This window comes from Portunus trituberculatus, chromosome 38, assembly GCF_017591435.1.
Source record: "Portunus trituberculatus isolate SZX2019 chromosome 38, ASM1759143v1, whole genome shotgun sequence".
NCBI lineage: Eukaryota > Metazoa > Arthropoda > Malacostraca > Decapoda > Portunidae > Portunus > Portunus trituberculatus.
In genome coordinates this window covers 2,706,455-2,761,454 of record NC_059292.1, presented here as the reverse complement: position 1 = coordinate 2,761,454, position 55,000 = coordinate 2,706,455, and the positions used below count along the sequence as shown (strand labels likewise).

Genomic DNA, 55,000 nt, shown 5'->3' with positions numbered 1-55,000 from the left:
CTGATAGAATACATGGCAATTGAAAGATAAATAGAAAAATTTTGTTTATTTCTTTTGTGCAGTACTTTACTTTTTTTTTTTTTTTTTTTCTAATGATTATTTTCATGTATTTTAATTTCTGTAGGGGTGACTTTTGAAGTGCTGGAATGTATTCCCTATTATTTCATGTTATAATGGGTTCGGTATATGGTAAACTTGATATACGGTAAGATTTTCAGGAACGCATATTACCGTATAACGAGGACTTACTGTATATTATATATATATTTATTTATATATTTATATATATATTTATATATAATGTAGTTGTAGTTTCTGTTGAATACATGCTACTAAACTTTGAAAGATGACTGAAAATCAGATAATTTTTAAAAAACTAAATTTATGAAAATTGAAGGTATTAAGTTATTGAGAAAATGCATTTATGTTCCAAATACCTCGGATTAATACTTTCCAACTCAAAAATTTACTTATTAAGATAACAGAATTATATAGTAAAAGTTTTAGGAATCACAACAAACCAGTAATAATAAAAAAACACCAGCTTTAATTCCATCTGTTGGCTTACAAAGAAACAGATAACAGGGACATGCCAGATGACTTGATAGGTAAGAGATCTGACCATAAGTAGATAGAGAATCTTTTACTACAGGTTTTAAAGTAGTAGATTATATTAAAAAGCTGTTTGAACAACTTCATAAAAAAATATATAATTTTATTAAAATTTTCAGATAAAACAAATCGCTCTGGGTGTGTTGGAGGGTCACAAGCGATATGTCACCTCATGTGCCTTCAGTGATGATGGGGTACTGGTTGCTGCTGGGAGTGGGGATCGAGTGGTCAACGTGTGGCGGGTTGATGGAGCCACCAATGCTGGTCAGAGCTCTGCTTCATCAACTGACACTATGAGAAAGCTACATGTCAGGTTTCCCTCGGTCAGATTTCGGGAAAATACAAGGGTAAGATTTCTCTTTAATAGAAGTTGTTGCATTAGAATATTTATACAAAGTGATAAAGCTAAATTCTTTAAGTGATATTCATTCAAAACAGTTGTAATGATTTTTCACTTTTTAAATGTGTTACAAGAAATGTTTTGAAAATAGAGGTACCACACCACTAATTTACTGTCAAATAAAGATGTAGTATTTCTTTCAGTCTTGTCAGAATTAAAAAAAACTGACCTGTTGCTCACATTTTGTCATTTGTGTATTGAAAAGCAGTTTTTACATTATGTATTGCACATATATAAGACAACAGTCTAAGTGAAATACAAAGCAAAGGAACTACAGTATGTATCTTCTCCATTGGTTCCATGGTTCAGTTATCACTGGTTCACTTTTATATATTTTTTCATTAGAACCTAATTGTTTCTACAATGCAGGAAATCTCAAATTTCCATGCAATTGTTCATCTTATAACACTAGAAATAATTTTTGAGAACTTTGTTTCTATGCTGATAATTGCTCAGTTTACGTGGTAATAGAGACAAAAGATGGTATGTTATGGGTAGGTAATGTCAATGTAAAGCAGATTATAGTAGGACTAATTGAGTGTGTTTGGAATATTCTGGTGATAACCTAGGGGTTGACTGTACTATACAGTGAATTTAGTTTACCATGAATATTACAGGGAAAGTTGCTATGCATCACATAAATCCAATTTTTCAGGTTATTGATTGGAATTGTGAAGATGTGTGTGAGTGGTTGGTTGAACAAGGGTTAGCAGAATACTCTCACAATTTCCGATCTCATGCCATTGATGGACGTGAATTGCTCTCAGTTACAGATGACATTCTTGAGAAAAAACTTGGTGTAGGTAAGTATGTTATTTGTCTCTTAATCTTCATTACTTTCATATTTCTTTATCCATAGTCCTAGTTTTTATGGTCTGTAATCTATGAAGCACATTGCAGGAAAATGAACTACAGTAAAACCTCAGCTCACGACCATAATTCGTTCTTAAATTCTGTTCGTCACCTGATTTGTTCGTCCCCTGAATCAATTTTTCCCATAAGAATGTATTGAAATACCATTAATCTGTTCCAGACCAAAAAAAAAATCATACTTTTGTCCATAAAACCCATTAAAAATAGACCTTTAATGTATGCATGACATGAACGAAATAATTATAGAAAGTCTAGATAGTTTTACTTACCTAAATGCTTTCAAAATGATAATAAAATGAATAAAAAAGAAAAGGTTATTTACTTGAGAGACTGGACGTTGATGGCATGATGGAATGGAGGAGAGGAGGATGGGGAGGAAGACAGACAAGATCCGAGAAGACAGTCATGAGAGAGGACTTTGGATGTGCGCAGCGTGCCAGAGCTACACAACAGCTGTGTAGCGTCACAAGTCAGTGCCGCTATGTGGGGCCCCGTTATAGTGAACATCGGCGTGGGAAACATGGAAAGATTGCCAGTCTTCGTCTCTGCCTTTGGAAGACCCTTGCCTGCTGGGGATTGACTTCCTCATGCATGTGGGAGCAAGTTTGGACTTCCAAGAAGGGAAGTTAAAGGCACGTGGCCAGGAAGTTCCTTTGATCCTCGGAGGTGATGCTCAGTGTGAGAGGAGCGGGCAGTAGGGCGGTGTTCCTTGCCAGGCGAGCGAGGAAACAGCTGCGATGGATGTGCCACAATCTGCAGTACCTGGACATGGCCAGGATGATGATGACAGCAACGCTGAGAGCCACCAGAGCAGCGAGGATAACACCGAGGAAGCTACAGTAGAGCGCCGGTAACATCACCATGCCCAGGAAAACAGGAGAAAATCGTGGTGGCACGGAGATTATGTTATGTAATATTTTTCGTATGTTCCTGTTTCTATTTTCTGCCAGCTGGGGTGAATTGGGCCACTCCTCAAAAATTTTTGAAAAATCTGAAAATTGAAAAAAGTTAATACTTACCTTGAAAGCCCACTTCAGTATCTACACAACCTTAAAAAAGTTTTTGGTCCTGACCGGAAACTTATGGTTCCTAGGGCATCCCACAAAAAAGGGTGTTTTTCAAAGTTGCAAAATTTTTGTATCAGAAAAAAAACTTTTATTCAATTTCTCCTGAAAGTACACTAAATTTTGTTTTATTTTTATAAATATTGCAGGTCATATAGATAATTCTTTGTTCTTTTGCATGCTTTAATCAGAAATAAAAAGTTCCGTTTTAGTTTTAGTGCTATAGGCACTTCAATGAGTGGCCCGATTCACCCCTGGTGTATTTTGTATACCGGGTGTATGGGCCACCACACTTTCATTATGTTTTTGCTAAATTAAAGCTTCCTAATGTTTTTTTTTTTTAGTTATAACCATCATTAAACTTCCTCCTCACACCACTGATGTACTGCAACCTCTTGATGTTTGCTATTTTAAGCCTTTGAAGACCAGGTGGGATGCCACTATTGCCAAATGGCAAGCAGCAAACTATGCTCGGAAAATTACCAAAGGGGAATTCGTAGATTTGGTGGGCAAGGTTTGGGATGAATGTTTCAGTCTCCCAAATGTAAAAATGGCCTTTAAAAGACTGGTTTGTATCCACCTGACTGCAGTGTTTATCCAGTGAAAACATTCAACCCAGATCTGTATAAATTATGCAAAAGTGTCCAGACATCTTCAGAGCCAGTCCACAAACCAGCGACTCCAAAGAAGGTCAATCCTCCCAGAGAGATGATTTCCCCTTCAACCTCTTTCGAGCAGATAATGGCAGATGTTTTCAGAAAGCCCTACCCAACCACTAGTGCTACAAAGCAGACAATGGCAAGAAGAAAATAGATGCCCATAGTTGTGTCATAACGCACAATGAGTTCATAGAAACAGTCGAGGAGAAAGAAAAGATGATCCTTGAAAAGAAGAAAGCAGAAGAAAAACAAAGAAACAGAACCACAAGAAAAAGGAAAGAAGTTTCATCCGGGGAAGACGATGTTGACGATTTTCTGGAAGAGTTTGAAGAAGAGACTGTAGAAAAGAAAAGGAAAGCGCCAGAAGAAAGGACATCAAGGAAGAGATTCCGCAACAGCACTCTTCAATCAGCAGTATATAGGACATGGACGAAGATGAAGAAATTGAAGGTGTTGCAATATTTAATGCTCTGAAGTACAGTAGAATACAGAAAAAAAGAGAAATAGAAGAAAATAGCTACTATGGGGTGGATTATGGAAAAGCATTTATTGGGCGTGTGATTATGTGTGGCAAAGAGTTCTTGAAAATGAATTTTTTGGAAAGAAAACCAAATGACGCATGACAGGCCGAAAAGGGATGATGTTGATGACTCTGTTGATGTGAAATATGTGTTTTGTGGATCCATAAAGCTTGTGGGCACAACACCTTATCAGATTCGAGGTGTGGATGTGGCCTATAAGAACTATAAAAGATCTAAAAACATTCAAGAGAGAGAGAGAGAGAGAGAGAGAGAGAGAGAGAGAGAGAGAGAGAGAGAGAGAGAGAGAGAGAGAGAGAGAGAGAGAGAGAGAGAGAGAGAGAAAGATAGTAAAATACATAAAGATACTGAAAAAGAACATTAAAACTTTAGTGGCCCAAAGGATGGCCCAATTCACCCCAAAGGGTGGCCCCATTCACCCCAGGACTTTGGCATAGAGTAGGCCACTTATTTATGTTAATAACTTCTATAATGATAATCAAAATTATTATTTTCTTTCAGGGAATATGTATCACATAGTAAGGTACCTTCACACAAATTTTCAATTGATTTGACTGATTTGTGTAGATTTTATAATAAAAGATGTAAAAGTGGCCCGTATCACATATAATATACATAACAACAAATAAATGTTAGCATCGGCATACACATAACCTATGTTATAACAATTTCATTACACGCCAAATTGTTACCTTTTTTTTTCATCAAAAATTTGAGTTTATAAGCCTGTTGTAAATTTATTTGAGTGAGTTCATGCATTATCATGCTGGCATTTGTTAAGATGAGGTTGTTGATCATTTTGCTGCAAAAATTTTGAAATTGACCAATTACTGAAAAAGTTATTCAACAGTATATGCTGAAAAACTGAAAGTCGAGAAAAACGCATTTTTCTGTGAACATCTTCAAAACCCCCACATAACTCGCTTCCTCACTCGGGGCAACGGTTTCCTAGCAGGTGGGCTTTAAGATAGGAGGTACCCTAAAAAGTATCCCCTTTAGCCCATAAATTCCCGTGAAAAGCCCACATGGTATAAAAAAAAAAAAATAATAACTCACTCCAATATGTACCAAACTCAGATATGTACTTACATAATCCCTTGACAACTGCTTGGAGGCTGGTAGTGGCTGTTTAGATAGTTTCAGGCCATGTTACATCATGGCCTTACACGTGGCATTGTCACAATTTGGGAACCCAACACGTGTAAAATACGATCAACAGGTAGGCTGCACGCACGCACTCCCTAAGGCTGTATCGATTGGTACTGAGGAGTAGCGTCTTCCTCACCCTCACTGCCTGATACTAAACTATCGTACATCACGCAAAAAAAATAAAACAGCTCAAAAAAGGAAATAAATACAAGCAAAACAAAGACTAGAAGAAAAAGGGGCGTATGCACGCTTGGGTATTTAAAGGGCCGGCCCTTTAAACCCGCCATTACCAGGTAAGCAGTGCGTTATGCGCCTGGCAACTTCGGCCATGGCTTCCCTCTCCAGAGACGAACCCAAGTACCAAGTTTCCAATTTTTCAATTTTTTTGACCAAATTAACGAATTACCACCTTAAAATGTCATTTTTAAGAGATAATTTATTACTTATATTAACAAAACTGATACAGTTGATCTATACTTTATACAAATTTAATTTAATATTTATTTTAGACTTTAGTTATTTAAGGTTTTATTAATACACATACATGTGTTTAATAACCATTAACAAGATTATTTTGTTTTGTTAAGATGGCTTCACGTATGAGCGAGTTGCTATGGAGGCATGGCTGGCTAGTGGTAAGCGCACCAGTCCAATGACCAATGAGAAGCTGGCTCATCTTGTTCTCACGCCCAACAGAACGTTACGTACACTCATACAGAAGTATAGGGAGGACAACATTTGACCCATGGGGTGGTGCAGTGGCTGGATTGTCCCTCCTAGTGACATAATATCTAATGAAATCAAAGGAATGTATCAAGGAAGACAAATAGTGATTACTTTGACAATATTGTTTATTTTATTATTAAATAGAGAGTAAATATTCTTTAATAGCTTGAATTTGTAGTGCAAGTATGCCATTTTTAAGCACTATCAGAACTAATGATTGAAAGATTTTATACTGGTTTTCATGAATATTGATACATTATCCTATATATATATATATATATATATATATATATATATATATATATATATATATATATATATATATATATATATATATATATATATATATATATATATATATATATATATATATATATATATATATATATATATATATATATATATATATATATATATATATATATATATATATATATATATATATATATATATATATATGCAGGTACCTCAAAGCTTTATTGTATCAGGTTATGATCATGGCTTCTATGGATTTTTCTCCATACTGCTTGCCATTTTCCAAACAATTGGTGTATATAAGACCTGAAAAAATTATTTAATAGGTATTTTCCCAATAGGAGTTTACAGGTCACAGATACCAATGTAAGTTATATAATGTGTCCAAGCCTCATACAAGGCATAGTGGATTTCTGAGATAAATTTAATATATAAATAAACAGGTAAATAAATTAACCTAAATGAATATATATATATATATATATATATATATATATATATATATATATATATATATATATATATATATATATATATATATATATACGCACATATATACAGATAACTTGATTTACGCGATAGATGCGTTCCAAGAGGCATCGTGTATATCAAAATTCGCGTAAAACAAACATGTAATTCTCATAAGAAACAATAGATAATTGAGGGATGCGGGATGTGGTCCAAAAAAATTCGTACAAAATACTTTATTTATTTGGCTTAATTAACATGTTTTTATTATTTACCATTCTAGATACTAGAATTGTATTTAAAGTAAAGGGAAAAGCAAAAAATAATAAGAGAAAACAACAAAACAAAGAATATGTAAACACAACACTCACTGTGTCACTGCCTTCACCACTCACATCACAGTCAGTCACCATCTTCCTCTGAGCTTTACCACTTTATCAAAAATCCACTTATCAAAAATAACCCCACGTGCAGAAGAAGATGAAGGACGTTTTGGGGCCATCTTGGTGAATTATAGGCAGATTGAAGAGATTCCGTCTGTACTCAGTGCTGGCGGACTGCAAATGAGGCACGAGAAGAGCGGAGCTCCCACCTATCGGCCAGCTGCAGAACTCTCTGGCGCGCAGTTTGAAATTGCGTCTGGCGCTCAGTTTGAAAATGCGGTTGCCAAATCACGTATAAGCAAACTAATCGTGCAAATTAAATTAATTGTAATATTTTTTTCGGTCGCATTATAACAAAAACACGTAAATCAAACACGCGTAAATCGAGTTACCTGTGTGTATATATATATATATATATATATATATATATATATATATATATATATATATATATATATATATATAATTGAAATGATTAATTCCGTACCACTAGATATGACTGAGAACAGATTTTCAGTGGTGTTTTTCATCTTCTTGTTATCACCTCAACTTAAAAAAGTTTTGAATCACAAAATAAAGCTGAGAACAGGGGAACTGTCTTGTTTGACATAGAAAACTGATTTTAAAATATTTTTATACTCTGCTCATATTGCATCAATATATTTGCTTGTACCTTCACTCTTTTTCTGTATCTTTTGATTTGTACATTTTATAATCTGACCCTTCACGATTACCATATCATATTATAGGAAGTATAATTTAAAATTTCAGTAATTTGTATCATAAGTGTCTGCAGGACTTTCAAAAGACATGTTTACTGTCAGTCACTCTCATAAGTGAAGATACATTCATTGAATAATAGTACTCTTTTTAACTCCTCATATTTCTATTTCTTTATTCTTATACATTCATTCTAGGCCAGTTTATGTTATATTTTATCTCAAAGTGTCCCCTCATTTCCTTTCATTTTTTCATTCTTTTCCTTTCCCCTTCTTTTGTATTCTCATCACTTTATTTCAGTGCAATGGAAGCCTGATATAGCACACAGTTTTGCCTTTGACATTTCAAATATAATCATGCAAATAAGTATGTAATTTTGTATTGATTATGAATTAGTTTTTTCTGGTTTATTGATATTGTTAAAGAGTGTTAATGTGAGGGGAGAATAGCAGTACTGACTAATTAGCAGGTCTATGCAGATCCAGAATTCAAGGACTATCATCTACTGTCTGGCAGACTGTTTATCATCCTGCACTGGAAATTTAATATGGATGTGCTCACCACTTAACAAACATAGGTTTAGGCATACACTGAAGTTTAGTACCCTGTACTTTCTTTCACTGCATTTACCCATTTAGCACTTTCCCTTTGCCTTAACTCTTTGACCTAAGAATATGTCAGCTGTCAGGTTTTGTAAGGAGATAGTCAGCAGATCAGAAGACTTGAGGTTGAGGAAAGCACTATAAACTGTGGAAGTAAATGCAACAGGTTACTTGGCTGATGACAGCTCTACCAAGGCCCACAAATATCACACACATGTGTGCATGTGAGTTGCCATATTTTCAACACATGATTGGTATTTATGCCTCATGTTTATAAGTGCAACGTTTGATTTATAAAAGCTTTGTGCTGTACTTCCAGAAAATTACACATCTAGTCTTATGTGATATTGGTTGTTATATAGTACAGTATGCATATATGTTCTTATATCTTTAAATGATGTATGAATTAGGTTATGATGTTGCCTTCAATTTGTTAGTTCTGTGCAGTCTGTGATATATCAATTTTGTTTTTGAATCAAGAAGATAATAGCAAGGTCAGTTTTATTATATGATGTTGCTGAGTTTTGTTTGATATTTTGAACATATTTAATTTTACATGATTTTTCTTTGATTACATATTGCATATTGAATGACTAGTCCAGGTTAGGATAATGATAATGCTTTGCTTTAAGGCAGGGGTTCTCAACCTGGGGTTTGCAAACTCCCAGGAGTTCATAAGATTTCCAGAGGTACTTAGATGGCTGATCTAATAGTATGCTTTGTAGTACCATTTCATATTGAGTTTGTGTCAGACACTAAATTTACATTCTGTTCGATGTCAGATTAATGGGGGTTTGGATAGATGGTCTTATAACTCAGGGGGTTCTTAACAAGAAAAAGGTTGAGAACCCTTGGGCCTTGAGGTTATATATGTGCTATTTCCTAAATTTGTTACACTCCTTTTCCAGATGCAACTTGATAAAAATATTTTAGTACAAATTATTACAGTATATTTTTAACTGAAAAAGAAGTCACCATTACATGACATTCCTGCTTTGTATGGTGTCATGTACCATCCAGAAAAATGCAGAAGTTTATCAAAATATGCAAACAGTGCTGTATGTATATTTTCCCAATGAACATGTGGTTTCATTGCTGACTTTGCTATGACATGGAAACTTAAACATTGCTATGCCCAATATTTTTTGCACACAGTTAATGGAAGACCATTGTTAGTTGGCTGGAAACTGATAGAATCTTGTAAGTAGATTGAAACGTCAAATTCCAGTGATGAACAATGGACCATGTTTACATCTAAAAGTAGATGATATTGGATGCATTGCTATATTGCTATAGGTATTAGCATGCTTCTTTTCCTGAACAGATTCATTGCTTCAAGCACAGAAAAATAGATATATGAAAAGATAGATAAAAAATACATTAGCATTGGAGTGACACAAGGGTGAAAAAGTTTTCAGCATTTAGCAGATTATAAATATCAAGATGTACATTTGTAATTGTTTACATAATAGCAAAGTTGTATCATGTTTTGCATACTATAAAAACTTGACATTTTACCAGACTATAGATACAGAGGAAAATCTTTATGGCTTTAAACAAATTTGATAGTTTTATTACATATCAGTTTCCTTTACAGTAATCCAAGGATTACAGAAATCTGATAGGAGTCATCCAAGATGAGGCCTTCTTCCTGTTCGCTTTCCTCCTCCTCCTCCTCTGGTGGGCATGCAGGATTTGGTTGTAGGATCCTCTTCACCATTGACGCTCTGTCCTTTTTGTTCTCTTCTCTTTGACATACATGTCATTGATGGCCTCTTCATTTTCTGTGAGGATACAAACCTTCACTTTCTTCCTTCCCTTGCCAAAAGGATGGCCACAGCTTTGGCGAAAGGCCGGATATCCTCTGATGAAAGAGCTGATGGTGTCAAGGTTGAAGGTATTTGACCGGGTTAAGGTGGAATGTCTTGGGCTGGAGGTTGAAGGTCCAGACATGCTGAGGTCTGAAGCACCTATGGTAGTGCAAGATGACATGGAAAGGATGGGAGATAGAGCAGAGTTACATGTAAAGCATGTAAATCCACATCCCAACCTTATTCCTCTGCAGATATCTCTGGTAGTGGAAGGTCTGTAACCTCTGCCAGGGTTTCTCATCCGAGAAAATGAGGCCAGATGCCCATAACCCTAAAACCACTCATGACGTTTGCAGGAGCACAAGCTTTGAACCATGCCATACATACAAACTCAGGCAAAATATGCTCAGTAATGGGCATGTTGGGGTGTATCAGATGGAAATCATTCTTTATGGCTTGCATGTAACACTTGAATGGTCCAAAGACACTCACATCTAATGGCTGGAGCTTGGCAATAGTAAGCAGATGGAAAATAACAATGACTATGCCCTTCTCAATTACATACTCAACTGCATGAATATTTTTGTGGCATATAGCATTATCCATTATCAGAAGAATCTTATTGTCGGGAGAACAATAAGTCTTTCTTTGAATATACTGTAATGTCTCAAAGAACAATTCACCATTCATCCATCCATTTTAGTGAAAAAAGGCTCTGGGCCCATCAATTGTCCCTCTCATGAAAGAATCATTCCACCTCTTTCATGGAAATATAAACACTGGAGGGAGGAAGGCACCATCTGCATTAGTAATACCCATGAAAGTCATAGAAGCTCCTCTTTCATAAGAGATCTAGGAGACTACAGGCCTTGCCCTCTTACACACCACCTTCACAGGCTTCTTTACCATGGTCAAGCTACTTTTATTCAAATTGAAGACTGTTGAGCACGAAAGAACAAATCAATGTTTGTTCTGTTGAATACTACTCGTATTATTCTGGCAGTGGACATGCCTTCAGGAGTCTTCAACGTCAGTGTAGGATAACATTTCACGAATCCATAATATCAATCACAGGCTGCCTGCTGCCCTTTCTCCCATGCCTCTGAAATTGGCTTGCTACCACATACTATGGCATAGGTGCAGATGAGCTTCAAAAATCCTACCACAAAAAGCCCATTAAACTTTGGCAATTTTCATGGCATAGTCCACAATGTGTTTCTCCTGCTCTGGAGAGAACCCACTGCTCCACAGCAACATAGGTCTTACCATTGCTCTTCTTCCTAGAGGGTCTGAATGCATCCTATAAAAGAATAAAATAATGTAACCTATCTCAAGGATACGGAAAATAGCCTAGCCTAATGCACTAGGTAACAACACTCAATGACAATAAAGAATCATCATCAGCAGCAGCATCACCAATATTTTGCTCCTACTGGAAGCTCCCCAAATAGGGGGTGGCTAAGGCAAAAGTGTCTCCAGGCAATTTTGTCCTTACACTTCTCTTTCACTCTCAAACTTCTCTCCCGCTACCTACTCTTTCACCTACATAGGTCTATTCTCACCCTTTTCTCCCATATAACAGCAGGTCTACCACTGCTCACCCTCCTCCTCACTTAGAGTATGCTTAGCCTGAACTATGGGTAGAAAGGAAAAATCATCAAAAATATTTTTCCATTGGCTTATCTGAGAGTCATGAGCTTGACACCATGTTTTTCTGCTGCTTCCCTGACACTACACCTGGTCCTAACGCTGTAGTTGAATGCCTTCTCCAGGCCAGTCCGGTCCATCTGTATGACGCCCTTTGCAGTATAAGTGTGTGGTACCTTAATAATGAAGGTTACCTGGAAGACAAAAGATTCCGTTAGAACTTACAAAAAAAAAATAAATAAATAAATGAAAATGAATAATGAAACATTTGTATGGGGTGAACCTGTATACCCCAGGTCTATTTCATACTGTTTCACACCTTTTTAATTCATTAAAATCATATTGATAATTCTAGCCACTTTTATCACTAACACTGCATAGATAAGGCTTCAAATTATTTTGGTTTTCTGTGGTAAACAGAAATTTGCATAAATTTGACATAGATAAGGCTTCAAATTATTTTGGTTTTCTGTGGTAAACAGAAATTTGCATAAATTTGACTCGCAATGCCCTCAACTCCAGCTTACATAAAAACACAGTTGTGTATGATGTTATACCTTAGTATCACTGCTGCACTAACCTTCAACCTCAGTACACACATATGCATGTCCTTGGAGGCATTAAATAACGTTTACTAAGTTTTACGAATTTGCAAAACATTTGCTGTACAGCATTACCCCATACCAGTTCACCCCAACACTATTTAATTTTTTTTCCAAAATCACTAACATTGGACCAAGTTCACTGACCATCACTTTTCTTCTCTCAATATTATGTGTAAAGACCTTATTTCACAATCACACCAACTCCCAAAAAGATCCCAGCATATTCATGGTCATGACACTGAAAATATTGTTAGCTGACAACTGGCAATAGAGATATACAAAATGGTGACGATGTAAATAGCATTGGTCCTCTACTCTCCTTCCAGTCCTGTCCTGCAGTGGCCGTGGGATTGTCTTTGTATCAGCTCCCACTTTCGTTGTTAAATTAAGTTTTCTGCTGGATCTTCTTTTTGTTGTAGCTTGCTCTATCTTCTGTTCAGAATTTTGATCACACAATTCTTTCTCTCACCATGACGTCACTATGCAGCTGTAAACACACTTTCATCAGGACAGACATACCGGATAACCCTGTCTATGGTTTCACCCCGACCCAATATATATATATATATATATATATAAGATTTATTATTATTAGCTAATTGTTTTTATTGTTTTTATATTTTATTTTATCTGATTTATTTTTTTGTTTGTTTGTTTTAGGGTGGAAAGGGAGTGGCAGGCAACAAAGAAAATATGAATTAATTTAATAGAAAACCAGTCTGCCAGACTTGCTAAATTCTCTTATCTTCACTAGTGTTGCTAACAAGGAAACAGACTGACAATCAGTTATGCAGGTTCCATGCCTCATTTATTTGTTCAGTGTACATGATTTTGTGAAGTGTTTACATTTGTATTATGTTGTAAGTTAAGTGCTTTTTATTTATTCTTTACTTTATTTTATATATTTATTTTATTATTATTGTTTTTTTTATCTGTTATTATTTTTTCTCATTCAGGATAGGTTGTAGTGATGGAACATTAATTGACAGACATATTTGCTTCGGGAGAAATTTCCCTTATAATGAAAGTTTTTTTTTTTCCTCTAATGAGTGATATATCTATGCTGAGAGTATCATTTAGAGATAAATGCAAGAATTAAAGACAAGTCATGCATCATGAGGATTTTCTTTAAGTTAAATATATATTACTATTTGTTTCAATAAAGAGGAAAGGATCTTAATTTGTAAGCAAAATAAGTATGTATTAGGAAAGGTCAGATTACTTCATTTATATCATTGGCCTTTTGTATCTGTGTTTGATGATATGCATGTGGGTTACACAAGTGACATTACAGTCTGGTATCTGGTATGGCTGTTCACCAGACTATATAATCCGTCCATAAGTGTTTTAGGATCTAAGGAAAACCATTTGTTCATGATGTAAGTTATATAGAATTTGATGAGTACATAGAGTTGGCACTTCATTTACTACACATTCATGTCAGCTGTTGCTCAAGCCATTAGATGAAACTCCAAGGAGGTTGATGCACAAACACAAAAATCCAAAGGTAATGTCATCCCAGATTTCCCATAGTGTATGCCTTGTCAAGAGTTTTCATGAGTGCCATGACCATGAGGCTTGAAATCTGATACAGGATTGATAAATTTTCCTTTTGAAGTACCCAAGCAGCTCTTTTAATAAAGACCTGATAGAGTATGAAATGCATCTGTCATTGTATGTTGTCAGATGCCTACATGCATTGTAAAGCAAGCAAGGGAGAGGTGTTGTCAGTAGCCCATCTCTGTCCAGGGATTAGGAATGCTTTGTATCATCCCAAGTCCATTGAGTAGTTGTATTGAAATGCATGTTCCTGCAGTGCTCATTTAGTATCCCTCATAGGAGATACATTTACCATTAACTTTATGGCTACAGAGCACAACAGTATCATCAGGTGAAAGTGAAAGCATTGATGATATGTAACTCTAGCCACATCTTAGTGAGGGCTTTAGTTTGAGGGATTTTTTTTTTTTTATATTAAACAAAACAGGCATTAGTGAAAGTATTTATTTACCTTTTTTTATGTAGAAGAGGTACTAGCCAAGGGTAACAAAAATATGTGTAAAAAAAAAAGGGCCACTGAATTGCCAGTCCCCATACAGTCAGAAGGGTTCATTCAAATTAGAGGATAAGTGTTTTAAAGCCTCTCTTTTGAAAGAATTCAAGTCATAAGAAGGTGGAAATACAGAAGCAGGTAGGGTATTCCAGAGTTTACAAGAGATTGGGATGAATGATTGAGAATAGTGATTAACACTTGCATTAGAGAGGTGGACAGAATAGGGGTGCAGTGAAGCCTCGTGAGAAAGAGAGATGTGCAGTTAGCAAGATCAGAAGAAAAGTTGGCATGAAAATAGTGGTAGAAAATAACAAGGTCACATAACTTCAAATTATGATTAAAACAAATTTCATTGCTATATTTTATATAATATTACAATCCAATGATCAGTTTGAGATCACTGTCTATAAAAAATAAATGGCAATGCCTGTGTATCAACTACCTGATGCTGCTTTGTGTGTATCTGTATTTACCGAACTGTATTTGCCTTAATGACATTTGCAGGGCATGAGCTACACTTGTGTCATCTTAGATCCCTATTTACATTTATCCTGTCTTTGTTGAAGTTTGCTGATACAATTTTCTTATTTAGTTTACTCTGAGCTTCTAGATTTTTGTGAAGAAATCTAATTTGCTTTATTATTCACACATTTCCCTCCTTATAGTTTTTTTTAGTATATCTTCTAATAAATCTGGATTCTCTTCTATTCCTCAATGACAGCCTTTCACTTTCTTGTTTCATATCTGTCATATTCAACTGCTTATAAATTGTTATAAAATACATTTTTTTTTTTTCCTCCATTGGTGGCAGGTACAGTATACTTATTATACAGCACTACAACTCAACAATTCTTTGTAAACAGTAAAAATCTGTCACTATTCTCTGTATCCTCTTCAGATCTCTTCACATGCTTCCTCTCATGTGGAGATCACACTATTATAGTGTTTACATTTTTTTTTTTTTTTTTTTTTGTGTCTGGTCACTATTAATCTCTCTCTCTCTCTCTCTCTCTCTCTCTCTCTCTCTCTCTCTCTCTCTCTCTCTCTCTCTCTCTCTCTCTCTCTCTCTCTCTCTCTCTCTCTCTCTCTCTCTCTCTCTCTCTCTCTCTGTTTAAAAGTGTGGCTTAATTTACTGTGCACCATTTTCTCACTTCTTCTTCAACTTGGCAACTTGCAGCTGAAAGCATTTTGTGCCACATGTTGAGTTATGATGTTGTAAAGCTATATAATATGAATTCTTCATATAGGAGAGTCAAACCTCAAAAATATCATAGAGTTCCTGTCAAATACATGTATATTTTTGAAGGGGGTAGGAATTATCAATTATATTTTAGGCTTGATTAATGATTTACCTCAGGATTACTCATGGTAGAATAGTAGAAATGTGTATTGTTATTTACTTGCCTCATGTATTTTATCTGTTTAGCAACTTATTTTTTTCCCCCCCTGATAATGAGCATTTCTCCCAAAGTGTGTACAACATTGCTCTCCATCTTTGCCCTTCCACATTAATTTTTCTTGCTCTAAGCTTCTTTGTCTTTCTGTTAAATGTTCACTCATTTAGTGTAGTTGGTCTGTTAATTTTAACCACCAGACTGTATGAATAATTCATCTCTACCTAACCTATCCTTTCTTTACATGTGTCCAAAACCAAGCAGAATAATTTGGTTTATTCAATGACATCGCTTGCATGGCAGACATACAGCACCATACTTTCCACAAGACATTTCCTGGATTTGTTAATTGGTAGTATCATGATCAGTAAAGTCACAGATAATCACTGAGAAAAGAACTATCAATATGCCTTATATATATATATATATATATATATATATATATATATATATATATATATATATATATATATATATATATATATATATATATATATATATATATATGACAAGCTTTCTGACTTACACTTTTATGCCGTGTGTCCCATTGGTACACTGTGTGAGGAGTATATGTGGACAGGGACTGATGTGTCCTCTAGTACAGTCAGGTATTCATCATACATTGGTTTGATTAATGATCAGTGTGCTATACAACCAAAAACATATTTATTTATTATTTTCATTTATTTTTATCTATTTATTTTTTGTAACAGCTAACTTTCTCTACAACTCAAAACATGGATGAGTACATTATATATGATGGGTTTTTTTCTAATTTGACAGGGACATTTGTTAATTTGTAGCATTGTTTTATGCAATGTAGAGTGTAAAACATTGTTTATCATTTAAATGCATTTTATTACACTTCTAACTGACAAAATTTTGAAGGAATGCTTTGAGTTTTCTAAGAATAAAATCTTGCCATCTTGCTATTAATGTTGTGAACAAGTTACACCAGTGTAGTATTTTTTATTGATTATGTTTACTTATATTTATAAAGAGAACATTATTATTATTATTATTATTATTATTATTATTATTATTATTGATATCTATATTTATTTATCAATATTATTTTCTTGTGTGCAAGTTATTCACCGTGAGTGGTAGTGATGACTGTACATTCATGCAAACAATAATTATTTTCTTTCCCTTTTCTTCTGTGGACTGCAATTTTCAGTACCTAATTCCAAAGGAAATTTGACATTGACTGCAATAAGAAAGTATGGTTATATTAAACACATTTGGACAAATTCAAACCATCTTTATTACATCATAATATTCCTCAATACCTAAAATTTATGCTGCAAGTAAGTATAAGTAGCATAACATTGTGAAATTTTATGACCTCTTGTCTTTACCCAAATTAGCATACTCATAAAAGCAAAATGAAAACCAGTAGAAAATTCTCATCATTGGAAAGACAAAAGCAAAAACTTTTTGTTAGCATATTGAGTAAATCAGGTATCTGCAATTACTGTGAAAGAGGAATAAACTTAGGGAAGAATGAGAGAAAGCATGTGATAGGACTAGAATGAGAGCTTTCTGGAATGATGTTCTACAAAGAGGCAAGCATACTTGTTGGCACTGAGAATTGCTACGTCTCATCATCATGAGTCTCAGTGATTTATGAAAGTGTGTTTCTTTGCCTGCTTTGATTATGAATATATTCTGCCATTTCTCCTTTATAAGTATACCTAAATTTCCTAAGATTCATCTTTTTTCACCCTTCCAATATTTTGAATAGTTATGTATTGCTTCAAACTGACATATTGAGAGTCCTGCTAAGTCACCAATCAACCTGTTATTGCCCTCTGTTTTAGGGCATGGCTGTGGCACATACTTGTTTGAATCATTATATGATTTTCCTTCTCTCGTAAGATCTTATTCTTGTGTTTTATCAAGGTTTCTCTTTCCTCAGAATTAGACACTGATATTTTATTTAGCTAATTCAAGTGGGTCTCTGATACCACAGTCCCAGAGAATATCACACTGTTATGCACCACTGCATTACCTCAAACCTGTGCTCAGGTTGGATTTGGATGGTTCTGTGTTTAAGTTTTTATAACAAATGTTTCATTGGATTTTATAAGTTTAGAAAAAATCTTTTATAGGAAATTAGTTAATGAATATTAAGGAAAAGCTTTGATAAAACACTTCACCACAGGAAACACAAAGTCAGCAGTGTAATTAATTGTTTATTTGAGCAAGCTGGTTGTGTGCATTCCTGAATTATGTTTATTTGTAAACAGTTTACAGTCAGAGTTATTGATTTCACATTTTAAGAATTTACTATGGATATCAAATGGTAATCTGCATCAGTATAAATGATTGATATGAAATTTCCTGACATTTTTCTGTTTCTATATTTCACATCAAAGATGGAGAGCCTCGCAGACTTTACACAATCCTTCACAGTTTGTGTGGTGTAATTGCATATGATTGCAATGTTACTCAGAAATACCAAAGAAATATTTATTTTTATAAGTCAGTGTCTGTTGTTTTGGTTTAATGATGAACAAATCATTTAATGTAAAGATCTCTAAATCTTACGAGTATGCTTTGCCATGTAGAAAGTTCTGATATTTTATAGCGGATCACATTAACAATGAATTGTTTTTATATGTGGAACTGAATTAATTGCTTTAGTTTTTTTTTTTTTTTTTTAATGTAAGAGATAAAGAAAATGCAAGTTTCTATCATTCCCTCACTAAATATTCCTCACACACACACACACACACACACACACACACACACACACACACACACACACACACACACACACACACACTATAGTTTTCCACATGGAACAATGGAAAAGGGGAATGCATTGAGTGATGATGTTGTTAAAGCACATAATGTGCATAACTTTAAAGAAAAATTGGATGAATGGAGACATGGAGACAGGATACTATGAGCCCCACTCAAACTCTATACAATACAACTAGGTAAATACACACACACACACACACACACACACACATTATTTCTGATTTCTCATGTGTATGTACCCTTATCAGTTATCAGTTTTGCTTTAGCAGCTATGCACATGCAGTACACAAGTAAATAGGATGTTTACATCCAATCTAAAGAACATGAAACATATTCAAAGTTTAATATCACTCATGTAATTATAGAGCATCATATTTTCTTTGTATCCAGTTTTTTTCTGTAATTGCAAAGTCATGTAATTAATTTATTGATTTGCTCATTGAAATAGTATCATCACCTTATCTTATCCTTTAGGGAGGCGGTGGTGTAGTGGATAAGGTGATGAGCGTGGGATTGGACAGACGTCCACGTATAGGTTCTAATCCCACTACATACCACTTTGAAGCTATGCTACTTGTTGAGTGGTTACCCATGTCACCATGATACCTAGGCTCTGGGTGATTACACCAAAGATGCTCTTGGGTGGTGATACGGGCCCTAATATGGGTACCACTATAAATAAAATTGCCTGTGCCACTAATGGGCGAAACCTTAACAGCACTTCCCACATATACTCTTCAAGTATGCCTACAGGTGCTATAGGCCACAACATAAAAAAAAAAATAATAATAAATAAAAAGTAAATAAATAAAAAAAAAAATTATTATTCAAGTATACTTTGTTTGAACTTAAATCCTCCCTTGTCCCATTCAAAAATTTTCAGTAGAATTTCTCCAATATCACAGCAAATGGTTTAGGCGGGGGGGAAATGTCTGTATGGCTCCTTTCTTTATTGGTATTTTCTTACTGACTTATGTATGTCACATTATAGTTATACGGTTTTTCTTGCTGATGTCCTTTAATGTTTTTTGTACATGTTTTCTCAATCTCTCATTTCCTCGGTGCTTTAATAACTGCTTCCATAATTACGGAGTCAGATCCTATGTAAGCCATGCATAATGAAGGATGTACTATACTCCTAAGAGCATTAGTGATGAGCTGGTATTTACTGTCTGACCTTCAACCTCATCATGGAATAGGGTGGCTAGTTCCTATTTTCTGCTGCCTCAAACCTTGCTAATCAGCAATCATTTAAGGCTGGGTGATGTTGCCAGATCATTGCTCCTGTTCTTAGCAGGATGAGATTCATCTTGGTGGTTTAGTGTATTCTGTATAGTTTTTCTCCTACTTGAATAGCAATGTGGTATGGTTACTTATTGATGTGTGATCATTCTGCTTTGGAATCTAAATTCCCCTCCCCCTTTTTTTTTATCTTTTATGAAAGCTAACTCTTTTGTAAATTGTAACTTGCCTGTAATTATAATTTTTATTGTTGTTATTGTTATTATTATTATTATTATTATTATTATTATCTCTTACTGTTATTATTATTATCATCCTTATCATCATTATCAGTTATTATTGTTATTATTATCATTGCTGTTTCATTATTTTTATAATTATTTCTATTGTCATTATTACTATTTATTTATTTTCTTCTTCCTTCTCTTATTATCATTACTGTTATTGTTGTTATATAAGAAAGAACTAAATAAATACAAAAAAATTAGTGTGAAGCAAGGTCTGACATTCTCTAAAATGAGACGACAAACCTTTTATTTTGTGTTCATCAGATTATTACAGAGTTTGAGAAAAATGATAATTCTTGTTATTTGTTTGGTCAATCAGTAGTTTTGTGATGCATTTTAGTTTACAGTACATGTCTAATGACATGCATGAATTTCCTGTCAAGATTTTTAAAAACAATTTTATAACCAGTACTCCATAATCTGAAATAGATAAGTATAAATGGTATATAGGCTATATGAAAAAACTCATGGTGTTATCATAAAATTGCATACATCTAAGATAGTGGTACAAATCATTCATAAAACTACATTTAAAATAAGATGTACCATTCTTGCTCAAGCTTCAAATGCTGAAAGCTGTTTGGAAATTATTAAGATAGGTAGTGTGTTTTGCACTTTTTAATACACAATATGTTTGTTTCAATTAAATATCTGCTCGATTTTGTGGTAATATTTTCTTCTTCCTCTGCTCACATTTCTTAAAATGTGTGTATATTTACCTTGTATTTACATTATTTTAGTATACAGGACCCAAACTAGGCTCACATGTTCTTGACTCCATGCTTTATTACAATGTAGTGACTGATTCCTCTGTGACTGCTCTTGGTCTGGTCACTCAACCGGAATTATGTGGAATTATGTTGATGAGTGTTTACTTTTTTTGGATAAAATATTCATGTAGTGATGCCTAGGAATGGTAAATAGTTGGAGGTGTATTTGGTATGACTGGATGTAAAGCAGAGAGAGAAATGGAAATGCACTGAACAAAAGTTGTTGAATGGGAATGCCTTGTTTTAAAAAGGATATTTAATTGTGTACGTAGGTGGAACAAACAGATGGAACAGTTGTGTATGAAGCAAAAATAAATCATATGGTTAAGCTGAGGAATGTAATAGGAGTTACAGCTATGAGAATGTTGACAGAACGTAGAAGTAAGCCTGACCACTACCTGATGGTGGTAAAGTTTAAAGAGATTTGAGAAGTTAGCAAGGTGAATTTAGTAAAAAAGAGAAGTTTTGAAAGTGAAAGTTATACAAAAAGAGAAAGTGGTGGAGTGTTAAATAAAGTTTGAGGATAATGGGAACCAGTGAAATGCGTATTAAGTTTTATGTTAATATGGAAGAATGGTAGCTATCTGGTGTGGTAAATGTAGAGGAAAGGTTTGTGTGATGATTAGTTTGGCTGACAGAGTGAGGAAAGAAAGGGGCCTGGTACAGTAAGGATAGCATAATGCTTGTAGCTGAAGGGGTGAAAGAAGAAACAATGAATGAAAATAAGATAGAATAAGAGTGAATGCAAATAAAACATCTACAAAACATGCCGAATAACAGGTATGGATAAAATTGCATCTGTAAATCCCCATCACAACTTTAAGGACTTGAAAATTTGGAAATGTTTGGGCAGTTCCTTAGGTCTGGATAGAATGTTGAGGAAAAGAATACAACACATAACACTTAAAGGATATTAATAAGTACTCACTTCCAATAATAGCCAGGCACTACCACACCACTGCAAGTGTTATACAAATGACACTAAAATTTGTATTTCTTAAAGAATTTTATTAACAATTTATATATAGGAGCTCTGAACCATGTCATACACTAAAAAACACCAAGAAAAATCCTAATTGCAATTTTTCCTGCAATATACAAATATTCACATTTCCAAATGCAAAACAAGTTTAATAAATATACTATTACTCTTCTTTTATAAATGAAACGCATGTTCTACGATAGTATCTTGAATATTGATTGGTCAACATATGATATAGACTACTGTATCAAGGAAAAACAAAACTGAAACCATAAATGCTTTCACCACAATTTCTCAATAGTATTAACATTTCTGATAATTTACTACAGTTAGAAAATGGGATGATTTATCACGATGTAACAAGGATAAAGCAGTTATACTGTTGACCCCTAATGCAAAGAAACATGGATATGCATGTACACCTGAAGAGGTTTTCAAATTAGTTCTAGGGAATGTGTAAGGGTACGTGTAATTTACCACCATGGTCACCTGCTGGTCATCCAGCCTGCCTTCCCCATTACGGAGCAAGCTCAGAGCTCATAGACCGATCTTTGAGTAGGATTGAGACCACAACACACTCCACACACTGGGAAAGCAAGGCCACAACTCCTCGAGTTACATCCCGTACCTACTTGCTGCTTAGATGAACAGGAGGCTACACATTAAGAGGCTTACCCATTTGCCTCACCATGCCCAGGACTTGAATCTGGGTCCTTTCAATTGTGAGCCGAGTGTGCTAACCGTATGTGTGTGTGTGTGTGTTCAAAGATGAGGGGGAACTTATCTAAGCTCTCCCTCTTGTGGCGATGTCAGCCTGGTACATAAATGAAGACATTTGTTGCAAAAAAAAACTGAAGACAATTGAGAATAAAAACATGTTATCACTATCTTCAGCTTATAATATTTCATTGTAAGACAAAGTTCAGGGGAATTTATGGCACATCTCTGTCACATTGGCTAAGGGCATTTTAGAAGGTGATCTATAGTGTGAAGGAATTAAAACTTAAATTCCCACTACATGTCTTTGGATTCAAACCCAAACCCAGGGCCTCTTGGCAGGACACTGAGCATACTAATCTCTACACCATAAGGTTGAAAGGTGACAATACTTCATTATTATTAGGACATGAATCTTAAAAACTATCAATCCTTGCTTACTGTGACAGCTTTGTTCTTCAGCATGTCATGCTCAGCAATTTAAATGCCCGGTAGAGTACCTCTGATCCTTACTTAAAAAGTCTGATGAGCCAAACTTATGTTCCAAACTGTTTTATATAATAGGTAGTAATCATGGCAAATTTGTATGTTGTGAAGATGATTCACACACTTGTGAATCTGTTATGTTGAGCATATTTATAAAATTCTATCTTATCCATTCATGTCACTGTGGGGTTTCATGAGTGGTAAATTCATGTTTGCTAAGGGTTGAAAGTTGGGATGTTTTAACTGGAAGCATGATGATTAATTACTAAAAGGATGCAATGAAGGAGAGGTCAATAGTTTTAAGTTATGAACCACACAGATAAGGATGACTGAAACTTACTATGACAGTCCTATAAAGAAAAAAAAAAGGTTAAAATAGAACTTATCAAATTAAAGAATAATAAGAAAAATTATTTAATGCAAAACATGAAACATTAAGCTTCCAAATGTCAATATTCTAATGACTTTTCTGATATTAATGTTTGAATACCACCTCTGTTACATCTCCATGTAATGTGACAGTTCGAAGGGCATCTTCATCATGTATTTCCAGCAGGGCTCTTGTTCCATCATTGAAAGTGAAGGACAGGCCGCCATCTATGACTAGAGAAGCATCAAAGCACCGAGACCTTACAGCTATTGACTTGGCCACTCCCCGAGGCTTAATGCATTCACTACGTAAAGGTGAAGACACTAGCTGATCTCGAATGGTATATACCATCCTGGGTGCCTCTGCAAAACAGTAACAATATATGAAATTATAAGGAAACATTCAATTGTATTTTTTTTTACTTTCATCAATGCAGGATTTGATTTAAATTTCTTTAATTTTGTCATTTACCTGGGCTGGTAATCAGCATTTGGTTGAATATTTCAGTGATTTTGTTAACAAATTTTTCATCTGTATCTCTTATCTTATAACCTGTTTCTTCTTTCACAATTGTTAATATTTCTTCCATATTCTGCTCAGTGAGTTTGTTCACGTTGTATGTCCAGGAAGTTGAGCCAGTTCCTATAACAAAGGAGCTTGTTACTTAAAAATATGTGATTATATTAAAATTAAGTAATTAACAAAAAAAAAAAAAAAAAAAAAAAAAAAAAAATATATATATATATATATATATATATATATATATATATATATATATATATATATATATACAGTGGTACCTTGGAGTACAAACGCTTTTGAGTACGAACAATTTGGATTACGAACAAAAAATTGTTTTCTTTGCATTGGAGGACGAACTTTACTTTGGAGTGCGAACAATAACAAACGAGGTCAACAGATTGCGCACAGCACTGCGCGATCAGCTGACTGCATGCTGGGGCACCACGCTGCCTCAGTGCCTCAGGAATGTTGTGTGCAGTTGTTTGGTTGTTGTTTTGTAGTGTCTGGGATAATAATATTAAGTGTTTTTAGTTATTAAGATCACTGCCTAGCGCAGCAGCACACATGGTCACGAGACATACAGACAGACGTATGGAAGATTCTAGAAGATCCAAGGGGAAGAGTATCCAGCTCATGAATTAAAAGCCTTAATTAACCCTTATAGCTCGCCAGGCACGATCGTGGCTCTTCGTTAGAGCCTTCCAGGCATGATCTTGGCGCTTTTCAGAAGCCACGCTCTTTTATGCCGCACAGTTTGTTTATGCTTGAGGCTATCTGTCATATATCAAGGCCTGTCATTGGCCCATTGTTTTCAAGATGGTGGACACTTAGCCAATCACATATCAGCTTTTACAAGGATATGTTTGTGGAAGTGTGAGAGTGCCAAGCGTGAGGATGGTGAGAGCACTTACGTCAGTATGCTGTATTTTATCATCTTTTATGTATTTCTTGGTGAGATATATGATATACAAGTATTTCCACGGATAAGTAAGCAATTCAGAAACATATTATGATGCATGATAATATTGGAATCGTTATTTTTATCTTGTTATTGGTTTAGATAAGAGTGCGTAGTGCTGGCTTGATGGAGTCGTCTGAGGAGGATGTGTTGATGCTTGTTTCTGACCGCGAAGAAGTTGAATTTTCATATTACAATTTGCTTACTTCCCTGATTTATTTTCCATAATGAATGCAGTATATCAAAGAAAAACTTATTGGCTTATATAAGAGTGTGGTGCTGACTTGATGGAGTCATGAGGAGGTTGTGGTGATGCTTGTTTCTGACCACGAAGTTGAATTTTCATTATATTACATTTTGCTTACTTTCCTGCTTTATTTTCCTATCTTCTATAGTTATAGCATAATAGTAGCAGTAGTATATATCGTATTATTATGCAAAAAGTAAGAAATTAGGTGAAAAATACAAATTTTTTGGTCTTGGGAGGTGGTTTGGAATGAATTATAATTTCTTCCATAAGAATACATGATTTTGATGCTTTGGAGTAAGAACGTTTTGGAGTAAGAAAAAAATTTTGAACGGATTAAGTTTGTATTCCAAGGCACCACTGTGTGTATATATATATATATATATATATATATATATATATATATATATATATATATATATATATATATATATATATATATATATACAGTGGTGCCTTGGAATACAAACTTAATACGTTCAAAATTATATATATATATATATATATATATATATATATATATATATATATATATATATATATATATATATATATATATAACACATAAAGCACTGAAATAATACTAAACAATGAGGTTTTCATGTCTATAATAGCAATGGTAGGAATATTTAAGGTTTAGGTTTTGTCAGGAATGCTTATAAGGAAGGGAACAATAGACTCATTGTGGTGCTTGGTGAAATGTCTCTAAGAAGAGTTCAACAGTCTTTACCAAAGCAATGGAACTGGTGCCGTACATAGTTTATTTTTCATGGTGAAAAAAAAAAAAAAAAAAAAAAAAAAAAATCTTATTGCAAACTATAAAAAAGTGAAAAGGTGAGGAGGAGTGCTGCAGTATGATGTTTGTTTCACTGAAAATATCATACATTGTGTGACTGGAAACTTACTCACATATGTAGTCATCATAGTTCTTAGCAAGTTTAGCAATTAATTCATCTAATTCTTGTATATAGACAAATGTTCACAAAAACAATACATTTTCATTGATTAATACTTCAGTAAACTTTATATATTCAAACATACCTGTACTGGCAATGAATCCAGAACACTTCTGCTTGATGGGACTCATGGTATCCATACTTAATTCCAGATAAGACACTCTGGCAGACACACACTCTCCTATAAACACCTGTAATTAAATTATATTCTCACTCACATAGACAATGACTCTCAATCCTTTCATTCTGTGTAACATCAAGATCAGTTGTTAACATATGCATTCAGACATATATATAACTTGATAAAAGACTTAATAAAAGTACTCATGTCATTCCTAAAAGCTGTAAATTTAACAAAAATTCTTTATTGCTGCCAAGTCTTCCTAGCACAGCTCTAAAAGTTATAAGCCTCTCATCAACCTAGAAAAAAAATAATAAATTAATTAAAAAACATAAATAAATCCTTACTCTATATGTGTCATCATATGCTTTGATTCTTGTTTTGACTTCCAATGAAAAGTGAACCTGAGCATAGTTGCTAGGGTTTTAGAGGAAGACACATGAAACATTTGAAATGAAGTGGGCTAGGAATCTTAATTTATGATGGGAAGCTAGCAAAGACTTTGCAACCATTTGGTGAAAACGTGAGTGACACAAGCAGTACACTATTTTCAAAAAGATGATGATAGTAAAGACTACCAATGTATGGACTGCTTTACAATCCCAAACTGTGCAGACAATATTGCTGTAAAACTTGCAGAATCTATTTTGCAAATAGAAATGTGGTATGTCCAGCAAAATTCCTTTTCATGGTTAATTCCTCTGAAACTGTACGTAGGTTAGACACATGTACATGCAGTTGTGAAACAGCTTGTGAAAAGTATAAAACAAATTGAACTTCCTTCAGATGACAACTTCTCCAACTCACTTCAAATATTAGTCCTTACCCTAAACATGAGTGATGGGCACCAAATCATATTAGAAATTATATCAAGCATTATCTTGTCTTCCATAGTTTATGAAAACATAATGTGCACAAACAAATTGCACTGGAATCACATGACAATGACTCACTTCATTTAGAGCCAAGACTGGAAGAACTCTTCGGGCCATACCCGTCTCGCTGCAGGGAGGTATGTCTTCTTGAACATTCCGCAGCTGAGGTTCCATGTCCAGGTACCTGCATATCACCTGAATCAAATCTAAGGTTTTATACTTCGTCTACAATTAGTTCATGAAGCTTTGTCCATTTAGAGGAATTCAAATTTTAAAAGTCTATGCAATCTCAAATTTACTTTTACTTGTTTCCTATTAAAACGTACCATGAATATTGATTTTCATCATTCACAGTAATTTCCATATATTTATTATCTGCCCCCCCCAACACACTTTCTTATCATTCATCATAAAATAGACACCCATTCCTTGCAGCAAAGCTTTCTCTATTTTCTTTTTCAACAATATTCCACAAAAGGACTATGTTTGAAGCAGCAGCATCCATGCATAACTTTTCTCTGACAGGTCAGGTGAAACTGAACAAGCAGAATAACATGGGCTTGTGTGAAACCTCATGCCACATAATGTCGGTGCTCACTCAACAACACTCTTGTTATCCTGTTTCATGATGCATAGCATAAATGCTAGTATGGCTGGGACTTCATTTACATGAATACTTGATTCAGCCAAACAATATTGAAGAGATAGCCAAGGCTCTCTTACTAATTCTGTATTCTCATCTGCCTTCCACTCCTTGCTATGCATAACAAGTGCTGCTACACAAACATTTTTCATGCAGCTTGTAATTCCACATTACTCCTCACGATTAGTGTAGCACACACTCTGCATAGTGTAGTGGTTAGCATGCTTGACTCACAATCGAGAGGGCCGGGTTTGAGTCCCGGGAAGCGGCGAGGCAAATGGGCAAGCCTCTTAATGTGTGGCCCCTGTTCACCTAGCAATAAATAGGTATGGGATGTAACTCGAGGGGTTGTGGCCTCGCTTTCCCGGTGTGTGTTGTGTGTGATGTGGTCTCAGTCCTACCCGAAGATTGGTCTATGAGCTCTGAGCTCGCTCTGTAATGGGGAAGACTGGCTGGGTGACCAGCAGGCAACTGAGATGAATTACACACATGACATCATCAAAAAAACAATAAAATGTTCAAGTTTCTATCTCAAATTTTGGAAAGGATCTGGCCTTAAAGTAAGACAAAACTATCTGGAAGAAGAAAGGAAAATGTCAAAAGAAGCAGAAAAAATCTTAGTCAAGTACAACACAATGTTCATAATAGACAACAGTAGAAGCAGCAGCAGCAATCTCTAACTGTAAGCTTCCATGTCTTGAATTTGGGCTCATTTGCATTCTACTTTTAATGAAACAAAATCAATGATCATACAGATGATGATGATGATGATGATGACGATGATGATTATAATGTTGATAATTATGATATAGGTAATATACATTTATTATCATATTGCAAGGAACAAAATATCTAGACCTATGGAATCAAATACTCGTTAAATATATATGCTTCTACATAGTTAGTTGTGAACATATACTTCATATACCAAGTTCATTTCCATGTATGTACAAAGTTATTGATATTTCTTACAAACTCACAAAATCCCACATACCTATACTCATGGTACTGCAACTGCTGGTTGTGAAGTTCCACTGGTGGCTTGAAAATATCATCTCCAATAAGTGTGACCCGAATTCTCCTCCGAAATGTCCAACGGAATTTTCCCTATTGAAAATAAATACCCACTTAATTCTACATGACATGATGTGATATGTATGTATTTATGTATGTTAAGGAAACAGAAATTTAACAATACTGAGAAATCCAAAATAAAATGATGAATGATATACTGTTGAACCTTGATAACTCGGACCCTGATAAGTCAGATTTCGTGATAAGTCGGACTCTGACTGACCCAGGGACTGAAGTCCTGCCCTCCTATCTTTTTTTATTATTGTTATGTTGTTGTTTTTTTCACTTTCCTATATCTCGTTTTCTATGGAGATTATAAAAAATTTAAGTCCAACAAAAAATTGCATTTAAGTTGTAGTTTGAAATTATACCAAACAAAAGTTGACCAGAATTTATACAGATTTTGTGAAAATTTCTGACCAAACAAAAATTGACCAGAATTTATACAGATCTTGTGAAAATTTCTGAAGTGTAAAAAAACGTTTTTTGAGATATTCGCTCCTAAAGATTTTTCATAATTTTGTCCTTGTTTTGCTATTTAAATTCATCTAATTGACATGAAATTTTCACACAGGATTGTTTATTCAATGGTGATTTCCTGGAGCATGATAGGATGATAATGCATCAGATCCCCACTTCTCTAGAAAACAGTATTCACTCGTAGGTGAGGATTCGGAAGGAGCCATCAGCAGCGTCACGGCAATCTGTCATTGTACGACTGAACTGGACACTCTTTGAGTTGTTATTAGTGTGTTGAAATAAGAAAATGATACTGTGAAGTAATTATTACTGTCTTGTCCAGCTTTATACCTTTGTCTCAAAATAATCTTTTGTTATGGTGTGTTATGTGTGTGTGTGTGAGAGAGAGAGAGAGAGAGAGAGAGAGAGAGAGAGAGAGAGAGAGAGAGAGAGAGAGAGAGAGAGAGAGAGAGAAAAACAGTTTGAAAAGATTATGGCAGTCTTATGGTATAGAGAGAGGATGAAGAAGACAGTGAGGCGTTGGGTGAGGGGAGGGTCTCGAAAGGGGAGATAACACACATGATGGAGCGAGGGTTCAAGGTCAAGCTATCCGCTACAGTTGTCTCACAATTATATGTTTATTTCTTGTTGTCTTCTCTTCATGAAGTTTCTGATTCTAATTCTCATTAATTTACGCCTGTATGGAATTATTTCTGAAAAAGTAAAGCTAAATATTGCATGACCTTACTGAGTGAGCCACACACACCAAAGGTTGAAATTTAATATATCAAGAGAGAGAAATATTCATATAAAAATGTTTTTCATGGACACAAGCATTAAGTGATACATAATTTTATAGGGTGAGTCATGCTATGATGCAACCGCACAGATTTAAGAATGGCTTTCTGATGGGAAGGGTATTTAATTATCAAAATATAAACTACATGTAGTAATTTAGGGACTGAAGCTTTAGGAGAGACAATAATCCCAAAATAAATCCTGCACCACGCCCCTCAAATCTGAGTTGAATTGCCCACTTTTTTTTTTTTTTTTTTTTTTTTTTGTGTGTGTGTGTTTCACTGTTTTCACTGTTTGATCTGCTGCAGTCTCTGACAAGACAGCCAGACGTTACCCTACGGAACGAGGTCAGAGCTCATTATTTCCGATCTTGGGATAGGCCTGAGACCAGGCACACACCACACACCAGGACAACAAGGTCACAACTCCTCGATTTACATCCTGTACCTACTCACTGCTAGGTGAACAGGGGCTACACGTCAAAGGAGACACACCCAAATATCTCCACCTGGCCGGGGAATCGAACCCCGGTCCTCTGGCTTGTGAAGCCAGCGCTCTAACCACTGAGCTACCGGGTGTGTGTGTGTGTGTGTGTGTGTGTGTGTGTGTGTGTGTGTGTGTGTGTGTGTGTGTGTGTGTGTGTGTGTGTGTGTATTTACCTAGTTGTAGTTTTACAGGGTCTGGGCTTTATGCTCATGTGGCCCTGTCTCCATATCTACACTTATCCAACTTTTCTTTAAAACTATGCACACTCGTTGCTGACACCACTTCCTCACTCAAACTGTTCCAAGTCTCAACACATCTTTGCGGGAAACTATATTTTTTAACATCTCTCAGACATCTTCCCTTCCTCAGTTTTTTACTATGCGATCTTGTGCTTCTAGTGTCATATTCTTCTCTCAGGATTAGTTTCTCATTATCCTCTTGATCCATTCCGTTAATCAATTTATAAACTTGTATCAGATCCCCTCTCTCTCTTCTCTGTTCCAGGGTTGGTAGATCTATAGCTTTTAGTCTCTCCTCCTATGTCATCCCTTTAAATTCTGGAACCATCCTTGTAGACATTTTTTGTAGTCTCTCTAATTTCTTTATGTGTTTCTTTTTATAGGGGATCCACACAACTCCTGCATATTCCAATCTGGGTCTTATTTTCGTACTTATCAATTTCTTCATCATTTCTTTGTCTGTGTGTGTGTGTGTGTGTGTGTGTGTGTGTGTGTGTGTGTGTGTGTGTATTTACCTAATTGTATTTACCTAATTGTAACATACGGGAAAAGAGCTATGCTCGTGTTGTCCCGTCTCCATATCTATTAATGTCCAGCTTTTTCTTAAAATCATGAATATTCCTTGCGTTGACCACTTCCACGTCTAAACTATTCCATGCTTCCACCCTTCTATGAGGGAAGCTATATTTTTTCACATCTCTCCTATAAGTGGCCATTTTAGTTTTTTCCCATGCCCTCTCGACATTCTTCCATTCCACATACACAGATCTTCCCTATCCATTTTTTCCATGCCAATCATCACTCTGTATATTGCTATCAGGTCTCCCCTTTCTCTTCTGTTTTCCAGGGTTGGAAGTTGCATTCTTTTCAGTCTGTCTTCATAAGTCAAATCTCTTAAGTCAGGCACCATTTTCGTTGCAGCCCTCTGTACTTTCTCTAGTTTCCTTATGTGTTTCTTTAAGTTCGAGCCCACTGTATTGTTGCATATTCAAGCCTCGGTCTTATCATTGCAGTAATTATTTTCTTCATCATTTCTTCATCTAGATATACGAACGCCACTCTTATGTTCCTCAATAAGTTCAATACTTCTCCAATTATTTTGTTTATATGTCTCTCTGGCGATAGGTCATTGGTAATTGTCACCCCAAGGTCTTTTTCTTCATGACTGGTTTTATGTCTTCATTTCCTATCTTGTACATACTCCTGATTCTTCTTTCACTCTTGCCAAACTCTATTTTCTTGCATTTTGTCGTGTTGAACTCCATTTGCCATGTACAGCTCCATTTCCATATTCTGTCCAAGTCTTCCTGGAGTAGTTCGCAATCTTTGTCACATCTCACTTTTCTTAACAATTTTGCATCGTCTGCAAATAGGCTCACATAACTGGACACCCCATCCACCATGTCATTTATGTAGACTGCGAACATTACTGGTGCCAACACTGATCCCTGTGGAACTCCACTCTCCACCAATCCCCATTCTGATGGTCTGTCCTTAATTATTGTTCTCATTTCTCTTCCTACCAAAAGTCTTCCATCCATTTTAGTAAACTGCCATGCACTCCTCCTACCATTTCAAGTTTCCAGATCAGTCTCTGGTGTGGTACCTTATCAAAGGCCTTTTTTAAATCCAGATATATTCCATCAGCCCAACCATCTCTTTCCTGTATTACATCTATCACCCTCGAATAGTAACATATCAGGTTTGTCGTGCATGAACGCCCTTTCTAAAACCAAATTGACACTCACAAAGTATGTCATTTTTCTCCAAGAAGTCTGTCCATCTATTCTTCACCACCCTCTCACACATCTTAGCTACCACACTTGTAAGTGACACTGGTCTATAGTTCAATGGGTCTCTCTTGTTACCTGATTTATAGATTGGGACAATGTTAGCTCTTTTCCAGTCTTGGGGCACTACACCTTCCCTTAATGAGGCATCAATTACTTCACAAACTTTTTCTGCCAATTGCTCCTGCATTCTCTTAAAATCCATCCTGATACCCCATCAGGTCCCACAGCTTTTCTCACTTCTAAACTCCCCATCATGTTCTTGATCTCCTCCACAGTTACTTGAAACTCCTTCATAATCCCTTTCTGTTCCATTACCAGTGGTTTGTCAAAAGCAGTCTCCTTTGTGAATACCTTCCGAAAGCATCCATTCATAGCCTCTGCCATTTCCTGGGATCTTCACTGCATACTCCATTTACTTCTAAACTTTCAATACTTTCTCTATTTTTGATGTTGTTGTTCACATGTCTGTAAAAAGCCTTGGTTGGTCTTTACATTTATCAATTATATCCTTTTCTTGTTTCTTTCTTTCTTCTCTTCTAATCAACACATATTCATTTCTTGCTCTTTTGTAACTTTCCCACTGCTTAATCCGTCTTTTCCTTCTCCACCTCTTCCATGCATCCTCTTTTCTTGTTCTAGCCTTTTCACATCTATCGTTAAACCAGTCCTGCTTTCCAACTTCTCTATGTTGTCTTATTGGTACAAATTTTTCTCACCTTCTTTGTATATTTTTATAAATTCCTTCCACTTTTCATTTGCTCCTTAGCACTCTTGAATTTCATCCAATTTGTCTCTTGAAAGAATTTCTTTAGGTTTCCAAAATCTGTCTTGGCATAATTCCATCTTCCCACTTTATATTCTTCATTTCTTCTAGATTTCTCTTCGTCTATCACCTTGAACTCCAAAACTGCATGATCACTCTTTGCTAAAGGGCACTCCACCCTCATCTCCTCAATGACCATTGGCTCTGTACTAAAGACCAAGTCCAGTCTTGACGATGCTCCCTCTCCTCCAAACCTAGTATCTTCTTTGACCCACTGAGTTAACACATTTTCCATTGCCAGTGTCAATAGTGTATTTCCCCATGTTGTCTCTGATCCTTCCATTGACCAGTCCTCCCAACACACCTCTTTACAATTAAAATCTCCCATCATTATAGTTCGTTCACAGCCACCCAACATTTCTTCCAGACATGTTCCTGTATCACTTATCATTTCTTCATATTCCTGTACTGACCATGCATTTGTCTTAGGTGGTACGTACACCACTATGTAGTGCCTCTTTTTCCTTCATTAGTTTCTGCTCTGATCTTTAGCACTTCTGCCTTTCCCATACCTTTTTCACTTGATCCACCTTTATATCTTTTTAACCAGCAACATCACTCCTCCTCCCATCTTACCTACTCTATTTCTTTTCCAAACGTTATATTTCCTTCTCCAACCTTCATCAGGTCTTCTCCTCTCTCAGTTTTGTTTCAGTAAGACCCACAATATCTGGGTTCTTGTCCCTCAAGTAATCGTTGAGTTCTAAAATCCCGATATCACTCCATTTATGTTGGAATACATTACATTTCGCTCATATGTAAGTTTCTTTAGTCCTTTCTTGCTGTACTTTTCTGGGTTATGAACCACTTCCTCAGTCTCATATCCAAGATTCTCCAGAAAAACTCTTTCTTCTCTCTTCTGTCCTCTCTTCATTTTTTTCAAAGCCTCCTTTCTCAACTCATTTAACATTTCTCTTTCCTTTTCACCGAGATCTCTTCTCAACCAAATCTTCCTTGTTGTTTCCTGCTGGGCTAGCCTCCATGACTTCTCCACCAATTCATCTACATCCTTTTGTGACTTAAGTTTGATTCTTATTGGCCTCATACCTTCTCTTGTGAACTTTCCAATTCTATGGAAGTCCTCTATTTCTTGTACTAGGTCTTTTCCTCCTCTTGCACCACATTAATGATATTATTTATCACCTTTTTATGTTTTTCTCTCTCCATTTTACTCGGTGTCTTATCCTCCTCCACACCAAATATCACCACACATCTCTTTTTGTCTACAGTTTCCCTCACCAATGTCTCATTTGACTTAATAACCTTCACCACTTTCTCAGCTATCTTCTCTTCTATGATCTGTTGATCTATAATTTCAGCAAGGCCCAAAGTTTTCTCCCTGACTCTTTGATTTCCTTTTCCAGACTTGCAACTTTGTAATTTACCTCCTTTCTTTCCACTTCCTGACTTTTTTCCATTCAGCCTGCTTCTCCATCACTTTTCCTAGAGATTCTCCACATTTTTCGCAATTCACTTTAATTAGCTTAACTTCCTCTTTCAGTGCTGCATTTTCCTTCTTCATATCGGCACAGTCTCTTTTACATTGTCATAACTCGTTTCCAGGCCCTCATACTTTTCAAACAGTTTTTCAATTTTACCTTCTAACTCCAGAATTTTCTTCACATAAGTGCTCTTCTCCATTATTCCTTGAAACCCTGTGAAGTCTGATTCCTCTTTCGAGTTCACGGCCGCCATGTTGCGCAGACGTAAACAAACCAGCTGATGGCTCAAACGCAGGCTACAGTTTATATTTACCTTCACTGGACATTATTTTGCTAATCAACAGTTAACATGACTATATGGAGACGGGACAAACATTACCAGCTCCTTTCCCACCTTGGTTACTCTTAGGTAACTGTAGAATTATAGATGATTGCTCTGGAGCTCAGCGACCACCTCCGCCATCGACGATGTCCCGTGTGTGTGTGTGTGTGTGTGTGTGTGTGTGTGTGTGTGGAGGGGTAGGAAATTCGTACAAGTCGGACATTCACGTTTCTTGGACTAACCTTTCCCCCTATTAGTCCGAGTTGGTCAGGGTCAACAGTATTATAATTCTGACCATTCAAGATGAGATTAAAGCCGGAAGCACATGAGCGACTTTGTGGCGCCATGTCATGGCAGAGTTTAGCGACTACAGGGCTATGTTTGGTATGTGACTGACTGCCCATAGCTGTCATTTGTTTGTTTGTCGCTCAGCCACAGTCACTCGTATACACGGGTCTTGACACAAAGCCGCACCATGGTGGGAATGAGTGACAGCTTACCAGTCACTTGTGTGCGTGGGACAGCTTCAAAACTATGGAAATTCATGGAGAGCTACATCCCCGCCACAATGTGGTGCCACAGAGTCACTCATGTGCTTCAGCCCTATATAATAGCATTTTAGTAACATAATATGGCCATTGTCATCATTATACAGTGGAGAATCAATACTCGAAAGTCTAAAGAGTCAAACTTTTCAATACTCGAATGCAAAAGTTTGATTTCTTACTCGAAAAAATACCTGATAGTCGAACATCCACACACATTCTCCTGCATTCTATCTGTAGTTTTTCATTTATAAACTTACATTAACACCAAAGGCTTATTAGTGGTGAAAATATCTGGTAATGAAACGGCCGCACATTTGGTGATATACAAAGCTGTCATTTCCCTTCTCGTAGCCACCACTGTACCATTCTGATACCGTATTACCATAATATTGGTATACCAGATGCCGAAGCACATCCCTAGTTCTGCCCCAGTCTTGAGAAAAGTTACAAAGACGTTTTCATGGACGATGACTCATTCTCTGGCGACCTACCTCTTCCTTCCCACCCTTCTCCCCTCCTCTTCTAAATTATCTATCACCAGCCTTCACTTACAGTATGTACAAATCAAAATTGAAAAAAAAAAAAAAAAAAAAAATACAGAAATTTTTATAAACTTGGTTTTGCTAAGATTAGAACGAATTACCTGACTTATAAGTATCAATAGTCAAACTTTTTAATACTCAAACAGCCATTTGGAACGAATGAAGTTCAAATATTGAGTCTCCACTATACTTACCTTCAACAGTTTATCAACCGCTTCTCGAACTTCAACAGAATATTTTTGAGGAAGGCATAACTGTCCCTTGGATCTTGTTGGATCTGAATTGAATCCAATGAGGGGCTTGTTTCTGTCTAAGATTCTGGAGGCTGCAAGTAGGAATGTCCCATCACCACCAGTGGTCACAATGGCATCAGCCCATTCAATGTTAGGATCACTGTAGTCAAATCGATACACTATTCTTGTTTCAATGCCAGCAGCAGTGAAAACACTATTCACAGTATTCTCAACACCCTAGAAAATAATAACAAAATAAGTTAATTCTACTGAAGAGTATCTATATTCATAAGATTATTTCTAATGAACGAACTGTAAATAAAAGCATAACAAAAATATACAGGGCAAGCTATTAACATGAATTTAAGGGAGACTCATAACAGAATAGTAAATCTTGGAGGTCAACATTAACAGGGTCAGTAATGATTCACTATATACTGTAATTTTGATGAAATTTGGAATCAATTTCATAATAATTCTTATGCTTTTAACTGTTTAAACTGATAACATTAATTAACAAAACTCTCAGCATAATGTTTAAATGTGCTCTTGAAGATATAAGAAAATTAATTTCAATACAACTTTGGTTCAATCCTAAGCAAACACTTTTTAAAGAAAGTATAAGCCAACTAGTGGTTCAAATGATAGAGTAGGTATGTTCTGATAAAAGAGAAAACACCAACATTAAAACCAAGCTTGATTAGAAAGATAGTGTGATAACAGCAGTGTAAACACAATCCTGATTTCAGGAATGTAACTACCCCTTGTTCTGAGATAAAACCTCTTTAACAGTTTCTCCCTATAGTGACATTTTTGTTCACTGCTTATTCAAGGATATTACTATGGTAATGTCTATAGTCAGATTTAAAGTTTTAAGTCATTCATACAATGTATGAAAATTTCAACATGATTACCCATCAAAAAAATATTTGACAGATTTTTTGAATTTTTTATGTACATGAGATATCTATATTTAATAGGTAATTGTGTTAGTTAGCTACAATAACCATCATAGTATCATATTTTCTTTTATATAACCTACCTTGTGTATGTAATGGTGATACAACAAGTTGTTATAATCTGATCCTCTTAACCTCAGGCATTTTTCCAACTCCTTCTCAGTGAGTTCAGGATGGCGCCGTCTCTCAAATTCATATCTGGACAGCTTTGTGAGGATAAGAACCTTCTGTGGCTTGAATGTACCCGGATCAAGATGTGGCGGTGAAACCACTGCACAACCTCTGTGGCAGTCGCACATTACCGCTGTACATGAAAAAAAAAAAAAAAAAAAAAAAATATATATATATATATATATATATATATATATATATATATATATATATATATATATATATATATATATATATATATATATATATATATATATATATATATATATATATATATATATATATTTCGTGCAGCTTTTCAAGATTAATGCAATTAAGACACTATCATATAAATGTTACAGCCTAACTTCTTCTTGGGAATTGTTTGACAATGAGATAAGTTTCTTACTACTTTCTTTTTAAATAATGGCTTTCCTCGTAATATTATTAACTCTACTATTTCAAAAATTCTTGACAATAAATTTACTAATCCTCCTGTCTCTTCTACAACTTCAGAGAAAACAAGAAAATACATTATGTTACCCTTTTATGGTCACCTCAGTTATTCTATTAGGAAAACCCTTAATAGCTCCTTGAAAACATATTACCCTGACACTAAATTTTTCTTTATTTTTACTAATCGTCACATTATTAGCTCTTTTTTCAAATTTAAAGATTGTGTTCCTACAAATCTCACCTCTAATGTCATATATGAATTTTGCTGTTCATGCTGTAAAGTACGATACATAGCTGAGACCTGTAGAAACCTAATGCACAGAATAGCCAAGCACAAAGGTTTTTCTGTTAGAACCAATAGACCTTTATCGAACCCATCTTTCTCTGCAATCAGAACACATTCACATGATAGTGATCATCCTTTTGGTGTTACTGACTTCAAAATTCTCCAAAGATGCCAATCTAACATTGATACCAAACTTTTGGAAGCACTTTTTATAAAACATTTACAACCTGAACTAAATAATCATCTCTCTTCAACTAGGCTTCACACTCTTCAATAGATGTCTCGAACCTTTGCTTCACCCTTCTTTACTACCTTTCCTCTCATCTTAACACTACTGTTCTAGTAAGTTCCTTCCTCTACCATGTAGAATACACATCAAGCTTGGTTTTCTGTGTACTTCTGTTTCTTTATTGTTTTGTGCATTTTTGTCTTTTGACGATGTATTGTGACTTTTATTTTTTATGTTTATTACTTTGTTTCACAATGTCTTTTTTAGACTTTCATACTTATATTTTTGTCATTAATCATTGTAGGCCCTGATGATGCCTTTTGCTGTAAGGCAAAACGTTGGAAAATAATAAAGCAGGAGGAATGAAGATTTCCATGGTGATTTCCCTATATATATATATATATATATATATATATATATATATATATATATATATATATATATATATATATATATATATATATATTAAGAAGTACTACAAGCTAATTAGATAAGAGGAAAAAAGACAGGTAATATTACATTATCCTTCATCACAACAAGAAATGTTGTTTGCCATCTTCTTGATCTTTATCATGTAGACAAGGATGCTAGTGGCAAGATCAGAAGCATGGCTGCCATCACAAGGAGAATAGATGGGACATGGGAATCTATTTTTTTACCAAACTCTTATCTCGTTTTGGTTGACAGTTACTATGAGTCCTTGTCAGTAGCCCATGAGATGACAACATGTGTCAGCACACTCACTGTACTTTGTTAATGATTTTTTTTTTTCTCACAAAGCCTGCTGTTACTGACTCGGTAATTAACACATCATGCTAGAAAGAGAGTTAGGTTACATTTTGCTTGGGTTAGGTTAGATTTAGAGTTACATAAAGAATGATTAAGTTTGCTTTGGCTCAGTTGATAGGAGAAACTGAAATAGACTAAATTTAGCATTTTTTTTTTTTTTTAAGTCTAAGGAAACAAACTCTTTTTTTATGTAATAAGGACTGGCCAAGGGCAACAAAAAGGTAAAGAAAAAAGGCCCACTAACTTGCCAGTCTCTTCACAGGGCCAATAGTTACCCAAAAGACAGGAACAAATGTCTTGAAACCTCCCTCTTGAATAAAGTCAAGTCATGTGAAGTTGGAAATACAGACACAGGCAGGGAGTTCCAGAGTTTACCAGAGAAGAGTATGAAAGACTGAGAGTACTGGTTAACTCTTACATTAGATAGTTGAACATAATAGGGTTGACAGGAAGAAAGCCCTGTACAAGGATAGCAAGAGATGCAACATTTCAGCGGTGAGAAAGAGACTGAAGACAGTCAGTCAGAGGAGGGGAATTGATGAGACAAAAAGCTCTTGATTCTACCGTTTAATAAAATTGTGTGAGTGAAACCCCACCAAACATACAAAAAGTACTCCATACAAGGGTGGGTGAGGTCCTTGTACAGAGTTAATAGTTGGAGGGGCGAGAAAAACTGGCAGAGACACCTCAGAATGCTCAGAAAAACTCAAAAGCTTCAAGAGTGTGGACATAAGAGCAAGTCAAGTTATTGTGCACTTAGACTTTTGAACAAAACTGAGATAGAGAAAGTAGTAAGGAACAGAAAAGGGGCTACTGTCAGTAGCCTCAGACTGCTGTGTTTCGGTGAGGAAAATAAGATGAGGTTTTGCATAGGAGAGGTGGTGTTCTACAGATTGAAAATTAGACATGTTGCAAAAGTTAATGAAGAAAAGTTGAGGAAGGTGTCAAGACATTTTTGGTTGATACCGAGAGAACAGTCTGACCTGGGGGCATTTATGATCCCCTCCCCAGAAGGGGACTCCAAAGTTGATGTAGGAGTCATCATTTTTTTCAATTCTAACATGTTAACCGTGTATTGGGCCACCCGTGTACCGAGCAAATGTTTCACTTGTTGCATATTGGTACATCTGAGGCCCGAATATCACTTTCTAAAAACTATTACAAACTTGAGTATGTAAACAATATGTGTATAAATTTGTATTTATTATGACTGCAGATGTGTTGTTAAGGTACTGGAAAATAAGATAAAAATGATGACAATAATTTCATTTGTTGAAAGAAAAAAATAGGCTTCTGAATAACAAGTAATGTTTGGTGACATATTACTTCAAAAATACAATCAATATACGAAAATAATGGAATATTAGATCATCATAATGTTCATCACATTACACAAGTCATGTTTTTCATTGAAACATGAAATGCAAAAGAGTGGTTGACCCTCACATTCATTGTAATAGGTGGATACTCTCCTAGCCTTGTTTGTGGCCACCTTATATCCCTCAGAGAGTGAGATTTTCTCATAGCATCCTCTGCATCGCTTCCTTGTATTTTTCATTGGTCCATCTGCTTCCTGTAAGGTATGTTCTTTTCTTGCACCCAATATATCAGAGGTCCTCTTCCCTGGTTTTGTAATTTCCTCAGGAATGTTTTTAGTAAGAGAGATAATTACTGATACTCTGAAGGTTTTTAGGCATACTTGTTTTGCTGAGCAGTATTTATTGTATAGAATTTGAGCATTTGTCACTGATATCCCAGCAATCATTTCCAGAGCCAGCTTCTTGTACCACTTCCTTGATTTGTAGAGTGGCGAGTAGTAGAAATTGAGTTGATCAGCAACATCAACACTTTTTTTGCTTTATTGTATTCAATGACACTTTCAGGTTTTACAATCTCTTCTCCTCTGTTTTTCATTCCACTTGGAACTAAGTTATTACCTTACTCAGGTATTGTTGATAGTGTCAAGAATATATCATTATATGCTACAGCCCATGCCTGGCACACTGGTGTACCAATACACGATAGAAGGAAAAAAAAATTACTGGTCCGCAATTTGGTATATATATTTGTACCATGGATTTTTACGCTATATACTAGAGGCTGCATTCTCACAATGATATATACCTCTTCTCTCTGCAAAAGTCCAATGGACACTGGCGTGGTCGGGTAATGAAGCTTACACGATGCAGGTGTGTGTTGAGTTGCCAAACGCAGTTAACGTGTTAAGTGAAGGGTGTGTGTGTGTGTGTGTGTGTGTGTGTGTGTGTGTGTGTGTGTGTGTGTGTGTGTGTGTGTGTGTGTGTGTGTGTGTGTGTGTGTGTGTGTGTGTGTGCGCGTGTGTGTAATTCACCTCCTCGGTCGCCTGCTGGTCACCCAGCCAGTCTTCCCCATTACGGAGCAAGCTCAGAGCTCATAGACCAATCTTCGGGTAGGACTGAGACCACATCAACACACAACACACACCGGGAAAGTGAGGCCACAACTCCTCGAGTTACATCTCGTACCTATTTACTGCTAGGTGAACAGGGGCCACACATTAAGAGGCTTGTCCATTTGCCTCGCCACTTACCAGGACTTGAACCCGGCTGTCTCAATTGTGAGTCAAGCGTGCTAGCCACTACACTATAGTGTGTATATTTACCTATTTGTTTACCTATTTGTGTATTATAGGGCCCGAGCTAAGCTCTCTGTGTCCTGCCTCCTTGGTCACTCCTGTCATATCTCTCTTTCATCTGATTGACACACACCGCGTCAACGACATCACTGCTCAGTTTATTCCATTTATCAATGCTACGATGCAGGAAACTGTACTTTCTCACGTCATTTAGACAGATGTCTCTATTATTAGTTTTTTTCCATGTCCTCAGAGATGATTACTTGTGGTCACCTTTATCAACTCTCTGTCCAATATGTCAATCTTGTTCACCAATTTATACATAGTTATCATGTCTCCCCTTGTTTTTCTCTCTTCTAATGTGGTCAGCCCCAGTTCCTCAGTCTTTCCTCATAGTCTAACTCCTGAGTCCTGGTACCATCCTTGTTGCCAGCCTCTGTACCCTTTCCACCTTCTTCACATTTTTCTTCATATGCGGTGACCAGACAAGCTGCATATTCTAACTGGGGTCTTATTAAGGTACATAATATCTTCTTCATCATTCCTTCATCTAGGTAGTGGAATGCAAGGCCAATATTTTGAAGCATGTTATATGTTTTCCAAATATCTTGTTAATGTGTTTCTCCGGTGACAAAGTGTTTTGCACAGTTACTCCTAAGTCTTTCTCCTCATTGGTCTCTTTAATTTTCTCATCACCCAGCCTGTAATCCCTGTTTGGTCTGTATCTACTTCTTCCCATTTTCATAACATGGGTCTTGTCTATATTAAATTCCATCTGCCACTCTTTACTCCACTCATATATTTTATCAAGATCTTCCTGTAACTTGTTACAATCTTCCACATTCTTTACTCTCCTCATAATTTTAGTATCGTCCGCAAACATGTTCATGTAACTGTCAATTCCTACTGGCATATCATTAACATAAATCAAAAACATGATGGGACCAAGCACTGACCCTTGTGGAACTCCACTGGTTACCTTCTTCCACTCGGACTTCCTTCCTCTCACCACTGTTCTCATTTCTCTTCCCACTAGGTAATTTTCCATCCATTTTGCTAGTTTATCACTTACTCCTCCAATCTTCTTTAGTTTCCACATCAGTCTATTGTGTGGCACTTTATCAAAGGCCTTTCTCAAGTCCAGGTAAATAGCATCCACCCATCCCTCTCTATGTTGTAGTATGTCAGTCACTCTTGAATAAAAACATAATAAATTGGAGAATCTTCCTTTTCTGAAACCAAACTGCCTTTCACTCAGAATGTTTTCACTTTCTAGATACTCACTCCACTTTGCTTTAATTACTTCTTCACATACCTTGCACAATATACTAGTCAACGATACTGGTCTGTAATTTAACGGTTCCATTCTACTTCCATTCTTATATATAGGCACAATGTCAGCTCTTATCCACTCTTTCGGGACTAATCCTGTTCGAATGGAGGTTTCCACAATATTAAATAAGGGGTTCAACAATTGATCCTTACATTCTTTCAGCAACCTCCCAGATATGCCATCAGGCCCCATTGATTTATTAATATCCAAGTTACTTATAATTTTCCTTATATCTTCTTTAGTAACCATGATGTCCTGCATTTGCTTTATTTCCGTAGGCCTTCCTCCTGTAAAATGCTCCTCCTTTGTAAACACTTTGCAAAAGTTGTTGTTCAATATTTCAGCTATATCTCTAGCATCCTCATATACTTCTTCCCCATCTTTTACTTTTTCTATTGCCTCCCTTTTATTTATTGTGTGTGTGTGTGTATAGTAAATGCTTGTAGTTTCGTATTAGGAAGAAAGTTGTCTTTAGAGAGCAGGCTGTTGCTGCCCCCTTGGGTTATGAGACACAAAGGGATACGTTCAGCGAGTTCACAGCTAGCATTGATGGTGAGTTCACAGCAGCCCCTGAACTGATTCAGATTAGAACTAGTACTATTTGATCTCACTGGGTGTAAATTGTCAGTTTCGGTAGGTCTACTAACTCCTCCAGCCATATTTGCTAATGGAAGAGCCTGTTGTAAAGTTTTACCCTTGTTTTTATATTGTTTTAACAATTTCCTGGAAGTTTATATATACTGAGTGATATTCTGTCACATTAATTTGATCTGACATGCAAGTACTAATCTCAGGAGAAGAGACTAAGATTATTTCAAAATTATCCAAGTTCTGCATTTTCCTCTATATATTTATGATACCCATGAATGTAACATATTTATTGAAAAAACAACTTTACAACAGTGTAATAATGTTTATAGACAATTAACAACATGCATTTGATATCTAGCTACTCCATAAATTTCTTCATTGCCCTGCCCAGTGCTTTACCACACTAAAGTAGCTCGAACTGGGAAAAATCCAATTGCCTGCAGGTCTTACCTAACAAAACACACGTCAGCAAGAAATACAGTCCAAAAGCGTCTGATCTGATGTCATAACCGAAACTATATATTGACCAAGAGGAGTACTGACACTGCTTGCCACTCCACATATAAAGTTAATATTAACTCATGGCCAGGCTTGAAGTGGTGTACCTAACAATACCTGCTCTTACCTCATCACTTACTCACACCTGTTGCCGCCTTACCTGTCTTGAGAATCTTGGCATTCCGGTGGGTAAAGACACTCTTCAGTAAATTCATAGTCATTGCCCCCGAGTAAAGTAACGACAAGTGAGAATTACTGCAGTCACTGCTCTTCCCCGGCGGTCCACATTCAAGGCCACTCCGGCGCGCTCGCACTCGGCTCAACGCAGATTACTCTGACCTCATTTCCTCTAATTAACTTAAAGTACGAGATTTTATGACGTTTTTTTTTACTGTATGTTACTTGAATAATCAATATGAAATATATTTCCGTGCTTAATGAAAGAAGGAGGACTAGCGTCGTGGTAACATAACTCAGGGCAGACTCGGCCCGTTGCGAATTGTGCCGCTGCCGAAATCACCGAGAGCTTATTGATGACGTCGCTTATTTGCCGGACTGTATTTATATTGCCCTCAGAGCGAGGCACCCATTATGAATCCACAATAACGACAACAACGATAACAAATACATAAATGCTGGTAATAATCTTTTTGTTTTATCTATTTCTGCTTTATCCACACTTATCTCTTGTTATCTTTTATCGTTAAGGCGCGTTCACCCGTTTCAATTTACGACTGAAATTGCAAATTGCTAAGGTTTCCGACTGAATATCAGTGCCTAACGACTGGAAAAACAGTAGCAAAACAAAAGCAAGATGTTGGTCTTGTTCAGTCGATTTGTGACTTTGTTTACGTTGTGACATCACGGAGAAAGGTTTGAAAATGTGGTGTCGATGTAGAGAAGATTTTGAAGTTGGTGAGGGAAAAAGAGCACATCTGGGACCCTAAAACAGTGAATTCTTCAGGAAAAAAACTTACGTAAATCTGCGTTCGATGAGATAGCTGTCACTCTCCGATGACTGCTTCCCTCTATGCAGGGTGCTGTTGGAAGTAAGGATTGAATACTTGTGATGATTTAATTTGATCGCAGTCGTCATTGTCACCAGAGGAAGACATCTTCCTGAGTAGCTGTTTGTTTACATTCATTTCCCGTTAACCAGTCGCTATGTGTGAACGTGTTTCGACTAGAAGGGTTCAGTCAATACTTCTAGCGACTTGCAATTTCAGTCTCATATTGAAACGTGTGACCCTGCCTTATTCACATGATTACTATTCCTTTGCAACTTGACATTAGCTTTCCTTTGCTGTCTTCTTCCTCTCTTCCTTCGCGGTACAAGACTTTCTGTTATCATTCCTATTTGTCAGTAACTCTTTTCCTTATTACGACTTGAGTCACAAGTGAGGACTATCGATGAGATGTTACTATTATTACTATTGTTATTATCATTATCATTACTGTTATTATTGTTATTATCATTGTTATCATTATTATCATCACCACTACTATTATTCTCTCTCTCTCTCTCTCTCTTTGTGTGTGTGTGTGTGTGTGTGTGTGTGTGTGTGTGTTTCATTGTTTGATCTGCTGCAGTCTCTGACGAGACAGCCAGACGTTACCCTACGGAACGAGCTCAGAGCTCATTATTTCCGATCTTCGGATAGGCCTGAGGCCAGGCACACACCACACACCGGGACAACAAGGTCACAACTCCTCGATTTACATGCCGTACCTACTCACTGCTAGGTGAACAGGGGCTACACGTGAAAGGAGACACACCCAAATATCTCAATACTACATTCACCCGAAGTTCTCCCTCCATCACTAAACCTTTGCATGTCTCTATATTCGATCTTCCATGCACGTCTCGGCTCAAAGGTCCCTATACTGTTGACAGCTTGTCTTTACGCCGACTTACAAACTTTTACTTTAATCTTAATGATAAACTTCTTAGGGCACACCTGTTAATATATTAATTCTTCTTCTTTTACCCAATATCTCATTCAAATACCAGCACTTCACTTTTCGCTGGTCAATACCGTTTACTTTTATTGACGTACCTATTCACATTTTTAAGTTTACAATGTTTGTATCCTATCACACTTTTGGTCTCATTACGTATAATCTAGTCCAGTAGTTCCCAAACTTTTCATGAGCGAGTACCAATTGGAGGTCCCGCACAGTCCCTGCGTACCACCTGGTTCCAGAAAAAAAACTCAGTTGCAACAAATACCACTTTATTCACAAGTAGAACACATAGATGAACTAACAGCTGAGTACAACTCAATTTAATTAGAGGGATGTTTCTTCTCCACCAAATTATATTGTGTAAGGGAATAATAATTTTCTGAGAAATTAATTCATTTAATTCATCTAAAAATCGCATATGATTCCAAAAGTGCTTGTGAACTACCTGGAAGCTCTTCGCGTACTGCTATAGTGGTATGCTCACCACAGGTTGGGAAACTGCTCTAATCTATATCTATCCGTGATGATGCGCCACCTTAACCTTTTATTAAGGTCAAAAGCAAAATAAAACTCACACACCATCCACATATTTTCATGCTCCGAATTTCAACAGCAACATCGCTCTGATCCTAAGGAGGTTGCTTGATTCAATCGCACCACTCTACCCTGGCTGCAGTATTATAGAAAAGAATTGCTATGTTAAAGAGATAGGAAGGTGCAGCCTGTGGTCACCAGACTATTTTTGCTTCTCTAAATGATGTCTTGTATAGAAACGAGCCACAAAGTAAAGCATTGATTGCATTGTAGAACAAAGGAGAAAAGAAGCAAACGTTGTAGTATTTCTAGAAAATAACTAATGGCTCTATATGATAAGAAAAGATAAAACGATTGCACAAAAAATAAATAAAATGAAGAAGAAACATTTTGCATTACTACATGATGATTTTTTAATGGATTTATGGATCTGTAGGAGATGCAGTAACAATGGATTAAGAATAATGAATGGGGTCATAAGTAATGATCCTGTATAAGGCAACTCACAAGTGTGAAGGGACGTTAGAATAATCACCTATGGTGATAGTAATGTGTAATGCTAATATCTTACGTAATAGATATTGAACTTTCCATTGTGCTCCTCGTTTGTGAAGTCTCAGATTATAAGGGAAGTGACAATCAAGGATTCTCTATATGATACGTAGTGGCAACACTGCAGCTCGAGGCTCTTCCGACTCAGCGATCACTGAGGAAGTGAGGCGATCGCTGGCAGTATTCAGGTGGGAGGAAGTGTGACGGTGGTACCTGGCCGGAGCTCCCGCGAGTAGTGAGAACGTAAGGTACTATAGTCTTAGTTTGAATGTTGTACAGTTGTTATAGTTCACTCTGGCTTTTATTGATGTTCTGAGTCTTTTATTGTTCTAAAAGAGAAGAAAAGATATGCGCCTGATGTAGCGTAAAGTATTATGCAATGGAATTCAGAAAACAATGTGGAAATGTGTGCGTTTCTCGGTTGCACGTCTTTCCTTTTCTCTTCAGTGTGTTGTGCGTATGAGACGGAATCAAGTTTACCCTTACCCAGAGAGGGAAGCGGTAGATACCAGTGAATGGAAGACAAAACAGAAAAAAATGGAAGAAGGAAGATAATATAAAGAGTGTTTATATAATAGGAATGGACAGAGAGGGAGGCAAAGGACGAGAAGGTGAATAGGAGAAAGTGAATGATCAAGGGAGCAGCAGCACGTATAGGGAAGGATGGTAGTGGAGGACGACGGATAAGGTTCTTAATCAAGTAAGCCGTAAGGTACTGTACAGCTGTGTCAAGAGAACAAATAGTAGTAGTAGTAGTACCTAGTAGTAGTAGTAGTAGTAGTAGTAGTAGTAGTAGTAGTAGTAGTAGTAGTAGTAGTAGTAGTAGTAGCAGCAGCAGCAGTAACAGCAGCAGCAGCAGCACAGCAGTAGTAGTAGTAGTAGTAGTAGTAGTAGTGGTAGTAGTAGTCAGGCTCAAGGAAGCATATGCACTGGGAACTGTAGCCTTGAGTCTCTGATAATGATACTGATATTGAATAGATAAAACATTGAATAAAACCGTGAAGATATGATAGATACATTACTGTGTTTATACGGATAATAACAACTCTGTACTAATAGCGATGAAATAAATATCATCTGTAAATATGACATAAGGTCCATCTGGGATCTAACCAGTAAATTCTTTTAATTGCAGTCTTGAGTGTCATAGTAAGAGATCGATTAATGTTGGTCACTTCCTCTTATGAGTTGGTTCGTTATCCAGAGCGTTTCTACATGTGACCCAAACTTCCTGTAACATTTAAAGTTCTTGGAGTTTTCAAGAACCCTTTTATGATTCTAGTAATAACTTAACCTGGATTGTGCACGACCAACAATGAAGGAAGAATAACAAAATAAAAACAATCATTGTTAACCCAATTTATGATACCTGTGAACTAGGAAACGGGAATGTGTTTTGAATTTCTCGGAGTTTGAGGGGCACGAGGCTGAACTGTAATGTGGTGTGCCGTAAGAGGAAAATGTTGTGAAGTGAAAACCACTGATAATATGGAAAGGAAGAAAAGTAAGTTTCATTGACTCGTTTTCGCTCATGCAATAATTCATTACATTATTTTATCTAGAGAGAGAGAGAAAGAGAGAGAGAGGGTGGGTAGGGGAGGGCGTGTGGAAAGGTGAACGCGCACCTTGAGCCCCATGCTTCGGGAATACCCAAGGCTTGGCTATCCCCAGCACTACAAGATATTCGGTTCAGTCTAAGCCAGCGTATCTGTCTTGTACGAAATCCCTTGAACTCTCTTATTTTTTTTTTTCTTTCTTTTTACTCTAAATGCGACGACTGAAATTATAATCGTAATAAGCAGTGACGTAGAGATAGGCCTTTTAGACAAAGAGGTTAGATTATAAGGTTGCGGCATGACGTCACAAAAGTGAAGCCAGCGCGCTATTGGTCCGCTACTGCCCCTACCCCTCCTTACACCCAAAACATTGCCAGCCGCCCATTGAAAATACATGGGAACACCCGAGTTACGCTCCTTATTTTCAATCTTATGTCTATGTTTCGAGGCTGCCTGCCATATATGTGACATTAATAGACTCGCAATACTCGTGGCATACTGCACCACGAACATTTAGATCGACAGTAAATCATACATACAAAATGAGATAATACATCTTTGGTGGACTTGGGTGAGAGGTGGGAAGGTGTCTTTGGAGCAAACGTATGACTTAACAAGGTCATGTACACATGTGAATATACATGTGCATATAAATGTAAACATGTACGTATACATGTGCATTTAAATGAAGGATAAATAAACTGTATATCAGATGAAACTTGGCCTGAAGGTTGATTTTTCTTGATAAAGCAATTACTTAACACGTCAAAATTCTCTCTCTCTCTCTCTCTCTCTCTCTCTCTCTCTCTCTCTCTCTCTCTCTCTCTCTCTCTCTCTCTCTCTCTCTCTCTAAGATATATAGGGGAAGGTGGGGTAAGACGGACCCATGGGGTAAGACGGAACCCCCCCTTCTAAATCCAAGCATAAAGGGCAAGTTTTAAAATATGACTAGATGTCCTTAACGTCGCCCAACAATGATGACATCACTGCAAGTAGGAACGATAAGTTTCCCTTGCGCTTCATTGGGAAAAAAAAGTCATTTTATGCAGTGCTCATGTTGTATGCACAAGGTAAGGCACTGCTTGTTTTATATTGAAATAGTTATTATAATGATTTAGTACTTATGTTATACATGCCCATGAGTGTATACATGATATATAGATGCCATAAATTGGCATAGTAAACATAGATACTTTGGTGAATGTTTCGACATTTGAATATTTACTAATGGGGTAAGATGGACCCCATGAGAGGGGAAGAGTGGGTTTGTTGTGTTAATTACAAAAGCTGGGCTCATGAGCAATGTACAGGGATTAGATGGTGATGATGCTGTTCAGGAAGAGGTTTTTGTGAGTAATTTATGTCATTAAGTTGTGCAGGGATAGATGATGATGAGGGAGAGTTTTTTATTTTGTTATTTTGTTTGTTTGTTCGTTTGATTTGTACCAATAAATTTGGCTCATGGGCAATGTGAAAGGGTACAATGATGACGAGGAAGAGTTTTTCATTTGTGCTTTATGCCAATTAGGATTTGTTTCTTCATATTCAGTTTGCGGGGTAAGATTGACCCCTGGGGGTCCGTCATTTAATTTTTTTTGCCCAGTAAAAATTATTATTTTGAAAATTCTTGTGCTTCATTGTTTTCCTTTAAAAAAAAACGTGATCCGGGTGAGGACTTCGAAGATAACATCCCAAAGCACCACCACAAACCCACTAATTACCAAAAATCATAAAAATGTGGTTTCTAGACTCAATACTTTGTTAAGTGGCCCGTCCAGGAAAAGGTTCGTTCCATTAACACAGAAAAGAGGAGAGAATAATGGTTTAATCTACGGCTATTATTTTTGTGCATGTGTGTGTGAGCGAGTAGGAGTTACGATTGTTGGCATAGCTGTGTGGTTGGTGTGGGCGGGAAAGCTAACTCAAGGAACTGTGTGGCTAGCTGTCATTACATGCAGTTTTCGTCAGCCTTACCAGCCTTACTATGTAGCTGCATACCAAGATTCACACCTGAGTCAGTCTCCAGCAAAAACAGTGCAGTATACTTGGCATATATGTACTGTTTTACTGTTTATTTCACCATGCCACCAGCGCGATATTCATATTCTATCCACGCCCGTAAAGTTAGATATATATAAATATGTGACGTGCGTGAATGGAGCTACAGATATTCCGGTTTTACTGCGCTTTTTATTTAATCTAAGTGACGATTTATCCTTTTTTCTATTAATTCTTTGCGTGTTTGTGAATACAGTCTTGCCATCCGACCTTGCTCTACTTCTGACGGTAATTACTATGATACGGGGTGTGGTCGCAAGGTTACGTGTACACCATTTGCCCAGGGACGTGTGTGTGTGTGTGTGTGTGTGTGTGTGTGTGTGTGTGTGTGTGTGCGCGCGCGAGCAGAAAATTGAATTAATTGCACCTATGATAAATAGGTAATCTTGATCTGCAATTCATAGCAATTTTTATTCTTATTCATTTATTTATTTACTCTGTAATTCTTTTTATTTTCACTTATTTATTTATTTTCATCTATGTATTTTGTTTAATTTATTTCATTTACAGTATCTATTTTTATCAATCTATTTATTTACTGATTTATTTTATTTGTTTTGTTTATTTATTTACTTTTGAGAGAGAGAGAGAGAGAGAGAGAGAGAGAGAGAGAGAGAGAGAGAGAGAGAGAGAACATAAAAAAACATAAGAAAAGAGGGAAGCTGCAAGAGCCCGCCAGGGCTGTACGAGGCAGTCCCAGTGTGCTTAAGCTACCTAATTCCATCTATCTTCCCCATCCATGAACTTATCTAATCTTCTTTTAAAGCTCCCTATTGACTCAGTCCTGACTACATGACCACTGAGACCGTTCCACTCATCAACCACTCTGTTTGAAAACCAGTTTCTTCCCATTTCTTTCCTAAACCTGAATTTTTCAAGTTTAAACCCATTATTTCTGGTTCTGTCCGCGCTACTGATCCTAAGAACTACATTCATGTCCCCTCTGTTAAAACCCTTATACCACTTAAAGAGAGGGATTTTATCTGAATAGTTTGATTGGTTCGAAAGATGGCAAACACAGTTGATCATGAGTACATAATTTTTTCAACATTCATGGCCCTTCTGAGATGTACACACACGAAAAGACAAATTAGAAAAAATAACAATAATAAAAAATAAGTAAATAGATAAATAAATTAAGGAAAAAAAAGGAAAAGGAATACAGTCTCTCACGATTAAAATGTGTATATCTCATTATAGTTCCGTATGCCTAGCGTGGCTTCTCCAAGTGTAAACATCCTGTCCTGCTGATTGATAAATGGAAAAACACGAAGTGACACCCGAAAGAAAAAGAAAATACATTACTGTTGTTATCATTATTATTGTTATTATTGTTATCATTATCGTCATTGTTGTTGTTTTTGTTATTCAGGTGGTGTTGCTACTGCTGCTGCTATCAATGATTCTTAATGATGGCCTTGGGAGCGCCGGAGTTTCTTCACCAGCCTGCTGCTGGTGTACTATTTCTGATATCAAGATTAAGATGAAGTTATCGCTGTCATGTGAATGTCCAACGCATTATCAAAAAGCGAGCACACACACACACACACACACACACACACACACACACACACACACACACACACACACACACACAATCGAGAGGCCCGGGTTCGAGTCCCGGTAAGCGGCGAGGTAAATGGGCAAGCCTCTTAATGTGTGGTCCCTGTTCACCTAGCAGTAAATAGGTACGGGATGTAACTCGAGGGGTTGTGGCCTCGCTTTCCCGGTGTGTGTTGTGCGTTGATGTGGTCTCAGTCCTACCCGAAGATCGGTCTATGAGCTCTGAGCTCGCTCCGTAGTGGGGGAAGACTGGCTGGGTGACCAGCAGACGACCGAGGTGAATTACACACACACACACACACACACACACACACACACACACACACACACACACACACTTCGCGTAGTGTAGTGGTTTGCACGCTCGACTCACAATCGAGAGGGTCCGGGTTCGAGTCCCGGAAAGCAGCGAGGCAAATGGGCAAGCCTCTTAATGTGTAGCCCCTGTTCACCTAGCAGTAAATAGGTACGGGATGTAACTCGAGGGGTTGTGGACTCGCTTTCCCGGTGTGTGGAGTGTGTCTTGTGGTCTCAGTCCTACTCGAAGATCGGTCTGTGAGCTCTGAGCTCACTCCGTAATGGGGAAGACTGGCTGGGTGACCAGCAGACGACCGTGGTGAATTACATCGTGTAGTGTAGTGGTTAGCACGCTCGGTTCACAACCGAGAGGGTCCGGATTCGAGTTCCGGGAAGTGGCGAGGCAAATGGGCAAGCCTCTTAATGTGTAGCCCCTGTTCACCTAGCAGTAAATAGGTACGGGACCCTCGCTTTCCCGGTGTGTGGAGTGTGTCGTGGTCTAAGTCCTACCCGAAGATCGGTCTATGAGCTCTGAGATCGCTCCGTAATGGGGAAGGCTGACTGGGTGACCAGCAGACGACCGAGGTGAATTACACTCACACACGTTCTCTCTCTCTCTCTCTCTCTCTCTCATCTAAGAGAGAGAGAGTGTGTGTGTGTGTGTGTGTGTGTGTGTGAACGTCAAACTAGTGTATCAATAGGAAATACCCGATCCTGATCTTCAACAACACCTGATAAGTGACTGTCGATCATGTCACACTTTTTCACTGATCTCTTTGATGAAAACTCTACACATCAGTCCATTTTGAAGAAGTATACCAACACAGTACAGAGTTACTAGGACTCATGCGCTGTCTCTAATCTCTCCTTCAGTAATATAGCGAGACGGTACTTCTGCCTCCCTTGGTTCAGAGTTCCACCTTCTCGTCTGTATCTCTCCCTCTCTCCACCTCCCCCTCCCCCCCTCTTGTTTGAGCGTTTTCAACCTATAAGGGCACGCGGCTGTCATTTACATGCAGTTCTCGTCAGGCTTACCAGCCACACCATCAAACCCATCCTAGACGAGTGGGCCTCCTCCAATCGCCCCACAAGGCGAGACGAGGTGGTCCTCGCACGCCTCAGGATGGGCTGCACCCTCCCCACCCACATGCTCCCCTACATCGCCAACACCTTTCCACCACAGTGTTCCACATGTAATATCACCCCATTTGTCGAGCACATCCTGCTTCACTGTGTGCGTTATCGTGAGGAAAGGCGGCCCTTGGCGGCGTATTGCCGGGGTCGCGGCCTCCCGCTAACTCAAACCACCCTTCTGGGTGACGAACATCCGGATGTGGTCGATAGACTGATGATTTATCTGACTGAGACCAATTTAATCAGAGAGTTGTGATATATGTGTAAATATTATGTTATTTATTCTATGTATTTATTCTACATGTTTTATGTAAATAAAAGTATGAAAGTCTGTATGTTTCCAATTTTGCGTGATCTAATGTGAATGTTTTCCCTTCATGTATATATGCAATACGTAGTGATGCTACGTAGCCACCCTGTGTGATTGTGAGTTATCCCTCCTTTCCCCATGCCCTGACAAAGGACAATAGTTTTGAGATAGGTATAGGATCCTTGTGTGAATGAAGCGTGCATGAGAATGTGTGTGGGTACTTAATGTAAATATATTAAAACAAATAAACAAAAATAACGTTAAAATTAAAATAACTAGATAAAAATAAATAAATAAATAAATAAAACCAATAAAAAACTATATATGTAAAAAAGAAATATATAAAATAAAAGGTCTAATTTTAAAGAAATAAAAATGTCTTAAAAAATAATAAAATAGATAAATGGCCTAATATCCAAGACAGGCTGATGGCCAAAAAAAAAAAAAAAAAAAAAAAAA

General features: G+C 36.6%; 2 protein-coding genes across 5 annotated transcripts in view; one reads left to right on the top strand and one right to left on the bottom strand.

Annotated features, from left to right (window-relative positions):
- LOC123514529 (WD repeat, SAM and U-box domain-containing protein 1-like) overlaps nt 1-2,082 on the top strand; it is a 15,175-nt gene extending 13,093 nt beyond the window's left edge. For 2 of the 4 annotated variants that reach the window (XM_045272432.1, XM_045272434.1), the window contains exons 10-11: nt 732-959; nt 1,668-2,082. In XM_045272432.1, coding sequence (XP_045128367.1) covers nt 732-959; nt 1,668-1,871 — 432 coding nt within the window. In that variant the 3' untranslated portion in view covers nt 1,872-2,082. The remainder of the gene's footprint in view (nt 1-731; nt 960-1,667) is intronic. The other 2 variants (XM_045272430.1, XM_045272431.1) reach the window with 2 other exon arrangements.
- A 19,936-nt stretch (nt 2,083-22,018) lies between these two features.
- LOC123514528 (NAD kinase 2, mitochondrial-like) lies at nt 22,019-44,889 on the bottom strand. Its single transcript, XM_045272429.1, has 8 exons — nt 44,733-44,889; nt 37,710-37,930; nt 36,629-36,904; nt 28,903-29,015; nt 27,344-27,449; nt 26,355-26,460; nt 24,058-24,228; nt 22,019-23,948 (listed from the first exon to the last, which is right to left on the bottom strand). The coding sequence occupies exons 1-8, from the start codon at nt 44,791-44,793 to the stop codon at nt 23,692-23,694; spliced, it is 1,311 nt and encodes a 436-aa protein (XP_045128364.1). The 5' UTR covers nt 44,794-44,889; the 3' UTR covers nt 22,019-23,691.
- Nucleotides 44,890-55,000: the final 10,111 nt, after the last annotated feature.

What these genes read in the sequence shown, in the direction of transcription:
- LOC123514528 (XM_045272429.1), bottom strand. Translation starts at nt 44,793, where the DNA reads ATGACTATGAATTTACTGAAGAGTGTCTTTACCCACCGGAATGCCAAG. An exon ending in TGCCAAGATTCTCAAGACAG is followed by an intron (nt 37,931 to 44,732) that starts GTAAGGCGGCAA and finishes TTTCATGTACAG; the next exon opens with CGGTAATGTGCGACTGCCAC. An exon ending in TTGCAGTACCATGAGTATAG is followed by an intron (nt 27,450 to 28,902) that starts GTATGTGGGATT and finishes GGTGATATGCAG; the next exon opens with GTACCTGGACATGGAACCTC.